Raw genomic sequence first — 67,110 nt, forward strand, 5'->3', positions numbered from 1 at the left:
TTCTGTGATCAGGACCCATTTTCTCTTACAGCAATGGCCCACAGAGACTTCTGGCAAGACTTCTGTTTCATTTTATAGCATGATGTATACCACCTTAAAATGGAAATCAATCAATGACTGGCTCAGAAAAGTAACTACACAAAGATTGTATAAACTCCCTAATTATAATAATTTGTTCCCTCTCTTTGCAGATCCCGAGTTGCCTGCCTGCATTTACCTAGAGCTATAAAAGTGGCAATAATGAATGTGATGGAGCCCTAACTTTATTAAGCAGATGCTAATAATAATAAAGTTAGTTTAAGATGGTGTCAAGAAAGAAATAACAATTTAAAAACATCCCCATCTCTCTATGTAGGCTCCACCTCTGCTGGAGTCTAGTTCATAGCAGGAGCACAGGGCACTAAGGGACATGCAGCCACTTGATAGGGCCAGGATTTTATGTGGACTTGTGTCCCACAGCCGGCTCAGCTGTGGCCTATCGTGGGAATGGTCAGTTTAGATAAAACTGATGAACCCTGGTAAAATATTTTCCCACCCCTGCCCTAGTCTTATCTGGATCAGAGATCCTTTAGCGTTGGAAAGAAGGCTCTTTCAATGTGAAAGTCGAATTCTTTTCTTCCTCTCTTTTCTTCTGAGCTTGGCTGCACTGCTTTCTCCCTCTTTTTTCTCTCACAGTAACTGTGGACTTTTACTTTACCCCTCCAATGTCCTGGTGCTTCCCAGGTTTTCGTCAGAGACCTGACGGGAGACAAGAAAAAGAGGTAACCTCTGCAAAGAAATGGACTAATATGAAACTGAAAGTATCAACTAAAGCAGTGACTCATTCACCATGAAAAGAATTGTTGTGTTGTGTGTTACTAGCTGTGCTAGTAAGAGGGTTTGTCATGATTTCTCAACCAGGAACTTCCCATTTTATTATTGGGAAAGATCTTGGAGACTGCTTGCAATACTAAGTTTTAAAAACCCCTTCATTGGGTCATTTAAAATAGTGCTATTTATCTCATGTTTGTGGGCCAGTTTGAGAAGCATGTGGATGAGAAAGCCTCATATAATATTTTCTTCGGTCCAATTACCTTGAATATTAGCTTGAGCACTGTTAAGTGCCCTGAGGGAATATCCATGTCTTACATACTTTTGAATTTTCAGCACCTAACCCAGGTCCTGACACTTAACGTTTAATAAATAATAAATAATGATGAAGGTAACTCTCATTTATTGCACACTTGATATAGACACAGTGATAAATTCTTTATAAAAATCAGACCATTTTATTCCTATTTTGTATTTGTTTATTTTTTAGAGACAAGTTCTTTCTGTGTTGTCCAAGCTGGAGTGCAATGACATAATCATAGTTCACTCTAATCTCAAACTTCTGGGCTTAAGTTATCCTTTTGCCTCAGCCTTCTTGATAGGTGGGACTACCAATGAGACATCATACCAGCTTGTGTATGTGTGTGTGTGGGGGGGGGGGGCGGCGGTGGGGTAGATATGAAGTCTCACTATGTTGTAAGGCTGATCTCCAACTCCTGGTCTCAAGTGATTGCCCTGCCTTGCCCTCCCAAAGTGCTGGGATTACAGGTTTGAATCACGGCACCCATCCCCCCCTGCATTCTAGAATAATTTCACGACAATGTTACCAAGAAATTTAACAACTTGTTAATATTACAGAGCTACCAAGTAAGATTTGAACCCAAGTCTTCCTCTAAAACCCATACTATCAACCACTTCACTAAAATACCTCTGTGTTTGGTGAGTGAACAACAATAACGTTTCTTATTTATCAATTTCTTTCTAGGCCAGATTATTTACATATATTATTTAAACAACACAATTCTACTTCAAAATATGGGGTGTTTGTTATTCCCTTTGTCCAAGGAGGAAAAAGAGAAAGAGATTAAGTAATGTTTAACTAAAGCCATTGAGCAACTTCAAACTAGCAAGACATTACGTGAGATTCTAACTTGAAAAATCAATTTAGTTAATATCACATTATATCTCTGTTCCACGCTGTCTCTAAAAGAAAGAGAAAAAAAAATAATGAGAGAAGAGAGTAGGATCGTATGTGTGTGTGTGTGTGTGAATATTGGTGACATTGAAAGTGAAAGTAGAGCAGGGTTATTTCAAAATAGAAGTAATTCTAGGAAATCAGCTGCTTTTTCTCTTCTCAACAATAAAATCTATTGTTTATGTCAGGGAACCATAAAATAGCTCCAGGAACAACTGAATCTTTGTGAATTATGTATAGTTTAAGGTAAATAAAGATGAATACTTGTTTATTAGCTAGAGGAGCCCATTTTTTTCTAAGTTTCTGGCCCTTCCTTCACTATGCTGAACATTGTAATTGCCCTGTGAGCCAAAGGCAGTGACTTCATTCCGGGGTGATTATTGTAGGTGAGAAGCTTGAGGAAACAGGAACCATGTGCTGTCCAGTTCCTCAGAGAGGACAGAGTAAATTCAGACAAGTGTGCATGTTCTTTCTAATTCAGTGACTCCCTTCTGCACTAGTTTCTAAAATTGTGTCCTTTATTTTGAGAGCTCTAGAAATTGGGAATACAGTGAGGATATGGTAAATTGGGGCCATATTAGATGGTAGTTTATGTACTTAGCTCACGCCTGAGCTTATGTGGTGGGTTTTGTGCTTGGAAATAAAGATAAGTTGATGAAGAAGACCTAGCATCTGAGATCAAAGGTAGTAGACAAGGGTAAATAGGCATTTTCAATGTTACAATTATATAACATCTTCAATGGTAGGAGTGACAAGATGGTGCCATGGCAAAACCAAGAAGGGCATCTCATCCATCCTTGGAAAGTTAGGAAGTAGGACACTTTAAGGATGAGCAGGGGCCGAGAAATAACAGATATAGGGTGAGGAAGCAGGGTTTTAAGAAATCTTTGCCCCTTTTGCAAAGGCCCTCAGTCAAAAGAATATGCCCAGCTTATGGACTTATAAGGAGTTTATTTGAGTTCATCCAAGTACTGAGAACTAGAAAGCCAAAACAAATTCCTAAAATGTTGAGTTGAAAAAAAAATTTCCTTCTACTTCATCGTCTTTATAAATGTGGGACGGCATTTAGAAACCATTCCAAGAAACATCCCAGGGGACATTGTATCTGAAAATATACTTTGGAATAAACTTTGAAATCTTTATTGAAAAGTCATAATAAAAACAAAATTAGGATGCATGTCTTGTGCCCTTTTTAGTTCCTTGTTCTGATGAGACGGCTTTTCCTGTTGAGCTGACTTATGCTATTTCTAGTGGTATTAATCACTTCTTCCTATCATGGGAACTCCCCCATCCAATCATTATTATTTTCTTTTTAATTTTAATAATTGTTTTTATCCATGTTTGAATACATATCCTTAATACATTCATATAAAATATTAAAGGCACAGAAGATCACAAAGTATGATTTTTTTTGGTGGATTAGCATATAAAAAGTACTTTCGGCTCCCTGAGAGGCTGGATGGAGGTGGAGGCTATGTGCTCGCAGTGTTGGTAGAGGTGCTACAATAGAATGTAATTTACTATGGTGCTGAGGTTACCCTGGTTAATGATTCCTGCATGAAGAGGACAAATGTATAGAAAGCCTCAAGAGAGAGGGACAAAACCATATTGCCAAAAGAGTGAGAGACTTCTGGAGTGCACAAATCAGAGGAGTTTTTCTCACTTTGTGATGCCTTGGAAGAGGAAAGAACAAGAGATTTTCATAAGAATTTGCAATCACTGCTTGGCCTCCCAAAATCTTGAAAAAATTAGATCAAAGATCAAATCCATGCTGCGGCAGCAATTCTTTATAACTAAATGGAGCTCCCTATATGGAATGCAAGAAAAGAAGACTTTATAAGTAGTATAAAATCCTTTAATATATCATTTTTTCAACTAAGTATATTACATTTGTGTTCATCTTGACAATATTATCTTTGTTTCGCTTTTGATATGTCTGACAACCCAGTTTAAGAGTGATTATTCCAGTCCTTGATAAGAGAGTCTATGTAGTGGATTTGGAGTTATGAAATACAAGTTGAGGTCATAACTTGGCAACCTAACGGATGATCTTGGGCAAATAGATTAATCTCCCTATCTTCCTTTTATTATCCATAAACTGAAGATAACATTTGTCCTTCAAGGTTATAGTAAGAACTAAATGAAATCTGTATTTGTTAACCTAAAGCACTCAACAAAGACAATAAATATAACATTAATGCAATCAACTTTTATTAAAAAAATAAAGGCACAGAAGAATATATGATGTGAAATGAGTTATCTTCTCATTTCTCACCTCAAACATTCAGGTTCATCCCTGCTGTGACCATGTATACTAGATTATTTTCTATTTTTCCAGAAGGAGGTAATAATATATGCACACATTTATTAGTTTCTAAATTCAGTGGTAGTAATTATACATGTTTCCTGCATCATTTTTTTTTTAACTTATGATACATCTTGGAGACTCCTCATATTAGTTCAAATAGAGCTTCTCTCTTCATTTTAGTGGCTGTAGAGTATCCCTTTACAAGTATTTCCCAAGATTTCCCAAGATTTCCCTTATTGGTACCTGAAAGAGGGACTTTCACGTTTTTTTCAGTCCTTTGGCATTACAACAATGCCACAACATAAATACTATTATATATAAAATTTTTGATTTGAGTAAATCAATCTATATGATAGACTTCTAAATGTGGAAATGCTAGATCAAAGGTATGTGCACTTAAATATTTCATATATGATTCCAACAGTTCACACTCTTACTAGCAAATATGAGACACTGACAATATTCTCAAACCCTTGCCAGCTCAGTGCCCTGTCAAACTGTTCTTTCATGCCCATGATAAATTGAAGCAAGAACCTCATAGTTTTTCTTTGCACAACTTTTATTGTCAGTAAAATTAAACATTTTTATCATATTTTTGCCTGTTTAAAATATGTGGTGTTACTCTCTTCTCACTGATTTACAAGAGCTAATTATAACTTAAATTATCTCTGTGACTATAACATTAATTGAAAATAATTTCTTCATCTTACCATTTGTCTTTTTGCTTTACTTAAATCTTTTCTAGGATAATTTTATCTCCTAACTTGTTCCCCATTTCTATTAATTATTACTTCAGTCAAAATTAAGTTTGTTTTTATGAACTTCAGGCCATAATATTCTTTGAAATTTGCTTTTTAATTTTAAACTTTTCTTAAATGAAACTGCAATAACACACATACTTTTAAAATGAGCAACAGTGTTACACCATTTTAACAAAAGAAACCTCATTTCATAATTTTCTTACCAGGATTTCTCAGCCTGTTACATAAATGAGCTAAGAATTTTCATCCCTAAATCAACTAACCTAGCAGCCCCAGGTAGCACTGCAATAAACATATTGCCAGCCACATCAAGAATCTGTGAAAACACTGAGGGCTCTTCATTTTCAGCTGCTTCAATCTCTTCTTTCAGTCGATTAATCTCTTCATTTAACGACTCAAATATCTCTTTGAATCCTTCAGTAAGTGGTTCTTCTAGGACCTATAAAAGTAAAAGAGCCTACTTTTGAAGATTCTCAATTTTTAAGAGTCCGAGTTTTGTATTTAACAATTTCATTAAACACATGTCCATTTCTCTAACATCTCAGAAACTCTTTGATGGGTTTGTCTGACATTTCAGATGACTGGACCTGAATAGTGGGAGTATCCATGATTTACACCTTTGTGACATTTCCTCAGTACCATCTCACTGGAGGTAGGGAGGAATTTTGTTCCAGCACAATGAATGCCCTTCAAGAGGGAATGCAGGTTTAATTCTAATTGATTCCCCTTTTCACCAATGTAGCAAGGCCATGCTCATCTAGCAAATAATGGGGACTGCTGACCCTGTATAAAACACAGGTTGTCATGTTCCAGGTTGGGACAAGGAATATATTTTACTCTAGTTGTATAGGGATGAGTCAGGCAGATACAGAAACAAATGGAGCAATTTGAGATAATTCAGTATCATTTCATATTAAGCCAAATCTGATACTTTCATCCAGATGGATCTATTTTGGGTCCTTTTGATGGTTGTGCCAAGAATCCTGAGGGCTGGTGGACTAAGGTCCTAATTAATTGGGGCACAGTGAGACCATCCTATAATCACCACAAACAGCAGCCCAGCACCCTGGGGAATGTCATGTGTACTCTCCAAAGTCTAACATGACAGAAAGTGCTGGAGTCTTGTAAACTTACAGACTTCAGTAGAATTCACATGTATTTGAAATTTAAGCGAAATATATACCTTTTGTGTTTCCTTCTGGAATCTTGACTGAGCTTAAAATTTTGGCCCTTCCCTAACTGAGGAACTGGCATTGTGCCTCAAGCACTGCCAAGCTTCATCCAGACTCACCTTCAGCTTATGGCTCAGCATCTTTCTCAGCTCTTTCATATAGTTTTCCCTTTCCCTCTCCATCTTCTTCTTAAGTTGGGCTATGTTTTCCTGGAAGCTTCTCTCTTGAGCCTCCATCATTTGCTGCTGTTCCTTCTGTTTTTGTCTTAGCAGCTCCAGTTCCTTCTCAGCTGCTTCCTTCTTAGCCTGCTTAGCTGTTCCACAGAGGTTTTACAGAGGGAAGAAAATAACAGTCAGGTGGAAGAAGAACCATGATGGCTAAGTAGATGGAGTCAGGAAGAGCTTCTCCCATTGAGAGAACAGACCATAGAGAAGACTGACAAACTCCAAGCAGGACTTCAGAAGGAAGGCATTGAGAGTGGATGAAGGAAGGATGCAGACCCAAGGCTGAAGGGAGAGGAAGCTGGGAACCTTGCACAGGTGAGGTAAATTGGTGCGAAGTGGCCCACTCTCACCAGGGACCTCTAGAATCCTAGCTTTAAGAGACCCCACAACTCCCATAGATGTTTGAGCTGGCAAAGACAGCTGCTTGGAGAGTTGGTAGGGACAGGACTCTGGCCCGTGTGGAGCCTAGATATTTGGCACAGGAATGGCTGCAGTGGAGCACAACCAGGAACTCCCATCCCCCAAGGCTTGCCATGCCCAAATATGTGGCTTTGGCTTTTGCCAACTATTGGTCCTGGATAGAACTGGGCTATCTTGCCTGTGGGATGGGTCCAGTATGATCTGAGCATCTCCAAGTCTGCTAGCCTCTCTCATGGTCCCTGCCTAACTGCATCCACTTAAAGTGCAACGTCAGATGCCAAACTGAAGCACTTTCCAGCAGCCATCACCATATCTTCTTTGTTGACATACCCTACCTAACCATCATAGAGCTTCAGCAGATGGGCTCACACCAGTGTGCACTCAATGCACACTTTCCCCAGTGTTTTGCTGGCACACAGTCGCTTGCAGCCTCTCACCACCACTTTGCAGGTACACACACCTGTGCAGACCCTGTCAATGTGCCACCACCAATGCACATGCACAGAACCTGCAGCACGACTGCCCTGCTGCTGCTGCTGCTCACCCATGACCTTGGACCCTGCTGCCACTGCTCTGAGAAAGTACTTTTGCCAGCACCCCTCATTGGCGTGTTGTTGCCAGTTAACCAGGAACAAGTTGCCCCCTGCAGCACAGCAGTTGCTTAACCTAGAGGGGCCAGAGAACAAAGCCATGGGCCTGGTCCCAGCCTACTAAGGTTCAAGCCCCCAGCCCAGGAGTGCTGATCTGAGCCTTGGCCCCTTGAAATCATCCAGAAAAAAAACAACCTGGTCAAATGAACCCAACTTATACCAGTTGAATCTTCAAGAGAATAAAATAATATAAAAGCCAAAAATCCATAATAGAAACAGACACTTCAAAGACTAAAGGAATATCAGCCCACACAGATGAGAAAGAAACAGTGAAAGAACTCTGGTCTTTTACCTCCAAATGAGTCCACTAGCTCCTCAGCAATAGTTCTTAATCAAACTGAAATGGCTGAAATAGTAGACATGGAATTCAGAATCCTGGGTAGCAATGAAGATTATCGATATTTAGGAGACAGTTGAGATACAGTCCAAGGAATTGAAGGAATTCAGTAAAATGACTCAAGAGCTAAAAGTTGAAATAGTCATTTTAAAAAAGAGCCAAACTGATTTGATAGAGCTGAAAAACATGCTACAAAAATTTCATAATACAATCAGAGTATTAAATGTAGAATAGACCAAGATAAAAAAAAATCTCTGGCCCGGAGCGGTGGCTCAAGCCTGTAATCCCAGCACTTTGGGAGGCCGAGACGGGCGGATCACGAGGTCAGGAGATCAAGACCATCCTGGCTAACATGGTGAAACCCCGTCTCTACTAAAAAAATACAAAAAATTAGCCGGGCGAGGTGGCGGGCGACTGTAGTCCCAGCTACTCGGGAGGCTGAGGCTGGAGAATGGCGTAAACCCGGGAGGCGGAGCTTGCAGTGAGCTGAGATCCAGCCATTGCACTCCAGCCTGGGCGACAGAGCGAGACTCCGTCTCAAAAAAAAAAAACTCAGAGCTTGAAAATGCATTTTTCAAATCAACTTAATCAAACAAAAATAAAGAATAAAAAAGAATGAACAAAATCTCAGAGAAATATGATATTGATATTATGTAAAGAGACCAAACCTATGACTCATTGGCACCCATGAAAGAGAGGGAAAGATAGCAAGCAATTTGGAAAACATATTTGAGGATAATGCCCATGAAAATTTCCCCAATCTCACTAGAGAGGTTGACATTCAAGTTCAGGAAATGAGAGAAGCCCTGTGAAATCCTATACAAGATGACCATCCCCAACACATGTGAGATGGTCATCAGATTTTCCAAGGTCAGCACAAAAAAAAAAAAAAAAAAAAAATTAAAGGTAGCTTGAGAAAAAGGGGCAGGTCTTCTATAAAGGGAATCCCATCAAGCTAACAGTGGAACTTTCAGAAGATACCCTACAAGCCAGAAGAGACTGGGGACCTATATTCAGCATTTTTACAGAAAAAAATTCCAAGGAAGAATTTCATATCCAGCCAAACTAAGGTTCATAAGAAAAAAAAAAATCCTTTTTAGACAAGCAAATGCTAAGGGAATTTGTTACCACCAGACCTGCCTTACACAAGCTGCTGAAAAGAGCATTAAACATGAAAATGAAAGACCATTATCGGCCACGACAAAAGCACACTTCAGTACATGGATCATTGACACTACAGAACAAGAACAAAATCAAGTGTGGATCAAATCCACACATATCAATATTAACTTTGAATGTAAAAGGGCTAACCACCCCAGTTAAAAGGCACAGAGTGGCAAGTTGCGTAAAGAAATAAGACCCAACTGTCTTCTATGTTCAAGAGACCAATCTCACATGCAATTACACCTATAGGCTCAAAGAAAAGGGATGAAGAAAAATCTATCAAGCAAATGGAAAACAAAAAGAGCAGAGGTTGCTATTCTTATTTCAGACAAAACAGACTCCAAACCAATAATGACCAAAAAGGATAAAGATGGGCATTACATAATTGTAAAAGTTTCAATTCAACAAGAAGACTTAATTATACTAAATATGTATGCACCCAATATTAGAGAATCCTAGATTCATAAAACAAGTTCAAAGAGACCTATGAAGAGACTTAGATAACCACACAATAATAGTTGGAGTCTTCAACACTTCACTGACAATATTAGACAGATCATTTAGGCAAAAAACTAACAAAGATATCCAGGACCTAACTTGACACTTGACCAAATGGACCTAACAGACATCTACAAAACTCTCCGCCCAACAATAACAGAATATACATTCATCTCATCTGCACATGGCACATACTCTAAAATTGACCCCTTGCTCTGCCATAAAGCAATTCTTAACAAATTTTAAAAAATACCCAAATCATACCAATGCTCTCAGACCACAATGCAGTAAAAATAGAAATCAATACAAAGAATATCTCTCAAAGCCATATAATTACATGAAAATTAGATAATATGCTTCTGAATGATTTTGGGGTAAACAGTGAATTTAAGGCAGAAATAAATTTTTTGAAATTAATGAAAACAAAGATACAACTACCAGAATCTTTGAGACACCACTACAGCAGTGTTAAGAGGAATGTTAATAGCACTAAACAACTACAGCAGAAAGTTAGAAATATCTCAAATTAACAATCTAACATTACACCTCGAGGAACTAGAAAAACAAAAGTGAACCAAGCACAAAGCTAGCAGAAGACAAGAAATAACCAAAATCAGACTTGAAGTGAACAAAATGGAGACAAGAAAAACCATACAAAAGATCAATGAAAACAATGGTTCTCTGGAAGAATAAATAAGATGGATATACTTCTAGTTAGACTAATAAAGAACAAAACAAGAGAAGATCCAAATAAACACAATAAAAAAATGACAAAAGGGACATTGCTACCAACTCCACAGAAATATAAAAAATCCTCAGAGACGATTATGAACACCACTATGCACCTTAACCAACACTAACCAAGAAACCTAGAAGAAATGGATAAATTCCTGGAAACATACAACCTCCCAAAAGTGAACCAGGAAGAAATTGAAACCTGGAATAGTCTAATAACAAGTTCCAAAATTGAGTCAGTATTAAAAAGCCTACCAAGCAGAAAAAGTCCTAGACCAGACAGATTCATAGTCAATTCCACCAGACATAGAAAGAAGAGCTGGTCCCAATTCTACTCAACTATTCCAAAAAATGGGGAGGAGGGAATCTTTCCTAATACATTCTATGAGGCCAGCATCATTCTGATTTTAAAAACCTGGCAGAGACACAACAAAAACAGAAAAATGCAGGACAATATTCCTGATGAACATGGATGAAAAAATCTTCAACAAAATACTAGCAAACCAAATCCAGCAGCACATTAAAAAGCAAATCCACCACTGTCAATTAGGCTTTATTCCTGGAATGCAAGGTTGATTCAGCATACGCTAATCAATAAATTGATTCCTCACACAAACAGGACTCAGAACAAAAATCACATGATCATCTCAGTGGGCACAGAAAAGGCTTTTGATAAAATTCAATATTTCATGTTAAAATATCTCAACAAACTGGGCCTCAAAGGAACATACCTCAAAAGAATAAGAGCCATCTATGAAAAACCCACAGCCAACATCATACTGAATGTGAAAAAGTTGGAAATACTTCACTAGAGAACCAAAAAAGGACAAGGATGCCCACTCTCACAACTCCTATTCAACATGGTACTGGAAGTCCTAGTCAGAGAAATCAGGCAAAGGGGAAAAAAAAAGTTATCCAATAGGAAGAGAGGAAGTCAAACAATCTCTTTTCGTAGACAATATAATTCTATACTTAGAAAACTCCATACTTTCTGCCCAAAGGCTCCTCCATCTGATAAACTTCAGCAATGTTTCAGGATAAAAGAATCAATGTACAAAAATCAGTAGCATTTCTCTGCACCAATAATGTCCAAGTTGAAAGTCAAACCAAGAACACAATCCTATTCACAATAGCCATTGTGCATAACCAAGAATAAAATACCTAGATTTAATCAGGCAGGTGAAACATCTCTACAAAGAGAATTATAAAACACTGCTTAAAGAAATCTGAGACTGCACAAACAAATGGAAAAACATTCCATGCATATGGATAGGAAGAATCAATGTTGTTAAAATAGTCATACTGCCCAAAGTGATTTACATATTCAATGCTATTCCTATCAAACTATCCATGACTTTTTAAAAAATAGAATTAGTAAAAACTATTCTAACATCCACATGGAACAACAACAACAACAAAAAAACCAAGTAGCCAAGGCACTCATAACCAAAAAGAACAAAGCCAGAGACATCACATGACCTGACTTTAAACTATATTACAAGACTACAATAACCAAAATAGCATGGTGCTGGTCAAAAAACAAAACAAAACAAAACAGACACATAAACAAATGGAAAAGGTTAAAGAAAGCAGAAATAATACCACACACCTACAACTATGTGATCTTTGGTAAAGCTAACAAAAAAAGCAATGGAGAAAGAATGCCCTACTCAATAAATGGTGCTGGGTTAACTGGCTAGCCATATGCAGAAGACTGAAACTGGACCCCGTCTTCTCACTATATACAAAAATCAACTCGACATGAGTTAAAGATGTAAATGTAAAATTTAAAACTATAAAACCCCCAAAAGAAAACCTAGGAAATACCATTCTGTACATAGGCACTGGCAAAGATTTCATGATGAAAACTTCAAAAGCCACAGCAACCAAACAAAAAATTAACAAGTGGGACCTAATTCAACTAAAGAGCTCATACGCAACAAAGGAAACTATCAACAGAGTAAACAGACAACCTACAGAATGGGAGAAAATATCTGCAAACTGTGCATCCGACAAAAATCTAATTATCCAAAATCTATAAGGAAGTTAAAGAAATTGAGAAAAAAGCAAACAACCCCATTAGAAAACAGGCAATGGACATTAACAGACATTTATCCAAAGAAGACATACACATGGCCAGCAAGCATATGAAAAAATGCTCAACATCATAAATCATTAGAAAAATGCAAATAGAAACCACATGAGATATAATCTCATACCAGTCAGAAGGGCTGTTATTAAAAAGTCAAAAAATAACAGATGCTGGCATGGTTGCCAAGAAAAGGGAATTCTTATACACTGCTGGTGGGATTGTAAATTAGTTCAGCTGCTATGGAAAGCAGTTTGGAGAGTTCTCAAAGAACTTAAAACAAAACTATCATTTGACCCAGCAATCCCATTACTAGGTATATACCCAAAGGAAAATAAATCATTCTACCATAAAGACACATGCATGCGCATGTTCATCACTACACTATTTGCAATAGCAAAGATGTGGAATCAACCTAAATGTTCATCAGCAGTGGACTGGATAATGACAATGTTGTACGTATATGCCTTAGAATACTACACAGCCATAAAATGAATGAAATCATGTTCTTTGCAGCACTGTGGATGCAGCTGGAGGTCAATACCCTAAGAGAATTAATGCAGGACTAGAAAACCAAATACCACATGTTCTTACTTATGAGTGGGAACCTAATATTGAGTACACATGGACACAAAGAGTCCAATAGACACCAGGACCTACTTGTGGAGGATGGGAAGAGGGTGAAGATTGAAAAACTACCTGTGGGGTACTGTGCTCATTACCTGGGTGGTGAAATAATCTGTACAACAAATCCCCATGACACACAATTTACCCATGTAACAAACCTACTTGTTTACCCTCTGGACCTAAAATAAAAGTTGGAAAGAAAAAAAAAAAATGGAAGTAACAGTCTTGTCTGAGTTCTATTCTCCTGAGTTCAGAGGCCAAACTGACTTTGTAAAAAGCACCAAGGTGGGGAATTGAGAATCTCTGAATTCTCCCACTAGCCATGTCAGCAAGAGCATGTTTAAGAATGTTGTGGGAAGAAACTGAGTGGCTGAATGTTCAATCCCAACTCGCCTTGTTATTTTCAGTTTTAGCAGAGCATGTGTTCCCTATGACAAAAAAGCTCCTGGTAGAAGGAAAATCCTTTTTTCTGAACTTCAAGAGGGTATTGCAAGAACCTACCCATTTGCCTGAAAGCTGAGCCCTGTCCCTGTACCTGCTATGGCCTTCTCTCCAGCAGTGAGGGCTTTGTCTGACTGCAGGATGGATTCCTCTATAATCATCTGTGACTGCAGGAAGCTCTGGAGGACCTCATTTGCCTGAAGAATCAAGAAGGAGCAAAGACCTGTCAGGCAGCAGAAATCTTGTCTTGTGATAAGGAAATTATTGTTCAACAAAGCCACAGATCTAAACTTGTAAACTTCACATTATTCTTAAGATTCCACAGTGGTTTCTTTCTTTCCACAGCCACAACAAAACGTCCAAGCTCTTTGTTGAGACATGAAAACCCTGTGCAGCAGCCTCCCTCATGCCTGTCCAGCCTCTTTTCCCAGGGATGCTGCTCACCACCCACCTCAGGGTGCAGACAACCAGATTTCTATGCAGTTCTACAAACCCACATCCTCCATAGTTTGCATTATTTGCTTTCTTTTTTCTTCTGCCTGAAAGCCTGCCTACCCTTTTCAAATTAGGATAACATCTATTGATACTTTACCTAATAGCTCTTATCTCGCTGGAAGCTTTTCTAGTCTAATTATTAATTAATTAATTTACTTTTGATCACTGTTAAGAATGTTGATAATAGTTCACTAAAAGTAAACAATGTATTCAAATTTAACTTAAAAAGTTAAAACCTTAAAAAGACCGAACAGGTAACTATTTGGTCTATTTACAGGAGTAGCGGTGAATATAATGGAAAATTAAACAGTTGAGAAACTTTTTTTTCTTTTTTGAGACAGTCTCACTCTGTCACCCAAGGGTAAGTTCAGTAGTACTATGACTTCAACCTTGAACTCCTGGGCTGAATGCTGCTGCCTCAGCCTCCTGTGTAGCTGGGACTGCAGATGTGTACTAATTTTATTTTTTATTTTTGTAGAGATGGAAGTCTTGTGATGTTGCTCAGGGTAGTTTCAATCTCCTGGTCTTAAACAATCCTCCTGCCTTGGCCTCCCAAAGCGTTGGGATTATAGGTGTGAGACACTGTACCTGGCCTGAGAAACTTTAAGAATTTGAAACTTTAAGGCAGTAACATGGCTGTCCAAAATGGGAAATTAACAATCACGGAAAATACAACACTGCATAGACTTAATAGTCACACGTGGGAAGGAAAAAAAGGCATAAATACCTCAGCCAACATGTGATTAGTGACTGAAATTTGGGTGGGTGGGGCACATCACAGAAGGAAGGACCTAGGCATTTTTTGATGGTTATTTTCCTTGTTTCCTTCTTTCAAAAAAAAAAAAAAAAAAATCAGATTCATGGGTGTGTTAGGCCATTCTTGCATTACTACAAATACCTGAGACTGGGCAATTTATTTTTTTTCTTACTGTGTGATTGTAGCTTATTCATTTTCATTGTGATATAGTATGCCATTATGTGAATACACTAGTTTACTTGTTCTATTGTTGATGGACATTAGGGTAAAATTTCAGTTTGGTGCTATTGTGAATGGTGCTGTTGTGACCATTTCTGTCCCAATCTTTTAAGTGAATGTATGTATCTAGGAATGGATTTACTGGGTCATTCAGTATTTGTTTTTCAACTTTAGCAACTGAAACCAAACAGTTTTCCAAATTGATGTTCTGATTTATACCTCATTAGCAATGTGTGAGAATTCCAGTTGCTTCATATTCTTGTCAACACTTGGAATTCTGACTTTTTAAATATTAAACAGTCACCTTCTTTTCATTTTGTGAGGAAATTGAAACTCAGATAAGTGAAATTACCTGACCTGTACTAGGCTTGGTTCTGAGAATGCAAAAGACATTGCAGTTCAGAATTTAGCCCTTTTTTCTCTTTAACTGGTAGGGACTTATGGAGTAAAAAATCATACTCAGATTTGATATACATATCTTTCCAAGGAGGATTACAAGTAGCTATTTATTTTCATCTGATCTGTATTTAAAATAGTTTTTTGGACCCTACTGTTGTAGGGTGAGTGAGCAATAATGATTTAGGTTTAGAGTTAGGATCTACATTTAATTTTTTTTTTAATTTAACTTTTATTTTAAGTTCAGGGGCAATTTATAAAGCAAAGAGGTTTAATGGGCTCATAGTTCTGCAGGCTTTACAGGAAACATGGCTTCTGGTAAGGCTTCAGGAAGCTTTTACTCCTGGTGGAAGGTGAAGCAGGAGCTTGCATGTCACATGACAAAAGCAGGAGCAAGAGAGAGCGAGAGAGAGTGGTTGGGGGAGGTGCCACACATTTTTAAATGACCAGACCTCCAGAGAACTCACTATCACGCAGACAGCAGCAAGCCATGTAGGATCTGCTCCCATGATCCAAATACCTCCCACGAGGCCTCACTTCCAGCATTGGGGATTACAATTCAATATGAGATTTGAGTGGGGACAAATAACCCAACTCAATCAATGGGGTTCACATGCAGGTTTGTTACATGACTATATTGCATGATACTGAGGTTTGGGCTTCAGTCAAAACAGTCACCCAGATAGTAAACATAGTACCCCCTGCCTCCTCTCTCTTGTATTCCCCAGTGTATATTGTTCCCATCTCTATGTACATGTGTATTCATTGTTTAGCTCCCACTTACAAGTGAGAACATGCAGTATTTGGTTTTCTGTTTCTGCATTAATTCACTTAATATAATGGCCTTCAGATGCAACCATTTTTCTACAAAGGACATGATTTCATTCTTTTTATGGCTACATAGTGTCTCAAGGTGTATATGCACCGCATTGTTAAAATCCAGTCCACTGTTGATGGGCACATATGTTGATTCTGTGTCTTTGCTATTGTGAATACTGCTGTGATAAAATATGAGTGCAGGTGTCTTTTTGGTAGAATGTTTTATTTTCCTTTGGGCATATACCTAGTAATAGGATTGCTGGGTTCAATAATAAGAATAATAATTCTATTTTTAGTTCTTTAAGAAATCTCTAAACTGCTTCCCACAGGGGAATTTACAATTTACAATCCCACCAGCAGTGTATAAGCATTCCCTTTTCTCTACAACCTCACCAGTATCTGCTATTTTTTCCTTTTTAAATAATATAGGCTAATTTCTAATTTTGTTTTACAAGTTTTTTGAAGTTGATTGATAAATAAAAATTATGTTTAAGAGGAACAGCACAATATTTTGGTATATGTATACATTATGAAATGGTTACCATTATCAAGCTAATATATTTGCACCTCATGTAGTTATCTATTTTTGTATGTGTGTGGTGGGAACACAAGGGACCTACTCTCTTAGAAAATTTCAAGTATACAGTACATTAACTATAGTCACCAGGCTATACACTAGGCATCCAGAACTTATTCATCTTATAACTGAATGTTTGTACCTACTGCCCACTATCTCCTCTTTCCTCCCACCCCTCTCCCCCTGGTAACCACCCATTCTACTGTGACTTTCACTTTTTTTTTTTTTTTTTTTTTTTAGACGGAGTCTCACTCTGTCACCAAGCTGGAGTGCAGTGGAGCGATCTCAGTTCACTTCAACCTCCTCCTCCTGGATTCAAGTGATTCTCCTGCCTCAGCCTCCCTAGTAGCTGGGACTACAGGCATGCACCACCATGCCAGGCTAATTTTTTTATTTTTAGTAGAGACAGGGTTTCACCATGTTGGCCTGGATGGACTTAATCTCCTGACCTTGTGATCCACCTGTCTCAGTCTCCCAAAGTGCTGGGATTAGAGGCCTGAACCACTATGCCCTAGCCAACTTTCACTCTTTTTAAATAATTTCACACAAAGGTGTGTCATGCAGTATTTGTCTTTCTAAGAATGGCTGATTTCACTAAGCATAATGTCCTCCAGGTTCATTCATGTTGTCACCAGTGGTAAGATTTCTTTCTTTTTAAGGCTGAATAATACTTTATTTTATATATCTATATTTACATATAGATAAGCATATATATCACATTTTCTTCACTTGCTCATTTGTGGATGGACACAGGTTGTTTTCATGTCTTGGCTATCGTGAATTATGCTGCAATGAACATGGGAGTGAAAATATCTCTTTGAGATAGTGACTTTAGTTCCTTTGGAAATACAACCAGAAGTCCACCAATAGCTGTTAAACTAATACATTCAGTAAAGTTGGAGGATACAAAATTAACATACAAATTCAGCTGCATTTCTATGCACTAAGAACAAACTATATGAAAAAATAAGAAAACAATCACATTTATAATAGCATCGAAATAATAAAGTGCTTAGGAGTAAATGTAACCAAAGAGGTGAAAGATCTGTACACTGAAAATCATAAAATGCTGATGAAATTAACTGAAGAAGACATAAAGTAAATGGAGAGATATTCCATGTATACTGATTGGAAAAATTAATATTGTTAAATGTTCATACTATCTAAAAAATCTACAGATTTACACAATATCTATCAAAATTCCAACGCTGTTTTTTCCACAGCAGTAAGAAAACCAATTATAAAATTCATATGGAACCATAAAAGACCCCAAAATAGCCAAAGCAAGAAAAACAGAGCCAAAGGCATCATACTATCTGACTCCAAAATCTACTACAAAGGTATCAAGTAGCATAATGCTGGCATCAAAACAGACATCTAACTCCGTGGAACAGAATAGAGAGCCAGAAAACAAACCTACACGTTTACAGGCAAAGACTTTTAAAAAACATGTGCCAAGAGTACACCAAGAGAAAAAGGTAGTATCTTTAATAAATGGTGGAATGGTGGTAGGAAAATTGGACCCTTGTACTACACACAAATGTCAACTAAAAATTGGTTAAAGATTTAAACATAAGACCAAAGACTGTAAAACTCTTAAGAGAAAACCCAGGAAATACTCCTAGACACTGGTCTTGGCAATGATATTTTTGGATTTCACACCAATAGCACAGGCAACAAGTGCTAAAAGAAACTAGTGGGACTACATCAAACTAAGTTACCACTCAATAAAAAAAAAAAGGAAAAAAGAAAAGACAACATACAGAATAGAACATATTTGCAAACCGTATATCTGATAAGTGCTTAATATCCAAAATATATACGGAGCTCATATAACTCAATAGCAACACAATAAAATGAAATACAACAAAACTGATTTTAAAAAAATGAGCAAAAGACCTGAACAGACATCCCTCAAAAGAAGACATTTAAATGACCATCAAGTATGTGAAAGCATGTTCTGCATCACTAAACTTCAGAGAAATGCAAATGAAAACCATAATGAGATATCACCTCACACAGAATGATGATTATCAAAAAGTCAAAAGATAACAAGCATTGGCAAGGATGTAGAGAAAAGGGAACCCTTAGACACCGTTGGGAGGAACGTGAATTAGTATAGTCATCATAGAACACAGGACAGTTTCCTCAAAAAGAAAAATCATGAGTTTCCAATGGCTTTTAAGTACATAGATCAGCCCATCAGCTCCACCACTTACTGACTGTGTCATCTTAGGAACTTTATTAGCCTCTCCATGCGTTGTTTCTCAATTGCCTATATGGAAGATAGTAGTAACTAATTTACATTATTCTGAGAATGAAACTGATAATCCAACAAAATCACCTAAAACAATATCTGATACACAAAATGTATGCTCAATGTCTATGAACCTTTCTGTTGATCATCACCATCATCATCATCACTATCAATGTACACCAGTATGATAAGCATAAACACTCCATATCCAATTGAGTATTAATTTGTCCATCTTGTGTAAGACCATAAACTTCTGAAAACAAAGCTCTTCCTTTCATAGTGTATTTTCTGTATTTAGCACAAAAACTATCACATTATTTGATAAATAAAAGAAATGGTTTGTTTCACCTGGACTTCTGATTCTAAATCCTCTTTGGGAAAAAAAAAGTTCTGTTTTAGTAAGAGTAGCTAAATAATTGTGGATTTTAAGATTTAAAACATCAAGGTATTTCCATGCTTCACTTTTTGTCCATAAATGGTGCTGTGTTCTTAGATTTTCAGAAAGGGCAACAAGGACCCTCTGACTATCCTCTGTCATCCATTCTCCCCTTATTCCTCACCTTAATTCCTTTTCTGGGCACTAGTGTATAGTCCTGTTCAATCTTCCTTTTTGCTTCTAAGTAGATATCGTGCCCTCCAGGAACAAAGAAAGTTCCTCTTGAAATACTTTCCATCAAGAGCTCTGAAAGCCGCTTAAGCTCAGCCTGGCAATATTTGGCAGATGCCTCTTCATTCTGTAGCACAAAGTCTTCCTTCTTTTTCTCCATGGTGTCCTGCCAGAAAAGTGTAGGGGAAAAAAACAGTAAAAAGAAGGTGTTAGAAGGGAAGGTCCAACTGTGATCCTCTTGGAAGAAGTAGTCTGATGGCCTCAGAGCGGACTGAGATATGGTGTAGACCAAGAGTCAGAAGACTTGTTTTAATTCCAGTTTGGATCAGTTCTCTGCATGGCCTGTGGAAAGTTCATGAACTCTATCTTTCCTTCAGCAAAAGTATGATTAACGGTGATCTAACTATAAAAAATAAGCAAGGAACAATTCAGTTGTGGCAGTAGTAGTGTCCTTAGAGAGCATGGATTGCTATGAATAAAATGTGTACACAGAAAATCAACCCTTCTGGTATAATCACATCCCAGTAATGACTTGATTGTACTCTGAACAGAGCTTGGAACTCCAAAAGGGATCTTAGCATGTGAAGATATGGGAACATTATTATTTTTTGCTTACACTTGTAAGTTATGATTGCATCTGGGTTTTCTCAATATGTACTAAGAGATTTCTGTCACTTGTGGACTGGTAATAGACAGACTGAAAGAAGGCTATTCAATAACAGTGCCAAAGGCAGATTTAAGATATCCCCCAGGATTTCCCCTCCGAAGTTTCCACACTCTCCATAGTCCCTGGGCTTATTAATATGACGGAGTGTACTCCAGTGTTTACATAACATTATATGATATCTGTTGACTTTTAGAAATGGAGAATATTCAAGTAGTACTGAGTATACTCAAAAAAGTATTTAAGAATTACCATATCATATGAGCTCTTTGAAAGCAGAGCTTTTTTGTTTACCTTGAGGCAGAAGAGGAAGCCAGAGAGGTTAGAAACAAGAGAAACATTTGATGCATCATTGCTGACTTGAAGATGGAGAGAGGTTCACCTGAGCATACAGGTAAGAAGTAAGCTCAATCAACACCTTGTTTTCAGCTTATGACACACTGAGGGGAGCACACAGATGCCCTAAAAGGAACTTCTGACTTACAGAGCTGTGAGCTTAGGCATTTTTTCACACTCAGAGTCAGGGAAGTGTTTCTTTATTTTACCTTTTTATAAAATAAAAAAAAAATTGTATATGTATAATGCTTGCATCATGTTATTTTGAAATGTAACATGAAATGTAACATAATCTGTACAAGTTAAGAATTCTGTTTAACTTGTATAGATTATGAAATTACTAAAACTAAGTAACATATATATTAGCTCAAATATTTGTCATTCTAAATACTATTCTCTTAGTAATTTTCAAGAATGCAATACATTGTTATTAACTGTAGTTAGTATGTTGTATAAATGTGTTGTTAAATGGGCTACAATCATAATTTCTTATATATGATAGAAAATTAATAAATTTCCCATATTTTAGAAAAATCAAAAACTGTAGCCCATTAAATTCAGTCACATAAAATAATCCAAGCTCCCTTTACCATGAGAAAGAGATGAACCATGGCATTAAAAAGGTGGGCTATACGTATCATTCCAGAAAGGCAGTAATCAGGAAAAAAAAAAAAAACGAAGATTACCACGAGCTTCTTCTGAAATTCCTGGTTTTTATCCTTGAAGGAGTGTTCCATGAAGACTGCAATGGCTTCCCTCTCACAGGCCGTGTGCACGTCCAGCAGGTCCTGGAGCGTATCTGTCGGGAATCTCACTTGCTGGGCCATCCGCTGGCTATAGTGGTCAGCTGCCCTCTGCACGGCCGCTGAGTTCTCACGCTGGGCCAGAGCTGCCATTGCATTCTCCAGACAAGGAACCGCTCCACTGTTGATGGCATCCAGGTAGGTCTCCACCAGCATCCCCAGCCCTGAATGATTTAGGAAATTTAGGGAATAGATAGAAAGTTTTCACTCATTGTTTTACAAGTGGTATGTATCAGCATTCTAAAAATCACAAAAAATTCCATTTAACATGAATTTTCCCTCCTTCTCCTTCTTTTAATTCTACTATTACTACTACTACTACTTTTTATGAAGCCACTTTCTTACAATAACATCACTGTTGTTCCTATTTATTCTTTCTATTTTGTTCTCCAGCTCACCACATTACAAAGTTAATTACTAATCACAAACAATATGGAGCAAGGGTTTCTTGAAAAAGAATACTTTTCTGCTTAAGTAAAAATTTAAAAACATTTATTCAGCAAAGTAAATTATATCATTTGTGGATCATGATTCTGAATGTAAACGCAGGTGCCTTTATAAAAACACTTAAGAGAGTGCCAGAACGTTAAACCCTGTGAGAAGCTCTTTTCTGTACAGAGCACTAAAAGACTGCACAGGTAACATGTTCATGAAGCCAGCTTTGTTTATAAGATTTTGCTGAATTTTGTATCTCAAAATCTCATTAGGCTTGCAGATACTTACTTTCTGTTTTGTGTAAATTCACAATACATCTTTTATACCCTCACTGAGAAAAATATCCTTCACTTATCCCACACCTCATAACACAGATGTTATTTCCTTACCAGTTGTTCGTGCTTATAAGCTTAGTTTACTAGTTTTTGAGATACAGTAGGCCTCAATAAACACCCATATAGGGGAATAGACTCACGGTTTCCAGTGACAAGGATTCCCTCCCTCAGGGTCTTGGTCTTTGCATGGGTGAGGATATAAGAACAGAAGTTTTCTGATTGCACCTGAAAATTACAATCCAGTTGGTCTTCCGGTACTTCTTCAACATGGAGTAAGAGTTTTTTGTCATTTGTTGGCCGGTCAAAGACAAAGCACTTCCGTTTTGGAAAGAAATGCCTGATCCACTCCCTGGGCTTGTTAGAATTTTGGATTTGGGGATTCTTGCCTGCAGAATTAGTGAAAAAAGTGACTACTGAAGAACAGCTTTTAAGCGAGCCTGAAGATTTTCATTTCCAAAGTTCCTTGCATCAACCACTACAGTCTCTCATGTCTGTGAATCTATGCAACAAAACCTCTCATGCAACCAAACTTATGCTAATCTACTTAAGGTATGAAAAGTCAATGTCTGCACAAAGCAGAGTCAGAAAGGTACTTCTGGAAAGGAAGGGAAGGCATCCACCTCAAGTGAAGGAATTTATGGTTGGTTTCCCCAGCTGCTGTATGATGTCTCCTAGACTGATGATTTTTTAAATGTTTGCTGAATTATGATTAACTAAAATATGATAAGAAGTACTTTCCTTAAAAATTATATATATTTAAGGTGTTATAACATGAAGTTTCGATGTACGTGTACATAGTGAAACTACTACTAAGTAAGCAAGTTAGATATCCATTACCTTCCATACTTTTCGTCGTTTTTTTTTTGTGGTAAGAGTACCTAAAATCTAATCTCTGTAAATTTTAAATGTAAAATACAATATCGTTAAGGATAGTTCTCCTGCAGTATATTAGATCCCTAGACTTTTCCACCCTATATAACTTCAAGTTTGTACCTTTCACCCACATGTCCTCATTTCCTTCCTCACCGTGCCCTGGTAACCACTGTTCTACTCTCTGTTTCTATGTATTTGACGTTTTAAAATAGAATCCATATAGAAAAGAGGTCCTGTCATATTTTTCTTCCTGTTTCTGGCTAATATTACAGAGCATCATGGACTTTCTCAATCTTACTGTCCCCGTGTCAGAAATGAAATGTAGGGCTTAAAAACAAAGTAATGCTAGGAACAAGGACAAGATACGGCTGGGGAAAATGTCGGAAAGAGACAGAAAATACTCAGGTCAGATTATATTAGGTCTAACATTGTCTTGCAGAGGGATTCTGTGGCGTGTATCAGTTATTCAAAACAAATATTTGTTGAAAGGATGAACAAATGAACAAACATGGATATTGATTGTAGGTGCTAGCAGGTATCCACTCTGCTAAATATAGTCTATTTAACAAACGTATATTAGGTTGACAACGTATTATATGAGACTGTAGAATGAAGTAGGTGATGTTATGAAAACAGTAAAATAAAGGGTTTGACAGTCCTACTGGAAGCACATGTCAGTGCATTTTTTTTTTAATTTCCTGAATCATTAATCTGTATGACTCTCCTTTTTCTCTAAAGGATATAACTATCCAGGCTAATAAAATAGACCAAGTGAGATATATTTCCAAAATTTGATCATTTGACTTCTTGTGATTCTACATTTACGAGCTTCCAAACTTATTAGGTAATTTTCTCCAAATAGAATAGGAAGAGAACTTGAAATTAATAAGTAACACAAATATATGAGTCTTAGGATGTGATAATATTAATTGTAATCCTTGATATATTTCTCATAGTACTTATGGGTCTAAAATCATTTGATAGAACTTTGAGTTTTAAATTTCCTCAATGAATTTGAACCTCAGCGTCTGGGAAATTTCAAGTAAAAATAACCACAAAAATCATAATCACTTGTCAATCACCAACCACCATAAGCAAGGGCCTCAATCAGGTCCAATATAAAAATTTGTGTAAGTTGAAGAGCAGGTCCTAGTTGAGCCCACCCACTACTGAACCTTCTGCCATCTAGGCCATGCTCTGATACCTGGAATCAGCTTCAAGGCATTCTCCAAGTACTCATCTTCTGTGATGGGGTGTCCATCTAACTTCAGTTCCAGGGTAAAATCCCGAACAGTCCAAATAAAGTCTGGAAAGAAACTCACAAACTCGCTGGAGTCCTCAACTTCATCAGGTTTGGGGCAGGATTTTGCCCTGATTAGCTCTGTTAGTTCAGTCACATAGCTGGGATCTCAGCTAAGGAAGGGGTGGCACCCTACACCATCGTTTCCACATCTCACTTAGAAACAAGTTTTATACACGTTCCCTTTTGCACTGTGTCTTTTCTTACTCAACCAGGACAACTGAGTCACAGCAAAGAAGACACAGTATCCGTTTCCATTCCCCTAAACTCCATAAAACCTGCTCTTCACTTCCCGGAAGGATACTGCAGCTGCTCCAGGGCCTGGTGGTTGATGGTGTTCATGCTGTTGTAGACAAAGCTGCTGCTTAGAAGCACAGCCAGGGCAAAGATCCAAGAGTCATTCTTAGGGTCACTCTAGTGTTAAAGAAATAGAAAAAAGGGAGCCACAGTTTAGATACATCTCAAGGTCAACTATTTGTATCCATGTAACCAAAACTGAAGTCATTCCAGTTTTCCCAAAATGCTGTGTCTAAAGGAAACACAAATGTAAGCTTTATATGCTTGTCAGCATGATTCAGCGAAATTAAATAAATCAGCTATAGAAAAAGCAGCTTAAGCATCTCTATTTTCCCTAAAAATATTGTTAATGTATAATAGCCAATCACATGATAAGTAAATATATTTCTTCCTTTATGCTTTATCAATTGTGCTGTAACCATTATAAGGAGAACATCTTGGTTTGAAGTCTCCTGAATGATGCTCTCCACTTTTTGTATACAATAAATTTAAATTTTTCCAAACTTGATCTGATATTATTTGTGACACTTGAAAGCACATTACTGTTAGGACTTAAGAGTCTCCTTTTAATTTATTCACTTATTAATTCATTCATTTGGTTGTCCATTCACTATTTCAGCTGTAGTATATATAACTGAATAGTAAGGCATGTAATATGAATTTTGAAGGTCATGTTAAAGTCAAACTGTATTTTTGCCATTTATATTGATCTTCTCAGGACGTCACTTTCTTTAGATATTAAAAGTAGCAGTTGACATGGTCAATGTGTAAAATATTTGATGCAGTGCCTAAAGCATAGTAAGTATGTAGTAATTAGTGAACAATAATCCTTTGGCAGATTTTCTCAATCATGGCTATATTAGGAATGCAAATGATAATCAATCAAATTCACCAAAAATTGTTCAGCTATGTACAAAATTCAGACACTGCCTTTGGTTTTGTGGATGCAAAGTTCCATAATCACAAGAAGATGACTTTCAGGAGTGGCAGATAGCATTGTCAACATAAAAGTGCAACCAAGATGATAATTTCTGCCGGGAGTGGAACGAAAGTCATAATGTAAAAAATAAAACAAACAACAATCTAAAAAATGGGAGGTGGGAAGGAAGGAAAATAAAGAGAAACAAATGCTCTGTGAGTTCGAGCAAGAAGTTACTATGTCTAACTAGAATTAGATGGCAGTAGGTTGAAAAGAGCTGGACGTTAAGGAGTACATAAAATGAGGACTTGCAGAAATGAAAGAATTAAAAAGGTGAAAGACCCAACAAAATCCAAGTCAAAAATTTTAGGGTATGATCATATAATGGTATTACAGTTATTTAATTCAATTGAATGAGTGAATAGGTATGTGGAGAAGACAAGGCTGGAAATACTATTCAGGGCAAGACATGAAGGTCCCTTAAATAGAATTAAATGCTGACCAAATCCACAAATTCCAAGGCCAACAAGTAATTTTGCTTCCATCAAGCATGTATATATTTGTATGTTTTGGTTCCTTGAACAGTCATACTTTTGCAAATAAAAAAGTTTATGCACCTTACAATCTATTTCAAATCAATATTTCATCTTTGTTGTACACTGAAATGATGATTGATAACTTTAGAACTGTATCTTTAAATTCACTATTTCTAAATGAGACCCCACACACATTTGTAATTTTTGCAGTATGAAAGCCAAACCACACTAATTCTATTTTCTTTTTTTTGAAATAGAGTCTTGCTCTGTTTCCCAGACTGCAGTGCAATGGTGCAATCACTGCAACCTCCATCTCCCAGGTTCAAGTGATTCTTCCACCTCAGCCTCCAAAGTAGCTGGGATCACAGGCACCTGCCATCATGCCTGGCTAATTTTTGTATTTTCAGTAGAGATGGGATTTCACCATGTTAGCCAGGCTGGTCTTGGACTCTTGACCTCAGGTGATCCACCCACCTTGGCCTCTCAGAGTGCTGGGATTACAGGCGTGAGCCAACGCATCTGGCCTCTATTTTCTTTTTTTTTCTTCTTTTTAACTTTTAATTTAAGTTCAGGCTTATCCCCAAACTTAATAAAATAAAATAAAATAAAATAAATAAGTTAAAATATTTTATTTTAAGTTCAGTGGTGCCCCTGAACTTAATGAAATACCACAAAACTTAATAAAAGTTTAAAAAAGGAAAATTGAGAAAACATCCCTGTCTGACAGCTTTGAAGAGAGTACTGGTTCTCCCAGCACGGAGTGTGAGCTCTGAGAATGGACAGACTGCCTCCTCAAGTGGGTTCTTGACCACTGAGTAGCCTAACTGGGAGAGACCTCCCAGTAGGGGCTGACTGACACCTCATACAGCTGGCTGCCCCTCTGAGACAAAGCTTCCAGAGGAAGGATCAGGCAGCAACATTTGCCATTCTGCAATACTTGCTGTTCTACAGCCTCCCCTGGTGATACCCAGGCAAACAGGGTCTGGAGTGGACCTCCAGCAAACTCCAACAGACCTGCAGTGGAAGGTCCTGACTGTTAGAAGGAAAACTAACAAACAGAAAGGACATGCACACCAAAACCCCATCTGTATGTCACCATCATCAAAGACCGAAGGTAGATAAAACCACAAAGATGGGAAGAAACCAGAGCAGAAAAACTGAAAATTCTAAAAATCAGAGCACCTCTTCTCCTCCAAAGAAACACAGCTCCTCGTCAGCAATGGAACAAAGTTGGATGGAGAATGACTTTGATGAGTTAGAAGAAGGTTTCAGACGATCGGTAATAAAAAAACTTCTCTGAGCTAAAGGAGGATGTTCAAACCCATCGCAAAGGAGCTAAAAACCTTGAAAAAAGATTAGACAACTGGCTAATGAGAATAAATTGTGTAGAGATGACCTTAAAGGACCTAATGGAGCTGAAAACCATGGCATAAGAACTATGTGATGCATACACAAGCTTCAGTAGCTGATTTGATCAAGTGGAAGAAAGGGTATCATTGATTGAAGATCAAATGAATGAAATGAAGCGAGAAGAGAAACTTAGAGAAAAAAAGAGTAAAAAGAAATGAACAAAGCCTCCAAGAAATATGGGACTATATGAAAAGACCAAATCTATGTCTGATTGGTGTACTTGAAAGTGATAGGGAGAATGGAACCAAGTTGGAAAACACTCTTCAGGATATTATTCAGGAGAACTTCCCCAACCTAGCAAGGAAGGCCAACATTCAAATTTAGGAAATACAGAGAATGCCACAAACATATTCCTTGAGAAGAGCAACTCCAAGACACATAATCGTCAGATTCAGCAAAGTTGAAATGAAGGAAAAAATATTAAGGGCAGCCAGAGAGAAAGGTCAGGGTACCCACAAAGAGAAGCCCATCAGTGGATCTCTCAGCAGAAACTCTACAAGCCAGAAGAGAGTGGGGGCCAATATTCAATATTCTTAAAGAAAAGAAAAGAATTTCAACCCAGAGTTTCATCTCCAGCCAAACTAAGCTTCATAAGTGAAGGAGAAATAAAATCCTTTATAGACAAGCAAATACTGAGAGATTTTGCCACCACCAGGCCTGCCTTACAAGAACTCCTGAAGGAAGCACTAAACATGGAAAGGAACAACTGGTACCAGCCACTGCAAAAACATGCCAAATTGTAAAGACCATTGATGCTAACATGAAACCGCATCAACTAACAAGCAAAATAACCAGCTAACATCATAATGTCAGGATCAAATTCACACATAACAATATTAACCTTAAATGTAAATGGCCTGAATGCTCCAATTAAAAGACATAGACTGGCATATTGGATAAAGAGATAAGACCCATCAGTGTGCTGTATTCAAGAGACCCATCTCATGTGCACAGACACACATAGGCTGAAGACCCATGAGTGTGCTGTATTCAAGAGACCCATCTCATGTGCACAGACACACGTAGGCTCAAGATAAAGGGATGGAGGAAGATCTACCAAGCAAATGGAAAACAAAAAACAGCAGGGGTTGCAATCCTAGTCTCTGATAAAAAGACTTTAAACCAACAAAGATCAAAAGAGACAAAGAAGGCCATTACATAATGTAAAAGAATCAATTCAACTAGAAGAGCTAACTATCCTAAATGCATATACACCCAATACAGGAGCACTTAGATTCATAAAGCAAGTCCTCAGAGACCTACAAAGAGACTTAGACTCCTACACAATAATAATGGCAGACTTTAAGACCCCACTGCCAACATTAGACAGATCCACAAGACAGAAAGTTAACAAGGATATCCAGGAATTGAACTCAGCTCTGCCCCAAGCAGACCTAATAGACATCTATAGAACTCTCTACCCCAAATCAACAGAATATACATTCTTCTCAGCATCACATTGCACTTATTCCAAAATTGACCACATAATTGGAAGTAAAGCACTCCTCAGCAAATGTAAAAGAACAGAAATTATAACAAACTGTCTCTCTGACCACAGTGCAATCATACTAGAACTCAGGATTAAGAAACTCACTCGAAACTGCTCAACTACCTGGAAACTGAACAAGTGGTTCCAGAATGACTACTGGGTACATAACGAAATAAAGGCAGAAATAAAGATGTTCTTTGAAACCAATGAGAACAAAGACACAATGGAGCACAATCTCTGGGACATATTGAAAGCAGTATGTAGAGGGAAATTTGTTGCACTAAATGCCCACAAGAGAAAGCAGAAAAGATCTAAAATTGACACTCTAACATCACAATTAAAAGAACTAGAGAAGCAAGAGCAAAGACATTCAAAAGCTAGCAGAATGCAAGAAATAACTAAGATCAGAGCAGAACTGAAGGAGATAGAGACACAAAAAAACCCTTCAAAAAATCAATGAATCTAGAAGTTGGTTTCTGGAAAAGATCAACAAAATTGGTAGACCACTAGCAAGACTCATAAAGAAGAAAAGACAGAAGAATCAAATAGATGCAATAAAAATTGATAAAGGGGATATCACTAGCAATCCCACAGAAATACGAACAACCATCAGAGAATACTATAAACACCTCTATGCAAATAAACTAGAAAATCTAGAAGAAATGGATAAATTCCTGGACACATGCACCCTCCCAAGACTAAACCAAGAAGAAGTTGAATCTCCGAATAGACCCATAACAGGCTCTGAAATTGAGGCAATAATTAATAGCCTACCAACCGAAAACAGTCCAGGACCAGATGGATTCATAGCAGAATTCTACCAGAGGTAGAAACAGGAGCTGGTGTCATTCCTTCTGAAACTATTCCAATCAATAGAGAAAGAGGGAATCCTCCCTAACTCATTTTATGAGGCCAGCATCATCTTGATACCAAAGCCTGGCAGAGACAGAATAAAAAAAGAGTATTTTAGATCAATATCCCTGATGTACATTGATGCAGAAATCCTCAATAAAATACTGGCAAACTGACTCCAGTAGCACATCAAAAAGCATTATCAACCACAATCAAATTGGCTTCATCCCTGGGGTGCAAGATGGGTTCACCATATGCAAATCAATAAATGTAATCCATCATGTAAACAGAACCAAAGACAAAAACCACATGATTATTTCAATAGATTCAGAAAAGGCCTTTGACAAAATTCAACAGCACTTCATGCTAAAAACTCTCAGTAAGCTATGTATTGATGGGATGTATCTCAACATAATAAGAACTATTTATGACAAAACCACAGCCAATATCATACTCAATGGGCAAAAACTGGAAGCATTCCCTTTGAAAATCAGCACAAGACAGGGATGCCATCTCTTACCACTCCTATTCAACATAGTGTTGGAAGTTCTGGTCAGGGCAATCAGGCAGGAGAAAGAAATAAAGGGTATTCAATTAGGAAAAGATGAAGTCAAATTTTCCCTGTCTGCAGATGACATGATTGTGTATTTAGAAAACCCCATCGTCTCAGCCCAACATCTCCTTAAGCTGATAAGCAACTTCAGGAAAGTCTCAGGATACAAAATCAATCTGCAAAAATTACAAACATTCCTATACACCAATAACAGACAAACAGAGAGCCAAATCATGAGTGAACTCCCATTCACAATTGCTTCAAAGAGAATAAAATACCTAGGAATCCAACTTACAAGGCATGTGAAGGACCTCTTCAAGGAGAACTACAAACTACTGCTCAATGAAATAAAAGAGGACAAAAACAAATGGAAGAACATTCCATGCTCATGGATTGGAAGAATCAATATCGTGAAAATGACCCTACTGCCCAAGATAATTTACAGATTCAATGCCATCTCCATCAAGCTACCAATGACTTTCTTCACAGAATTGGAAAAAAACTTCTTTAAAGTTCATATGGAACCAAAAAAAGAGCCCACATTGCCAAGACAATCCTAAGCAAAAAGAACAAAGTTGGAGGCATCACGCTACCTGACTTCAAACTATACTGCAACACTACAGTAACCAAAACAGCATGGTACTGGTACCAAAACAGAGATACAGACCAATGGAACAGAACAGAACCCTCAGAAATAACACCAGATGTCTACAACCATCTGATATTTGACAAACCTGACAAAAACAGGAAATGGGGAAAGGATTCCCTATTTAATAAATGGTGCTGGGAAACTGGCTAGCCATATGTAGAAAGCTGAAACTGGATCCCTTCCTTACACCCTACACAAAAATTAATTCAAGATGGATTAAAGACTTAAATGGTAGACCTAAAACCATAAAAACCCTAGAAAAAAACCTAGGCAATACCATTCAGGACATAGGCATGGGCAAGGACTTCATGACTAAAACGCCAAAAGCAATAGCAACAAAAGCCAAAATAGACAAATGAGATCTAATTAAACTAAAGAGCTTCTGCACAGCAAAAGAAACTACCATCAGAGTGAACAGGCAACCTACAGAATGGGAGAAAATTTGGGCAATCTACCCATCTGACAAAGGGCTAATATCCAGAACCTACAAAGAACTTAAATAAATTTACAGGAAAAAAATCAAACAACTTCATCAAAAAGTGTTCAAAGGATATGAACAGACACTTCTCAAAAGAAGACATTTATGCAGCCAACAGACACATGAAAAAATGCTCACCATCACTGGCCATCAGACAAATGCAAATCAAAACCACAATGAGATACCATCTCACACCAGTTAGAATGGTGATCATTAAAAAGTCAGGAAACAACAGGTGCTAGAGAGGATGTGGAGAAATAAGAACACTTTTACACCCTTGGTGGGACTGTAAACTAGTTCAGCCATTGTGGAAGACAGTGTGGCGATTCCTCAAGGATCTAGAACTAGAAGTACCATTTGACCCAGCCATCCCATTACTGGGTATATACCCAAAGTATTATAAATCATGCTGCTATAAAGACACATGCACACGTATGTTCATTGCGGCACTATTCACAATAGCAAAGACTTGGAACCAACCCAAGTGTCCACTAATGATAGACTGGATTAAGAAAATGTGGCACATATACACCATGGAATACTATGCGGCCATAAAAAAGGATGAGTTCATGTCCTTTTCAGGGACATGGATGGAACTGGAAACCATCATTCTCAGCAAACTATTGCAAGGACAGAAAACCAAACACTGTATGTTCTCGCTCATAGGTGGGAATTGAACAATGAGAATACTTGGACACAGGGTGGGGAACATCACACACTGGGGCCTGTCATGGGATGGGGGGAGGGGGGATGGATAGCATTAGGAGTTATAATGTAAATGACATGTTAATGGGTGCAGCACACCAACATGGCACATGTATACATATGTAACAAACCTGCATGTTGTGCACATGTACCCTAGAACTTAAGGTATAACAACAAAAAAAAAAAAAAAAACGAAAAAAATGTAACTTAACTTCCTCATCTGTGAAGATTTTAAAATGAGATTAATTTTCACTTAGGGAGGAAGCAAAGTGAAGAACACAGATTTCACAGATGGGATGCCTGGCTGAAATTCCAGCTTGACCATTGGTAGCTGTTTGACCATGGGCAAGTTACTCGACCTCTCTCTACTCGGTGTCCTCATATGACAGGTAGGGATAATAATAGCACATGTTTTATAGGGTCATTGTATGATTAAACAAGTTATTATTTATAGAGTGCTTAGAACAGTGCCTGGCACATAGTGCTATATGTATTTAGTAAATAAATAAAATTAGAAATTGAGGGGATAAAAAAGAATTAATTTGGTCACAATAAAGGCTTCTTTCTTTCCTTTCCAAATGCTTAAAAAGAACACTTAAAAAATTTATTTTGAAAAAAATAGAATTAGTTTGTTTTGGCTTTCATACTGCAAAACAGGGGTTTGTTACATAGGTAAACTTGTGTCATGGAGGTTTGTTGCATATATTATTTCATCACTCAGGTATTTAGCCAAGTACCTATTAGTTATTTTTCCTGATCTTTTCCCTCCTCCCATTGTCCACCTTCTGATAGGCTCCAATGTGTGTTGTTTCCCTCTATATGTCCATATGTTCTCATCATTTAGCTCCCACTTATAAGTGAGAATATGTGGTATTTGGTTTTCTGTTTCTGCATCTCTTTGCTAAGGACAATGGCCTCTGGCTCCATCCATACCCTGCAAATGATCTTGTTCTTCTTTTATGGTTGCATAGTATTCCATAGTGTATATGTACCACATTTTCTTTATCTAGTCTATCATTTATGGGACTTTAGGTTGATGCCATGTCTTTGTTATTGCACCATAACGAACATTCACGTGCATGTGTCTTTATAATAGAGCAATTTATAGTCCTTTGGGTACATATCCAGTAATGGCATTGCTGGGTCAAATGGTAGTTCTGTCTTTAGGTCTTTGAGGAGTTGCCACACGGTCTCCAACGATGGTTTAACTAATTTACACTCCCACCAACAATGGATAAGTGTTCCTATTGCTCTACAACCTAGCCAGCATCTGTTATTTTTTGACTTTTTGATAATGGCCATTCTGACTGGTGTGATCATGATAGTATTGTGGTTTTGATTTGCATTTCTCCAATGGTCAGTGATGTTAAGCTTTTTTTCATATGATTGTTGGCTGCATATATGTCTTCTTTTGAAAAGTGTTTATGTCCTTTGCCCACTTTTTATTTTTATTTCTGTAAATTTGTTTAAGTTCCTTAAAGATGCTGGATATTAGACCTTTGTCAGATGCAGAGTTTGCAAACATTTTCTCCCATTCTTTAGGTTGTCTGTATACTCGGTTGATGGTTTCTTTTGCCATGCAGAAGCTCTTTAGTTTAGTTAGTTCCCATTTGTCAATTTTTGCTTTTGTTACAATTGCTTTTTTGGCATCTTCATCATGACATCTTTGCCCATGCCTATGTCCTGAATGATATGGTCAAGGTGGTTTTCCAAGGTTTATGTAGTTTTGGGTTGTATATTTAAGTCTTTAATCCATCTTGAGCTAACTTTTGTATATGGTCTAAGGAAGGGGTCCAATTTCAATCTTTTGCATATGGCTAGCCTGTTATCCCAGCACCATTTATTGAATAGGGAATCCTTTCCCCATTGCTTGGTGGTTTTTTTTTTTTTTTTCCCAGGTTTGTCAAAAATCAGATAGTTGTAGGTGTGCAGTCTTAAATTCTGGGTTATCTGTTGTGTTCCATTGGTATGTGTCTGTTTTTGTACTGGTTCCATGTATTTTGGTTACTGTAGCCCTGTAGTATAGTTGGATGTCAGGTAGCATGATGCCTCCAGCTTTGTTCTTTTTGCTTAGAACTGGCTTGGCTATTTTTTGCCTGAGTTCTTTTTCGGTTCCATATGAACTTTTTAAAAACAGTTTTTTCCTAATTCTGTGAATAATCTCAATGGTAGTTTAATAGGAATAGCATTGAATCTATAAATTGCTTTTGGGCAGTATGGTCATTTTAACAACATTGATTCTTTCTCTCCATGAGAAAGGAATGTTTTTCCTTTTATTTGTGTCATCTCTGATTTCTTGGAGCAGTGGTTTGTGGTTCTCCTTGGAAAGATTTTTTACCTCCCTAGTTAGCTGTATTCCTAAGTAGAAATTATGAATGGCAGTTTGTTCCTGATTTGGCTTTCAGCTTGACTGTGGTTGGTGTATAGGAATGTTAGTTACTTTTGCATATTGATTTTGTATCCTGAGACTTTGCTGAAGTTGTTTATCAGCTTAAGAAGCTTTTGGGCTGGCACTGTGGGGTTTTCTAGACATAAAATCATGTCGTTGGCAAACAGGGATAGTTTGACTTCCTCTTTTCCTATTTGGATGCCCTTTATTTCTTTCTCTTGCCTGATTGCCCTGGCCAAGGCTTCTAATACTGTGTTGAACAGGAGTGGTGAAAGAGGGCATCCTTGTCTTGTGCTGGTTTTCAAGAGGAATGCTTCCAGCTTTTGCCCATTTAGTATAATGTTGACTGTGCGTTTGTCATATATGGCTCTTATCATTTTGAGCTATGTTCCTTCAATACCTAGGCTATTGAGAGTTTTAACCATGAATGGACTTTGAATTTTATTGAAAGCATTTTCTGCATCTATTGAGATAATTGTGTAGTTTTTGTCTTTATTTCTGTTTATGGGATGAATCACATTTATTGATTTGCATATCTTGATCCATTCTTGCATTCCAGGGATAAAGCCTACTTGGTCATGGTGGATAAGCTTTTTGATGTGTTGCTGGATTTAGTTTACCTGTATTTTGTTGAGCATTTTTGCGTTGATGTTCATCAAGGATATTGGCCTGAAGTTTTCTTCTTTTGTTGTTGTATCTCTCCAGGTTTTGGTATCAGGATGATGCTGGCCCCATAGAATGAGTTAGGGAGGAGTGCCTCCTCCTCAATTCTTTGGAATATTTTCAGTAGGAATGCTACCAGCTTTTCTTTGTACGTCTGATAAATTCAGCTATGAATCCATCTGTTTCTGGGGTTTTTTTTTTTTTTTTGGTAGGTAGGCTATATATTAATGCCTCAATTTCAGAGTTCATCATTTGTCTGTTCAGGGATTCAATTTCTTCCTAGTTAAGTCTTGAGAGGGTGTATTTGTCAACAAATTTGTCCATTTTGTGTAGATTGTCTAATTTATGTGCATGGAGGTTTTCATAATATTGTATTTATGTGGGGTCAGTGGTAACATCCCTCTGTCGTTTCTGACTAATTCTATTTTCAATTTATACTCAGACTAATATAAATAAAGGAAAAGACTGCACCTAATGCTATAAAGCAAAATTATCTAGAATTATCCAATTTGCAAATTTTTGTGTGGGGCTAGCTCAGGCTCTTCTAGAAGTCAGTGACGACTACATTGCCTACCCCTGTAAATTGGGCAAAAACTTTTATAAATGTTCCTGATATAGCTGGTGGTTTTCTTTTCTTTTTTATTTGAGACAGGAGTCTCACTCTGTCACTCAGGCTGGAGTGCAGTGACATGATCCTCAGTTCACTGCAACCTCCACCTCCCGGGTCCAAGTAATTCTCCTGCCTCAGCCTCCTGAATAGCTGGGATTACAGGCACCCACCTCCACGCTGGGCTAATTTTTGCATTTTTAGTAGTGATAGGGTTTCACCATGTTGCCCAGGCTGGTCTCGAACTTCTGACTTCAGATGATCCACCCGCCTCGGCCTCCCCAAGTGCTAGGATTACAGGCGTGAGCCACTGTGCCAGGCTAGCTGGTGCTTTTCTATGCATTTAAAAATAGATTATTTCAGTGAAACTCTATTTTCCTGATTTCTACCTTCAAGCCTACGAACCCCACACACCCTAACTAGTAGCACCCATTAATCCCACTGGTGACAGCTTCTTCCAGGAAGCTTTCTCCTAAATTGTATCATTGGGTTAGGCCCTTACTTCCAGCATCTAAGCACTCTAAATGATCACAATGTTGTCTTCGCCACTAGGCTCTGAGCATTTACCTGGTTCACTGATTAGCACAGAGCTTTGAAATTCAGGATTCTGTATTTAGCACACAGCCCTAGACTTCTGCTATGCAGTAAGTATTTATTAAATTTTATAATTCATCCAACTATTAAAAATAAGAAGATCTATCACTAATACTCCAAAATATTTGAGCTTACCCAGAAAGTAAGTTCCCAGAAATGAAATTTAGTTTTGTATCCATAATCAGATTTGTGATTCAGGAATAGGCCCGAGAAGTTGGATTGATGTTATGCATAAAAACATAGAAAGAGAATCAAAGGGTAAAGAAGATTTCTCTATGGCTCTGTCTTACCTTTTCCATATCACCCAGGCCCTCCGTGTCCAGAAGGACCAGGGTGTGGTTTGGCTTAGAGGGGTGGGGCACACACCACATCCAGATGCCTTTGGTTTCAGACTTCACTGTGCAGCCCAGAGGGAAGCCTTCAAGGGAAGAGGAGAAACAACATATAGTGACAGCAGAATCCAGGCAGACAAGGCCTAAACTGGTTAAACGTATAGGAATGTAAGTTTCCGGCAGGGGAAATGGGTTGCTTCCATTTCAACAAAGAAATCAATCAACTCTTTATTTATATAAATGACTTTCTCAGAAGGTACTTGGGTCCCCTATTCACTTCATATCTAACCATAGGCTCAAATAAGTTATATTACAGAATTAATGTAAACTCTATTAACCTGTTACTATGGTCTGAATGTTAATCCCTCCAATCCCCCATTCATATGTTGGAACTTCAGTGAAGTCTGAAATCAAACCCCAAGGTGATGATATTAAGAAGTCAGAAGTGGGGTGGGTGCAATGGCTCAGACCTGTAATCCCAACACTTTGGGAGTTCGAGGCAGATAAATCACGAAGTCAGGAGATAGAGACCATCCTGGCCAACATGGTGAAACTTTGTCTCTACTAAAATACAGAAAATTAGCCGGGCATGGTGGTACACGCCTGTAGTCCCAGTTACTTGGGAGGCTGAGGCCAGGGGATCACTTGAACCCAGGAGGCGGAGAGATTGCAGTGATCCGAGATTGCGCCACTGCACTCCAGCCTGGCAACAGAGTGAGACTCCGTCTCATAAAAAAAAAAAAAAAGTCAGAAGTGATTAAGTCATGAAAGGTCATGTCCTCAGTAATAAAGTTAATGCCCTTATAAAAGGCCTTGAGGGATGAGTTCCTGTCCTTTGCAGGGACATGGCTGAAGCTGGAAACCATCATTCTCAGCAAAGTAACACAGGAACAGACCAAACACCACATGTTCTCACTCATAAGTGGGGGACGAACAATGGAAACACATGGACACAGGGAGGGGAACATCACACGCCGGGGCCTGTTGGGGGATGGGGGCTAGGGGAGGGATAGCATTAGAAGAAATGCCTAATGTAGATGATGGGTTGATGGGTGCAGCAAACCAACATGGCACGTGTATACCTATGTAGCAAACTTGCATGTTCTGCACATATATCCCTGCACTTATATATATATATATATATATATATATATATATATAAAGATCTTGAGGGAATTTCATTGTTCCTTCTGCCCCTTCTGCCATTTGGGGACAGTGGGAAACCCCCTCTGTGAGTAACAAGCCCTCACTAGACATTGAATCGCCTTGTGCCTTAATCTTGGACTTCCCAACCTCCAGATCTGTGAGAAATTAGTTTTTATTATTTATAAATTACCCTGTGTAATGTATTTTGTCCTAGTGGCAGACACAGACTAAGACACCTGTGTATTTTTATGCAACGCTCAAGAGGAAGAAAAAAGCATGCATTCACAAGTAAAATTAGGGAGAGGGCTGAGACAAGAGGTCCAAGTGCTGGGCTCGTCTTCATGTAGTGACTCTTTTTCCTTATGCTGGTGCCACATGAACAGAAGGATATCCAAATGGAGGAGATTCTGACATGGAAAGGACAGTATAAAGCATCCACTCTAGTATAGTCTGTTGAAATGGTTTCCAGGAGTGGAGTAGTGAGAATAAAATCTTGAAATTTAGTTGAGGAATCTGTGATTTGAACACCTGAGTATGTAGCCAAGTAGACCAGATTTGTTAGTAATGGAACCCACTGAAGTGTTTCAGATGGATGATGACAAAAATCAGCAAAATATTTAAGAAAATCCATGAGGTATTAGAATACTGCAGGAATTAAAAAGGTATACCTTGGACTAGTAAAAGAGTTCTAGAATTTTAAAGGCTGAAAGTGTGAAAGTTGTCAGCATCAAAATGCCAAACTTGAATGCAATGAAGTCAGCAGACCATGAAGGAAAAGCTCTCACGCACACTTTCCTGTGATGGGAACTGCCACTGAAGATGTTGCCAATCCACAACCTCGCAACAAAGGCTAATATTCTGAGGACATCTTTCCAGTAATAGCCAGTCTTAACTGTAAACTTCAAGTGGTCTAACTTGCCATCAGAGTCCCTGTAATCAGGGTCCCTTCTGTGAAGACTCTCTCTTAGCAACAGCCAGTACACATATTAAGTCCTGTGAGTAAGCTCCTGTAAACAAATAAACTTTTGTTTCAAAACACCCTGCGTGTACTTCTCCTTTTTATCTTTAAAGTTTCCCACTGTCTCAACCAAACTATGATTTATTAGAGTGTGCATACCTGAATTTGGTATGCATATGGTCCCCTGCTCATTCTTAAATAAACTCATTTCTTTGGAGAGCTACTTTCTCTGTTGTTACTTTAGCTTGACGTAATCTGGCATCAGAAGTAGGATCTAAAGGGAGCTCATCTTGGAATGATCAGCAGGTCCCTGAAACCGTGAGTGGTATTCACTTGTTGAGCCCTTTGATCTCTTCGTTTCCACATCTGACCTTTTGTACTATGTTGAGTCTCCCCTTGGGTTAAAATCCCTTCTTTTTGTCTGGTTCAGGATCTTATTTGGATAAGGTCACCTCAATAAAAAGCCTTGAATCCCTTCTTAGCCTAAAAACAACTTTGTCTTTTCTGGCAAGCCCTTCATGAGATAAGAACATTGTCCTTCTGGTGAGTGTTTTTTTTTTTTTTACTTCTGCATGCCTGGTTTAATATTTTGTTTGGTCTGCCTGCCTGATTTAAAATTTTGGTGAATTGAGTCTTTTCTTACTTCTGAACATCTGCCAAGAGCAAAAATAAATGTACCAAACAGTAGGCATGGGTTGACCAATTTAAACCAGTTAAGGCAGTGCCATCATTAATGAGGGACTCCAGTCTCTGAAGATGAAGTATTTTGTGTGAAGGTAAATGGGCCATGGATAGGCAAGGTTACCATTAGAGCCTCTGCCACACTTACGAAAATTTCCATGCAACAGGGAAAATGTGGTCATGGGTTGGACAACAAAGGCAATGATTGTCCACCAACTAAAACAAATACCCTGGACCGGTTACATTGTAAAACAAAACACCAGTCCAAACTTCTGACGTTCCCAACCAGATTCACAGGATTTTATTTTTTTCTCTTCAGAGATTAATGAGAAGCAAAATAAGAAAGCCAAATTTAAAGGCATGCCAGAATAATCTTTCTTCTGGGACTCTAGCCAGCTGTATTTATGGTCCATCTCATGTACACTTCTCAATTGATGGGAAATTACACCAAAAGTAATTTAGAATTACAATGGCCTGTGGAACATTCCAGATGAACTTTCAAGAACTGCATTTTAAGAAGAGCATTTAAAATTGGAAGGGGTCGGTCTCTGTGGAGCCAGGAGGGGAAGTGATGGCTGGGCCCACTTGGATCTCCAAGGTCTCTCCGCTGCTGGGGGCATTCCACAACCCAAAACAGGTGACCAAAGGTTTTACTGGTGTTGTTCAGTCAGTAACTTTAATTCCAGGGGATGATATTGGCCCAGAAATTTCAGCTGCAGTTATGAAGATTTTTGATGCTGCCTAAGCACCTATTCAGTGGGAGGAGCGGAACGTCACTGCCATTCAAGGACCTGGAGGAAAATGGATGATCCCTTCGGAGGCTTAAGAGTCCATGGATAAGAACAAGATGGGCTTGAAAGGCCCTTGGAAGACCCCAATAGCAGAGGGTCACCCATCTATGAATTTACCTCTATGCAAAACATTTGACCTTTACACAAATGTCCGACCATGTGTCTCTATCGAAGGCTATAAAACCCCTTACACCGATGTAAATGTTGTGACCATTCGAGAGAACACAGAAGGAGAATACAGTGAAATTGAGCATGTGATCGTTGATGGAGTTGTGCAGAGTATCAAGCCCATCACCGAGGGGGCGAGCAAGCCCATTGCTGAGTTTGCCTTTGAGTATGCCCGGAACAACCACCGGAACAACGTCACGGCGGTGCACAAAGCCAACATCACGCGGATGTTAGATGGGCTTTTTCTACAAAAATGCAGGGAAGTTGCAGAAAACTGTAAAGATATTAAATTTAATGAGATGTACCTTGATACAGTATGTTTGAATATGGTACAAGATCCTTCCCAGTTTGATGTTCTTATTATACCAAATTTGTATGGAGACATCCTTAGTGACTTGTGTGCAGGATTGATCGGAGGTCTTGGTGTGACACCAAGTGGCAACATTGGAGCCAATGGGGTTGCAATTTTTGAGTCCATTCATGGGACGGCTGTAGACATTGCAGGCAAGGACATGGCGAATCCCACAGCCCTCCTGCTCAGTTCTGTGTTGATGTTGCGCCACATGGGACTTTTAGACCATGCTGCAAGAATTGAGGCCGCGTGTTTTGCTACGATTAAGGATGGAAAGAGCTTGACAAAAGATTTGGGAGGCAATGCAAAATGCTCAGACTTCACAGAGGAAATCTGTCGCCAAGTAAAAGATTTAGATTAACGCTTCTACAACTGGTATTTGGATCAGTCACTCTAAATGGACCCCACATAAACCTCTGTTTAGAATACCTACGTATGTATGCTTTGGTTTACTTGTTTCTTGACAATACATTTTTAGATCTAGCCTTTTCTTAACAAAATCTGTGAAAAAGATGCATGCAGGTGGATGTCTCTAGGTCTGTTTTCAAAGAATTCTCCAAGTGCTTATTTTGTTTATTAAGTGTCTACCTGGCAAATGTTTTTTTTTTGTAAACTCTGAGTGGACTGTATCATTTACTATTCTTTTTTTTTTTTTTTTTTTTTTTCTTGAGACAGAGTCTTGCTCTGTCACCCAGGCTGGAGTGCTGTGGCTGGATCTCAGTTCACTGCAAGCTCCGCCTCTCGGGTTTATGTCATTCTCCTGCCTCAGCCTCCCGAAACATTTGTTATTCTAAACCATCTTACACTTAAGTTAAAATAGTTTCTCTTCAGCTGTAAATATCAGGACACAGAATTAACAAGATAAAATGTCAAACTTTTAAAGAAAAACCTTGTTTTCTTTGGTTTTTGAAAAACGTAATGGAAATAAAACAGGATATTGATGTAATGGCACAAAATGACGCTCTTATAAAACTAAATGGGCACAAGAGAAATTTCCTGGGAAAGTTCACATCAAAAAGAGTGAATATGGTATATTTCTAAATGAAATTGAAAATAAAGACAGATTTGTCATTCACAGAAATTACTGAGTATGAATAAAAACTTCACATCCAAGAAATATGTAATGAGAGATACAATTTTTATTAATAAGACAAAGGTAATATATTGGATACAAAGACACAAAAAATGTATTGTGCATTCAATTATTTTGCTGTCTTGAGATTTAATATTCTTTCCAAGAGCTTTTAATGAAGCAGAGAGCTAGTACTTCATTTTCATTGGAGGCATTTTCAGCATCATGAGTTGTCACAGCCTCTGAGACCCTGGTTTTAAGCCAGAAGGGCTGAGTGTATTGTAAACTTATTCTTGCATGTTGCTGTCTGGGAATGGACCACACTACAGCTGGTAGTTTTGGGGGTGATACTACCGAAAGGCCTGAACACATGTTATTTTGGCTGCAATTGAGGAACTTGGGATGCTATTAAGTTTGTATTTCAGCAACTGTCCCTTTTCCTATCCCAAAGCACCAATTACTGCCCTCTGCCTCAGCATTACCAGTATAAGATGACATTCCAAAGATTGGAGGCAACTCAGCCTGAGTTGATTCACAAAATTGTGCCATGCTGGGGCTTGAGGTTGGGCTTAGGCTTGGGCTCAGCTTTTGACCCTCAGGCATCTCCTTTCCCTTCCTGCCTTCCTCTCCCTTATCCTCCACTGCAGCATGATTTTCTTAAATCTTCATACACTCACTATTTTCACGAACAGTTACTCTCTGGCCCACAACCAAAGACAACTCATGGCCTCCTTTGGCCCTTGTATAACATTACGTGGTGGCTCACACCTGTAATCCCGGCATTTTGGGAGGCTGAGGCGGGCGGATCACCCGAGATCGGGAGTTCAAGAGGAGCCTGACCAACATGGAGAAACTCCGTCTCTACTAAAACACATACACAAAAAATTAGCCGGGCGTGGTGGCGGGCTCCTGCAATCCCAGGCAGGAGAATCACTTGAACCCGGGAGGCGGAGGTTGCCATGAGCCGAGATCGCGCCATTGCACTCCAGCCTGGGCAACAAGAGCAAAACTCAGCCTCAAATTAAAAAAAAAAAAAAAAAAAAACTGTTGTGGAAACTGCAGTTTACCCCAAATTTAGTCCACAGCCTCCACAGAATTAACAGTTAAAGTTAAATGAAAAATCTCAAAGGTTAGCCATTTGAGCAAGTAACCTTAACTTATTCTATTTTTTCAGAAAAATAGTTTGGATTTAGCTGTCCTTTGTGAAAAACTCTGTGATCTTTGCTTGTGTGTGTACTTATGTTTGCATGTTTTGTGTTTGTGATAATTTTCTTCCAAGATATGTGAAAGAGCTCTATTTAATTGGCTTACAAGATATGTGAAAGGGCTCTATTTAATTGGCTTAAAGGGTCAACAAAGCAAACATAAAAGTCTCGATGATTCTTGCTGTACTTGTATAATCAGGCTTTGTTTGATGAGGTTAAATTTATTCTGCAAACAAAGAAGCCTTATCTTGGTAAAAACTGGAAGAAAATTTATGATTAAGAAAGGAAAACTAGGCCGGGCGCGGTGGCTCAAGCCTGTAATCCCAGCACTTTGGGAGGCCGAGACGGGCGGATCACGAGGTCAGGAGATCGAGACCATCCTGGCTAATACGGCGAAACCCCGTCTCTACTAAAAAAAATACAAAAAACTAGCCGGGCGACGAGGCGGGCGCCTGTAGTCCCAGCTACTCGGGAGGCTGAGGCAGGAGAATGGCGTGAACCCGGGAGGCGGAGTTTGCAGTGAGCTGAGAGCTGGCCACTGCACTCCAGCCTGGGCGGCAGAGCAAGACTCCGTCTCAAAAAAAAAAAAAAAAAAAAAGAAAGGAAAACTATACTTCATCTGCTATTAGATTGCAGCCCTGTGCATTGCTTTTTATTGTTATTTATCTACAACCTGGACTAAATTTTCAATTCTTCTAGTTTCGTCCAACCCAATTTTCTGGCCTGGAATTGCTAAAATAAAAATCTGCTCTGTTCCTGAAGCTCTATACACTAAAGCTACACAACTCAATGTATATTTCAAGGGATGAGTCTCATGTCTCATGTTTAGGCCACACAGAAAGTTCACCAAACCACTCAATGCCATACCCAAAGACATTTAGTGTGTAAACCAGTATGAGAAGTTGATGGTTTCATGCCGTGGACAGCTTTTTCTAAGAACGATAGAGCAATACTTACAAAAATGAGACTATTATCCTTCTTAAATTTTCTTTGCTTGTGCCTTCTTTTTCATTTGACAGGATAATGCCATAGTTATAATTTCATAATCATCAGCTTCTGTGGGTACTTGATGGAATGTTGGATCTGTCATGCCAATCCCAAATCTTTACATGATCTAAGAGATGCTTTCTTCCATGTAGTGAATAACTTTGGCAATATTCTTAACACAACTTTTTGTTCAAATTGTACCAGTGATCCCTTTTTACAGAGTTAGCACTCTCAGCTTTAATTTAACCAAGTCATGAGATACTAAATAATAGAATCACTAACCGAACTATGTAAAAGACTCAATGCCTATAACAAATCTTACCCAGTCCCACATGGTCTTTTAATTTGTTTAATTGAGCTCTTGGTTCAGAACCATCATCCAAAATGAATTTGTTATGCTCCTGTTGGTTTTGCTTTGCATTATTTTCTTTAAGCTTTGTACATGTTACCTGTCTGACTTCTGCAGAAATGACACTCCTAAGATAATAATGCTGGCTCAGCACTTAAAGGATATGCCGAAAATGTGGAATTGAAAAAATTGACTTCATAATAAATTCCAGGTAGAATTAGCCTGAAACCCACTCCTTCCAAACATCCTTGTTGCTCAAAGGTGGCTAAAAGTGTTTTGAAACTGACTCCCAGTCACCAATCACTTGGGACCAATTTGGGAACAAACCAACCAAATCAAGTGCATCCAAGCACTGAGGAACACATAATACATAACTACAGGATGATTGATCAGAGATGCTTTCAGAGAAAGATCTTGGTCAAAGGGGAACTGCAAAAGTTGTCAGAAGCAAAATGGAGTCACTTATGCCAAACCCTAACAAAATGGAGTCAGGAGTTCATGAAGGAAGGGCTTTCATGTATACTTTCTTGTGGTGGAAATTGCCATTAGGACATTGTCAAACTACAGCCTTGCATCAAAGGCTACTTCTGTACTTCCAGTAATAGCCAGTCCTAACCACAATCTTGCAAGTGGCCTTACTTGCTGCCATCAGGGTCCCTGCAGTCAGGGCTCTCTCCATAAAACTCTCTCAAGCAGCAGCCAATGCACATGTCCTCACCTGCAATATGATCCTGTAAACCAGTGAACTCTCATTTTACATCAACTGGCATATATGTCTCCTTTTTGCCTTTAAAAGTTTCTCACTGCCTTAACATTTCCAGATGAACTTATGATTTGTTATATGCATTTCCAGAATTTACAAATCCTCTACTTATTCCTGAATATATTCATTTCTTTGGAGAGTGACTATCTGTTGTTATTTTGAGTTGACAGAGGAACTCAAGATATGGTAGTCAAATCATTCATTTCCTGAATGATGAAAATGAAGAGTAGAAATAGTAACTGATTGGCTTAGTTAGAAAGACATACAAACTACACTTTAACATCAGGCTTCTGACTGGTAACTTGGTGCTTTATAAGCCACACTGAGTCCCTGACACTACAGCCTCATGTAAAAGAGATAAATTATAACCAATAGTGACCTTAATTACAAAAAAATAGAGAAATTAGAATATCCAATATGTATTGAAGCATTCATTTTATCTTAAAGTTCTGTGGAAACTTGCTATTACTACATAAATATTTTAGTAAATATTTAATAATGCATTATTATTTAATTTTTTGTTAATACCTTATTTATATATGAAATGTGAAGATAAAGGCAAAGTGGGAAGAGTCAGTTGACTCCAGTCCTCCAGAGTGAATGCAAAGAGTTCGCCGATGAATTCAAAGTTAGCTATCAATATTTATCCCCAACACTAACTTTCTTTCATCCCATCTTCAAACTGGATACTGACTGTGTAACTGGACAGATGGGGCTCATCCATGCTTTGCTGGTGCCACTCACCTTTGTTCTTCCCAGCCAGCTTGTTCATCAGGTAGGATTTGCCTGTGCGGTAGAGGCCCACAATTGCCACTACTGCTACAGGCTGTGTAATGGCAGACAGGATCTCCAGAGCTTCTGGATTCACCACCAGATGCCCTTTAGTGTTTTCAATGAGGCATACTGGGCCTGGCATGTGGATCTCTGATGCCATGTTCAGACCGTTCCTTTGTCTGCAAGGAAAAAATGAAGCAGAAAGTAATGTCTGGTCAGTCAATTGAGCTGAATTCTACAATAGGGCATAAATTTTTGTTTATTATTCTTGAACATTGTTTCTTGTGCATTTCTAAGAAGACCTGTGGCCCTTTAAGGCTGTCCTATGGACTGGGCCACTGACTGCCTTTTAAAATAATTTAATTTTGAAACAGACTTATAGAAAAGATGCATGATAGGTATGAAGAGTGCCAATATACCATTTCCCTGGCTTCCCCTAATGTTAATATTTTACATAACCATGATGCAATTACTGAAACCAGGATTTTAACATTGATACAATGATAACTAATTTACACTCCTTATTGGCATTTCACCAGTTTCCCACTAATGTCTTTCTGCTTCACGATCCAATCCAGGATCCCTCATTGCATTTAGTCATTATGTTTCTGTAGTGTTCTTGCATCTTTGATAGTTCCTTATTCTTTTTTTGTCTTTCATGTCTTTGACATTTTAGAATAGTACTGGCCTTTGATTTTGAGGAATATCTTTCACTTTGGAATTTTCTGATGTTTCCTCGTTGATTGAAGTTATGCATTTTTTTTTTTTTTTTTTTTTTTTGCAAATGTCACAGAAGTGATGTTCTGCCATTTTCAGTGTCTTGTATTAAGGGATTCATGATGTTGACATGACTTTTTCTGGTGCTGCGACCTTCACTTTGATCACTTGGTTAAAGTGCTTGCTGCCAGATTTCAGATTTCTCCACGGTAAAGAGTTATGTGCCACTTTGTCACTAAAAAGTTTCCATTTTGAGAAACAGCTGGAGACTATGCAAATACAATCTCATCATATTTTGTTGTTGTTGTTGTTGTTGTTGTTTTCTCAGCCACTACTTTTAGTTTTTATTGATTATTCTTTTTGTGGTGTTTGACTAAATAGATTTTCTATTATAGTCATTCTTTCTATGTCTATTAACTGGAGTTCTAACATGAGCAAGGGCTGTCCCTTCTTTATTTATTTTGTTTGCTCATTTAATCATTTACTTGTATCAATGCAGACTCAGAGATATTAGTTTTACTCTGAGGGTTTCAATACTTTACAATCAATATTTATTTTGTTACTCAAGTTGTCCTAGATTTCATCATTGAGAGTTTCTTCAAGCTGGATCCATTTTTTTTTTCTTTTTCTTTTTCACATGCTTCCATCATATTTTCAGTGTTTCTTTTCTTTTTGGCTTCACAACGTATTCTAGAAAACATATCTGCATTTTTCCTGCTTTATCCCTAGAATCCACCATTTCTCCCAGTATCTTTGGTTTCTTTCATTGGATAATGGTATTTTGACACCAAGATATCTCTCTAGGTGTGTTAATTATTTCTAGACCCACTCAGGGGCAAATATGAGAAATATATGTATGTATACTAGCACGCATCTATATTTATTTTTATTTGTACATTTCTGTCATAAAGCTTGAGATTATGTTGATATTTCCAGTTCCAATCCAACACATCTGAGCTCATTCAAGCTTTTGACTTTCCTTTTTAAACTATTTTCTCTAAATAAGCTAGACTTTGGTCTCCTAATATGTAATACATTTGTTTCCTTGCTCAATCCTAGTATATTCATATAGTGGTATCAAAATTGATAATAAGTCTGTGGAAAAATAAATTTACTTACTACAGAAAATTATTAGTGTACAGTTCTTTTGGTCTTTAGCCTTATATATACACTCAAAACATTGCACTTCGAAGTTGCTTAGGTTCATTTTTTCCTTCTCCACCTTCTTCAGTATGGTTAAATTATTCGTTTGTAAAACAGTTAGTTATATTTGTTACTGTTTCTGTTTCATTTTGGCCTCCCTCACATCTTGGTCTCTTGGTTGATTTTAAGTATGATTTATTTTCTGAGTTTGTGAAACAACATGGTTCTTAAATTCAGAGCTTTTCAAAAAGTTACAGTCAGAGGAGTGTCACTTTTCCTTCATCTTACCACTACACTCCCATTGCACTGGTCTTCTATTCTTTCTACCACATTCCAACCCATCCTCCGTAGATACTCACTCTTGTTAGTTTCTGGTTTATCCTTCTTGGATTTTCTTTCCACAAATGAGAATGTGCATATTTTCTTTTTCACATTTTCTAACACGAAGATCCTATCATATAGAAATTTGGAAATCCCTCCACATCTGTTCATAGAAAGCTTTGAAAATCCTTTTAACATGTATCTACTCCTTTATGTGGATTATATCCCAGTTTATTCAATCACTCTTCAATGTATGGGCATTTAGATTGTCTCAAATATTTTGCAATTACAAACAATGCTGCAATGAATAACTATGCTAACTTTATGCATGTGTATTTTTATATTGTTACAGGAGTAATTTCAGGATAGATTCCTACCAACAGGACTGCTTGGTCAAAAGATGAGAGTATATAATTTTGTAGATATTGCCCAGTTCCTCTACAGAAGGTTGTAAAAGGTTGCATTCCCACCAGCTCATCTTGTATGTCATTTTCCAGAAAATGGAATTTTTCCGAGGTGCCCCGCTTACTCTTCTGACTTAATTACAAAATTTCCTTTGGAAGCTTTTCACTTTCACATTTAGATCTTTGGATTGAGCAAAGCTGAGCTCACTGAACTCATGTGTATAGTAATAGTAATTTTCATCTAGGGAACATTGTGTCACACATATCTACATATTTTGAAACATAGATACCATTCTAACCCATCCTTGGTCCAAGCCCCTCTGTGGGCAGGGTCTGATCAGACTGTGGGACTCAGGTTACCCGATGACTTCCTCCTTTCACTGTGCATCAGCATTCACACGTTATTCATGCAAGCCTGATAGTTCGCACCTGACACTTATCTGTTGATTTTTGACTCAAACATGTTACCAGATTTTGAATTCTCTGCATTTTAAGATTGATTCTTTATTACCCCCATGTATATCAGTCTGCATATTGTTTTTAATTATTTCATGTAATGAAGTCACACCAGGAAACATTCTTTGAAAAACCATGGCTTGTTTTTTGTCTGATCTCTGCCGTATAGAGAGTAGCACGTGCACAATTGTAATCTTGCTATCTTTATCTGGGACTTGATAAATTAAATATTTCGATAATTTTGTAAAGGTAAAAGGAGTGAACAGCCTTCTTCTAGTAATGCTTTAATTTTTTGTTTTTAAGTTGAATATCTCAATCCTTATAACTTATGTGATCATGATGCAAAATATATAATCTCTTTAAGATACAAGCAAATATAGACGATAGATACTATAGTTTTCATTTTTATCCTATAATAAAGAGTGGTTTGCTTCCACTATAGAGTTGGTTACTTCTGACTTGTTCCACTGGAGGCTTCTATTAAATTATCTGGCTTCCCATCGCTTCAGCAGAAGACGGCAAAAACGCCGTTTATTTTTCTGTGATCATGACCCATTTCCTCTTATAGCAATGGCCTACAGGATCTGCTGGCAAGCAAGAAGGGCAAACCAGAAACTAAAAAGATTGGGTATCTATGGAAGATGAGTGAAAACACAGTATGGGTCTGTCCAATTCCACAGCATGTACTATGCTACCATAAAATAGGAATCAATCAATCATTGGCTCAGAAAAGGTGGTGGCATAAAGATGTTATAAGCTCCTCCATTATAATAATGTGTTTCCTCTTTTTGCAGATCCCAAGTTACCTACCTTCATTTACCTATAGCTATAAATGTTGGCAATAAAGAAAGTGACAGAGTCTATTAGGCAGATATTTAAAGATAACGGTAATTTAAGATGGTGCCAGAAAAGAAATAACAATCTTAGAACATTAACTTCTCTGAATATCTGTTCCACCTCTACTGAAGCCTAATTTGACACGGCAGGAATTAGAGCACACTAAGGTACATGCAGTCACCGAAGGCCAGGATTTCATCTAGACTTGTATCCTGCATTTGGCTCAACTGCTGCATATCTTGGGGATGGTCAACTTAGAGAAAACTAATGGATCCTTATAAATCACAAAATCCTTATAAGTCCTAGTCTTACCCAGAGTAGAGATCCTTTGGAGTTGGTAAGAAGGCAGTTTCAATGAGGAAGTTAAGAGTCTTTATTCTCTTCTCTTTAGTTCTGAATTTGGCTGCACTGCTTTCTCCCTCTTTTTTTTTCTTGCTGGAACTTTGGACTTTTACCTTACCTCTCCAATGTCATGGGGCTTTCCAGACTTTCTAGAGACCTGTATTTATACATGTAAAAAGCAATGCAACCTCTGCAAATAAATAGAGTAATATGACAGTCTGTGATTTAGCAACGATAAAAGAAATTGCTGACAGCTGCGCTAGTGAGAGGATTTGACATAATTTCTCAAACAGAATCTTCCGATTTTATTATTGGAAGAGATCTTAGAGACAGCTTGCAATTATTTAAAAAAACTTCATTGAATCATTTAAAATAATGACATTCATCTCATGTTTGTGGGCCACATTGAGAAGTGCAGGAATGAGAAAGCTTAATATAATATTATTGAGGTTCAATTCGCTTGAATATTAGACTCTTTTAAAATGGACCTCATGGGAGGCTGAGGCAGGAGAATGGCGTAAACCTGGGAGGCAGAGCTTGCAGTGAGCTGAGATCTGGCCACTGCACTCCAGCCTGGGCGACAGAGCGAATCTCCGTCTCAACAAAATAAAATAAAATAAAATAAAATAAAATAAAATAAAATAAAATAAAATAAAATAAAATAAAATGGACCTCATTATTTGCATTTAGAAATGAGGACTGTAAGTGCTCTGAGGGAATGTCCACGTCTTATACATGTTTGAATTATTAGCACCTAACTCAGGTCTTGGCATTTAACATTTAATAATAATGAAGACAGTACCCATTTTGTTTACATAGATTATCCCATTGTATTCTTTTTTTTTATTATTATTATTATTATACTTTAAGTTCTAGGGTACATGTGCATAATGTGCAGGTTTGTTACATATGTATACTTATGCCATGTTGGTGTGCTGCACCCATCAACTCGTCAGCACCCACCAATTCATCATTTATAGCATGTATAACTCCCCAATGCAATCCCTCCCTCCTCCCCCCTCCCCCCTCCCCATGATAGGCCCCAGTATCCCATTGTATTCTTATCACGAATACTTTTACCACAATTTTAAAAGAGAGATTTAATAATTTGTTACAATTATAGAGCTACTAAATAAGATTTGGGCTCAAGAAGTCTTCCTGTCAATCACTTCATTAAAATACCTCTGTGTTTGCTTAGTGTACAGTAACAATGTTTTCTCCTCATCAGCTCCATTCTAGGCCATATTCTTTACACATACCATTTTAAATATCAAAATACCTCAAGATAAAGGGTGTTTATTATCCCCATTGTCCGAGGGGGAAAAATAATCAGAAAATGGGTAATGAATATGTCTAACTAAAGCCATTGAGCTACACACCAAGGTAGCAAGTAATTGAGTGAGATTCAAACTTGAAAATCCATTTGATTAAAATCACATTGATTCTCCATGGTATATTGTCTCTAAAAGAGAGGAAGGTGGGAAAAGGGGAAGAAAGAGAGAGAAATGGAGAACAGAGAGTAAGACCTGTATGTGTGTGTGTGTGTGTGTGTGTTTGTGTGTGTGAATATTGATGAGATTGAAAGTGAAAGTAGGGCAGGTTATTTCAAAACAGAGCTAATGCTAGGAAATCACCTGCTTTTTCTAAGCAATAAAATCTATTGTTTATATCAGGCAAACAAAAAATAGCCCCAGGCAAAATTGAATCTTTGTGAATTATGTATAATTTAAGGGTATATAAATTTATAAGAAAAAAAGATTCCACTTTCCCAACTTGTTTTTTGAGATGGATTTTTCTCTCTTGTTGCCCAGGCTGGAGTGCAATAGCATGATCTTGGCTCACTGCAAACTCCACCTCCCGGGTTCAAGTGATTCTCCTGCCTCAGCCTCCTGAGTAGCTAGGATTACAGGCATAAGCCACCACGCCCAGCTAATTTTGTATTTTTAGTAGAGATAGGGTATCTCTATATTGGTCAGGCTGGTCTCGAACTCCCGATTTCAGGTGATCCACCTGCCTCGGCCTCCCAAAGTGTTGGGATTACAGGCTTGAGCCACCATGCCAGACCCCAACTTGTTTTTAGAGTGTTTCTTTGGAGACTAGTGGGCCAGAGTCCTTTCTTTAACCTTTAGATATAAATAGAGCTTTCTAGAGGTTAAATATCATTGCCAGCTTTACAACCCAGAGATGTCTTCAGGAGTCTGGACTCCATGTCTTTTGAAATGGAAATATCCAGAAAGACAGAGACCCAGGCTTCCTGACACTTTGGGAGCTTAAGCCCCGTGCCTATCCTGTCTGTAGCCATTTCTTCCAAGGGAGATAAATGTTAATTTTCTTTCAGATAAGCAAATAGCTACCACATTTCCAAGGTGAGCATAGGATGAATACACGGAAGATATAGCAAAGTTCCGAATGTAACAGCAAATTATGTTGTCAATTCTGTCATGGGAAAACAGGATGGCGTTGATCCTAAGGAAACATGTTATATAAACCAGCTAAAAACAGTGCAGTGTAAATGCTGGGCGAGGTGGCTCACACCTGTAATCCCAGCACTTTGGGAGACTGAGGTGGGCGGATCACTTGAGGTCAGGAGCTTGAGACCAGCCTGGTCAACACAGTGAAACCCCGACTCTACAAAAATACAAAAAAAAAATAGCCGGGCGTAGTGGTACATGCCTGTACTCCCAGCTACTAGGGAAGCTGAGGCAGGAAAATCACTTGAACCTGGGAGGCAGAGGTTGCAGTGAGCCAAGACAGCACCACTGCACTTCAGCCTGGGTGATAGAGTGAGAGACTGTCTCAAAAAGCTATTTTATAAAACATGAATAAGAAAAGACACTACATCTGCATTTTATATACATTTGATATGTAATTTTAATGTGTAAGTAAGAAATGCTCGCACAGGTTTGGGTCTGGTGGCTCACGCCTGTAATCCCAGCTACTTGAGAAGCTGAGGCAGGATAATCGTTTCAACCTGGGAGGTGGAAGTTGCAGTGAGCCCGGATCGCGCCACTACACCCCATCCTTGGCAACAGAGTGAGACTTCCTCTCAACAATAACAACAACAAACAACAAAAATGAAAATAAAATAGTGCAGTATAAAGAGATCTTATGTGTCAGTATGTATAAATACTGTAAACTTTCAACCTGATTTTGCAGTCATTTGCGGAATACCTATCTGCACGCATTTGGTTCTTGTTAATAATAAAACAGTGTTCCATTTTTTCTAAATTTTTGTGGAGACAACATTTTTGGTACAACTTTTATTTCACCAACAATATGAAAGAATTAAATTTACTACTTTCCCTACATACCCATTTCCAGAAGAACTAAAGTTGTTGCCTATAGATAAATGTAAATATGTTGAATAATTCAATTCATGGTGCATATAATTCTATTTATTAAAAACCTAGAAATCAATGACAAAGAACAAAAGCCTAGTAGTAGGATATCTACTGTAAATTTAGCAGTATTTCTAACTCATTGATGAGATTAGAAGTTATGTTTTATTTTTATACTTTCCAGCATATTGTGACTTTTTTCAATGACTAAATTATCATCCCAGGAAAACACATACACATCAAGAAAGTAATTTTCCTGTTGAAAAATAAGATCACTTATTTAAATAATCATTTTCTGCTAGGTATTCGGTATTGTAATCCATTGGTCATTTATTTGTAAGACAGGTATTTAATAAGAAATGACTACACACAAAGTCTCTCATACATTAGTGTTTAATTGTATACAATTGAAGTATTTATATTAAGGCAAGTCAGGTAGGAAAGGGTACTTAAAATGAAAATCTTATTCTTTTGATGTGGACAGAAATCAAAGGCGTTTGATATAGTTGCATGAGGTGGTTAATGACTATGTAAATTGCCCTAGTCTGAAATAAACATTTTGTGATTTAGTGATTTAGCACAGGAAGCATTTTTTTTTTTCTGTATTAAACAAAGGGTTTTTTGTTGACATAGGATTCATACAATAGTGAAGTCATGGGGCTTAAAGTATAGGGTTGCTTTGAAATCACCTTTCCAAAATTATAACCGAGGAAAGTATGACAGTGAAAGAAATCAGACCTAACTGACCCCATCTTGCTTCTACCTCTTTAACTTGTCCTTGTTCATCTTGGGACCTAGGCCAAACTAACCTGGGGAAGGAATTCAGTTCATGGTTTGACTCTGAAACAAAATTGGCAACAGCCTTTTCCTGAAAAGACCTCCTTCTTGCCTGGGAACCAGTCTGCCTTTGCAGGACCAATAAATTAGCTACAAGATTAGAAACTACAGTTTAGGGGCCATGCAGCCTCTGGCTCCGAGAGTCTGAACCTCCCCAAATTGCTCCTGGGATAACATCACTATTGCAAAATCTAAGATAAGTGCTTGAGATATTTTGCAGACCCCATACTTGATGAATCAGTTGACACCACCTAGACCAGTAATCTGGCCCAAGCAGCTCACACCACCCAGACCAGTAATTTGGCTGAACCAGTTCTGCCACCCCACCCAGGAACAGAAACCAGCAAGAAAAATTGACTTCGATCCCCTATGATTCCATCTCCAACCTGAACAATCAGTACTCCCCACTTCCCAAGCCGCTAGTCACCAAATTATCTTTAAGAACCCTGATCCCCTAATGCTTGGGGAGACTGATTTGAGTAATAATAAAACTTGGGTCTCACGCACAGCCGGCTCTGTGTGAATTACTCTTTCTTCATTGCAATTCCCCTGTCTTGATAAATCGGCTCTGTCTAAGCAGCGGGCAAAGTGAACCCACTGGGCAGTTATAGTTTAGAAAAAGTAAACTAGTCACAGTTTGCTTTTATGAATATGGCAAAAGGTATGTCAAAGCCGTGATAGCTCATCCTAGTTGTGCTGTATTTCAGGGACTGGAGCTGCTGCCCAGTTTCCTTCACTCCAGAGAGGATCCTGTCTCTGGGCTACCTGCTAGGCTATAGGACCTCGCTGTGTTCACCTTGGGGTGTGTTTGCTTCACAGACAGCGAACTTCCCTTGGGAGCAGACACATCGCTTAAATGTTTTTACTTTCTCTTTATATTCAATGTGATATAGGAGTAAAGAATAAATTATTTAGGCAGGTAGTGAGGGTACAGGCATCGTTGGTAAGGTTTTCCTTTTAATGAAAAGTAGCCCCCAAATAATTTTCTTTTCTAACAAAGAGCAACCTTTATAATTGAGCAGCAAACATATACCAGCAAACTAGAAGCTTGCACAGGTGAATATCAGCAGTTGTGCCAAGAACCTGGGACTAGGTATGTTCAAAGTGTGGCTCTATTCTTTCTTCTCTTTGCCAGTCACATGTACAGTAAGAATCAGACAACGAGGCTCCAGCCAAATGCAAAGTCCATTTGCATAATAAGATTAGGTGGGGTAGCCAGCCTTCCTGGCATGTTATATAAACATCACAGCTGGTCCAGGCAATCTGTGGTCCCTATGTAAATCAGACACCACCTCCTCAAGCCTGTCTATAAAATCTGCTGCACTCTGCTGTGGGTTGGAATTCCCACTTGGGTGCCTCTCTCTCTCTCACAAGAGAGGCAACTGTTCTCCTTTCTCTTTATCCAGACAATGATGCCACTTAGATGTACATACATGTGACACAATTTCATCTGACTAAGAGGCCAAAGGAGACCAAGCAACACTGTCTCCTCAGCTTTTTGTTTTTGTGAACTATTTCTAGTGTGAAAGGAAAATATCTTGGGCCCCAAGTCACTAAGCTAAAAGGAAAAGTCAAGCTAGGAACCGCTTAGGGCAAACCTGCCTCCCATTCTATTCAGAGTCACCCCCTGCTCACTGAGATAAATCCGTACCTGATTGCCTCCATTGGTGAGGCTAACGAGAAACTTAAAAGAATGCAACGATTTGTCTCTTATCTACCTATGATCTGGAAGCCCTCTCCCCATTTTGGGTAGTCCTGTTTTCCAGAACAAACCAATGTTCATCTTACATATGCTGATCAATGTTTCATGTCTCCCTAGAATAGACTCCGTCTCAAACAAACAAACAAACAAACAAACAAACCAAACTGTTCTCTGATCACCCAGGACACATGTTGTCAGGACCTCCTGAGGCAGTGTCAATGGGTGCACATCCTCAACCTTGACAAAATAAACTTCCTAAATTAACTAAGACCTGTCTCTAATTTTCATGGTTCACCCTAGTATTCTTGGAGAGATGCCCTGTTTTCCTTTGTATTTCTAACAAGGTTCCACTCCTAACTTCTACTCTAACCCTGAAGAGTTTTCATAAGAAATAGAGTCTGTGAGAGATCGTCAAGCTCAGCCTAACAAGTGAGAAGATAGCACTACTGTGGTAGGCTATAGACATGTTATGGGACAATCAAAGACTGGAGAGACTGAAAAAGGCTCAGGAGAGTTTATTAAATTAAGGTGATCACTAGCTCAGCCAGGCACACATCCAGAAAGTCTGAGTCCTGAACAAAGGGCTTTTCCTACTTTTAAACATCTTAAGGTGGGAACTACATGAGGCAGGAAGCAAGTTACAGAAGCAAAAAACAAAGGCAGCATTACAACATTTCTTACATCTTGAGAGAAGCATGTCTTGCAATCTAAACTTATCAGTCTTGTGACCCTCCAGCCATGCAGGAGGTAAGCAGGAACTGGCTGGGTCTTTGAGGAATAAACTTTGAGGAATGTGGAGCTGGGGAATATAGATAAGGTCCACCGACCACAAAGAGAAGACAGGTTGTGAATATTCTCTTTTAACTTGAGTGTAAGGGATGGGGGGGGGGTCAAACTTTGCAGTAACTTTAGGAGGATTTTAAATTTTATATTACCGCTACTATTAGGTTATATTTGATTTCATTAATTCCTTCTTCATTCCCCGCTTTTGGTGCTCGACAAAAACGTAGATTAGTAAAGAGCACCACAGTTAGCTATTTCTTCTTGAGTGGGTACGTACTCATTTTGGGATACTGGTGGGTACCTTTGCAGAGCCATTATTCGGGTGGTGGTATGTCTGTCCTTGGTGGCTCTGCTGCTTACTCTTTTTGTCTTAGATTTTTACAGATGATCCAATATTATTTAGTTTACTGAGATGTGCAGCTTTGTAGGCATCAAAATATATGGACACAGGCCCTTTATGCGAGTAAGGGAAATTTTGTTTTGTTTACAAGTTTACAGACCCTGGTTTTTGTAGGGTTTGTATATGATGGCATTAGGGGTTCACCAATTTGGACTTGAAACCAGAAGTCACTAGATAAGAACTCTAGGTCATAACATACTTGGGGCTGCCCATTGCCAGGATCACAGACTGAATAACTAGTCTGATGGTAGACACAAGTTCCTGTATGAGTCCTTGTACACTCATAGTAGATCTGGTATAACAGAGTTTTAGTCACACATTTTCCAGACCAGGCTTCTATCATATAATGATGACAGTCTTCCTGGTCCCCCTTTATAATCACAGGTGAAAGTGTCAGTGGCTTTAATATTACTAATATGATTAAACTTATACTATGTATGGGCACCCTTTTGGGCAACAAGCTTGGCAGTATTTGCAAAGATAACATGACAGCAAAATTCAGTACAAATAAGAGTATAACTACGTTTGTAAATTCAATCCACATTTACTTATCTATCATTGACTTCCTCAGGCTTCGGCCATGTGTAGACTAGTCAGCTTCCCGTTGTGTGACTGCAGCAGGGCTCGATGTTTCCTCAAGCTTCAGCTGTGCGTGGACCAACCAGCCTCCAGTGTGGTGAGAGCAGGGCAGTTGTCCTTGTCAGTAGTGGCTTGGTTTTGCTGCAGGATCAGCTGTGTCGGGTGGTCTGGGTTTTATTGACTGGTCCACTGGTGCTGGGCGGCAGCTGCTGCTGGTTTCAGCTGGCCATGATGAATCCAAGGTGTGATACCTGCAACTTTAACAGCAGTGGGGGTAGACAAGATCACAATATGGGGACCATCCCATAAAGGCCCTAAAGTGGTTGGGTTCCATCGTTTGGCCCAGACAGAGGCTCCAGATTGGAAGGGATGTACTGCATCTGTGAGGCTAACAGGTATTCTTTCTCTTACCCCCCCTTGTATTTCCTGCATGGCCTCACCTAAGGCTTGTATTTGCCTTCTTAAGGTTAATTCCCCAATTTCTTTGAAATCTCCTTTTATCTGAGTTCTGATGGGGGGTGGTAGGCCGAACACTATCTCGTTGGGCGAATAACCAGTTAAGTTATTAGGGGTGCACCTCTCTCGGAGAAGCACCATGGGCAGCACCTGATCCCACCTTAGATGAGTTTCTTGGCAAGACTTCTTCAACAGCTGTTTGAGTGTCCAGTTCATTCTTTCAACTTTTCCAGAACTCTGTGAGTGGTAAGCTGTATGCAGTTTCCATTTGATTTTTAACATCTGCATTAGCTGTTGTACTATTTCTGCCACAAATGCTGGGCCATTGTCTGATCCTAAAGTTAGAGGCAGTCCAAATCTAGGAATAATGTCCTTTAGCAAGATCCTGGTTACTTCCTGAGCTTTCTCTGTCCTGGTGGGAAATGCCTCGACTCACCCTGAGGGAGTGCAGACAAACACTAGCATGTACCGATAGTCTCCAGCTTGAGGCAGCTTGGTAAAGTCCACAGGCAGGTTTTTTACAGGGTGTAGCTCCAGTTTCTTGAATCCCTTGGGGCTGTATTGGCCCCTGCCATGGATTGTTTTGGGCACAAGTTAAACATTGCTCACAAACGGCTCAAGTGATGGCAGTTAGTCGTGGCACATAGAAATGCCATCCTACAAGAGTGTCTAATGCAGTTTTTCCTATATGCTTTCCTTGATGAAACTGCTTTATGAACCGGGGGGCTTTTGCTTCTGGGATGGCAAGCCTGCCATCTGAGAACTTCCACCAACCTCCTTTCTGGTAACTTCCACTCTCCTGCTCAAACCAAGCCTTTTCATTAGAGGAGTAGTTAGGGGGTTCTGTAAGGGGAAGCTCCTGTAAGAGCATGGTAAGTGTTTCCTTTTCCTTCTTAGTTACCTCTGTTGTTGCAGCTCTTTTGGCTTCTTTGTCCATCTTTCTGTTTCCTCCAGCCTCGTCACCTCCTCCTCTTTGATGCCCTTTGCAATGGATGACTGCTGCTTCTTTTGGAGCCCATATGGCTTCTAAGAGCTGCTCTATTTCCTTTTTATTTTTGATTTCCTTTCCTTCAGTAGTTAATAATCCTCTTCTCTTATATATGGCTCCATGGGCATGCAAATTGGCAAAAGCATACCTTGAGTCAGTATAGATGTTTCCTGACTTTCTTTCGGCCAAGATCAATGCTCTAGTGAGAGCTATTAGCTCAGCCCTTTGGGCTGAAGTTCCAACTGGCAGAGGGCGGGCTTCGGCTACTGAGTTTAGTGTTACCACTGCATATCCAGCCCAGCTGACACCTTCAGATATGAAGCTGCTGCCATCAGTAAAGTATTCAACAACTGGATCTTTTAAGGGCTGGTCCTTTAAGTCTTTTCAGATTGATAAAACCTCATCCGTGGCCGGGCGCGGTGGTTCAAGCCTGTAATCCCAGCACTTTGGGAGGCCGAGCTGGGTGGATCACTAGGTCAGGAGATCGAGACCATCCTGGCTAACACGGTGAAACCCCGTCTCTACTAAAAATACAAAAAACTAGCCGGGTGAGGTGGCGGGCGCCTGTAGTCCCAGCTACTCAGGAGGCTGAGGCAGGAGAATGGTGTAAACCCGGGAGGCGGAGCTTGCAGTGAGCTGAGATCCGGCCACTGCACTCCAGCCTGGGCGACAGAGCGAGACTCCGTCTCAGAAAACAGAAAACAAAAAACAAAAAAAAAATCCTCATCCACTGTTTCCACACAACAGTGATACCCTGGGCCGCACAACAGGGGCTTTCCATGCTCCACCCATTCTATTGGCAACAGTGTGACTGGATTTAGAGTATTCACAGTCTCCAAGGTTATGCATGGGTTTTCACACAAAAGTCCTTGATAACTTAACATCCTAGGGTTAGAAAGCCAGTGATGCCCCCTCTGCTCCTTCAGGGTGATGACCATGTGGGGCACCCAAATTATTACCATTCCTCTGTTGTTGGGACAGTAAGGATCATTATTATGGCTTTTCTTTGACCTAGGTTTAGAATCATGTCCCCTTTTGGTAAAAAGGAGATTTGTACTTGCAATTTCTGGAGCAAGTCTCTTCCTAACAAGGGCACCGGACAATTTGGCATTCATTCTCCCAGTGTCCCATCCGCTTGCATCTTGCACATTGATCTTTCTCAAGCCTAGGTCAGCCCTCTTATCCTGGCTTAGCTTCCTGGTTGCCTAGTTTGTCCTCTACCATGATCGTGACCACAACCATGTCCTCTTACAAAACCAGTTTCTCTTCCAACTAAGGCCGCCTCCAGCAAGTCTGCCTTTTCCTTAGCTCTGCGTCTAGCTTCTCTCTTGGCCTCATCATCCTGATTTACAAACACCTTAGTAGCCACCTGGATAAGCGGGGTAATATTCATTCCTTCAAAACCTTCTATCTTCTGAAGCTTTCACTTTATGTTCCCTTGCACCTGGCTTACAAATGCTGCATTAATCTTACACTGATTACCTGCAGCCTCTGGGTCAAATGGCATGTGAAGCTGATAAGCCTCACAGAACCTTTCATAAAATTCACTGGTACTTTCATCTGGCTTCTGGCAGACCTCTGAGACCTTTTCAATATTGGTGGCCTTTTTCCCTCCAGCCTTTATTCCATTTAGGAGTGCCTCTCGATACCGCTGCAAACTTTGTAGCCCTTGAGCCTGGTTAGGGCCCCAGCCTGGGTCAGCCTCTATCAAGAGTGCTTGTTGTGCATACTGCCTGATATCTCCTGTGCCTGCAGACACATTGTTCTCCAGCCACTGGAGAGTGGTTTGTATAACTCTACAGCACTCTTCCATATTAAATAATGACAGAAATTGTTTGCAATCAGCCCAGGTAGGATTGTGAGTTAGGAAAATGGACTGCATTAGATCTATAAGAGCCTGAGACTTCTCTGTATAGGAGGGAGTATGTTGTCTCCAATTTAAGAAATCAGTAGTAGAGAAGGGCTGATAAACGACAAGCGGTTTTCCTCCTTGGACTTCATTCTGTGCATTCAAGTAAATTTGTCCCTGTGTTTCTTGGAGGGGCATCAGCATTGCTTGGGCATGGCCTGACCTAAGGCAGCTGACCTCAGCCCCTGGAGTTATCCCCTTGGCTTTCCAGGAAAGGGCTCTGGCTCCTCTCTGCATGGTGTTACCTGAGGGGTGCTTTCTTCTGAGTCTGAACCTCCAGAAGCAGCTGGGGCAGTTTCCTGTCTAAGGCTTTCCAGGGATGGATAAATTGGTACATAGAGGGGTGGACTTTCTAATTCTTCACCTAACAGGTGAAGCCTGTAGGACATGTTTTTCCTCTTCTTTTCCTGTGACTCCTTTTCTTTTTCTGATGCCTTGCAGTCTCTTTCTATGGTTTTGTATGGGCCATTAGAGTCTTACGGTAGGTCTCAATACTGGTCTGTAGTCACTTAGAATGGGTCTGAATTACACTTAATTAGGAGTCGATATATAGAAACTGACCTGAGTGCCTGGGCTGTTCTCCAAGCCTGTTGACCACCCAAAACACTTGGCCAATTATCTCCCTGTCTACTGTCCCCATAGCCAGGCACCCTACATTAAAAGATGGCCAGTTTATCTCACAAAGGGTTCTCAGTTTCTGTAGAGTTAGCTTAACCCCATAATCACCATTAAAACCTTTTTTAAAGTTTTTCAGCATGCACTCCAGTGGAGTAGGCTTTGACCCTTTTCCCCCCATTTCCTCCCTCATGGCACACTTTCACTCACACTTTCACTCTTGGATCCACCAGACTGGATCCTATCACCGGAGGTTCAGACACTGCTTAGCCAGGAGTGTGCCTTAATTCCTGTCACAGTTAGATGCAGCCATGGAACTAGTCCTATAGGCTGTATGCAGTGTCCTAGGTCTGGTACTTCCCACACTCACCTCACAGCACACAGTCCAAACTAAGAGATCTGTGCCTCCCCACGCCATTCCCCACACTGGTCTCTCCTGAGGCCGTCTCTTTCACACACTTTCACATACCTCCCCCGTCCCCAAAATGGTTTTCCTTTCTGACTGACTTGCAAGCCCTGCCTGCATCTGGTGTTGGTTAGGGTGTGAGTTTCATCCGAATCAACGGGCCTCTCCCGTTGTCCCAACCCCCTCAGATCGGACTAGTCATCATGCCCTGGGAGGTGATCAGGCTCCCCTTCCATCCTTTTGGGACAGGTCTTGCCTTAGGGCCCAAACCTTATTGCCGTTCAGATGTCTGCACACAGCTCCCGTGACTGTCTTGCAACCCTTTCCATTGGTTCCATTTGCACTGTTGGTGGAAGGCTCTGGAACACAGGAGGGCCATTCTCCTTTTGGGCTGAAACTCTCCCAGTGGTGCCAAGGACCCCAGGTCTCCCCTGTCCTGGGGCTCTAACCCCCAGGCAAAGGAGACAGAAAATCTGCTGTCTCCAATCCCGAATCCTGGATGGGCTCCCAGAAATGTTGTGGGACAATCAAAGACTGAAGAGACCAAAAAATGTTCAGGAGACTTTATTACATGAAGGTGATCACTGACTCAGCTGGACATAGGTCCAGAAAGTCTGAGCCCCAAACAGAGGGCTTTTCCTACTTTTAAACATCTTAAAGCGGGGACTACATGAGGTGGGAAGTGAGTTACAGAAGCAAGAAACAAAGGCAGCATTAAACATTTCTTACATCTTGAGAGAAACATGTCTTGCAACCTAAACTTATCAGTCTTGTGACCCTGCAGCCATGCAGGAGGTAAGTAGGAACTCGCTGGGCTTTTGAGGAATAAACTTTGAGGAATGTGGAGTTGGGGAGTATAGATAAGGTCCACTGACCACAGAGAGAAGACAGGCTGTTAATATTCTCTTTTAACTTGAGTGTAAGGGAAAAGGGGGTCACAGTTTGCAGCAACTTTAGGAGGATTTTAAAATTTATATTACTACTACTACTATTAGGTTATAGTTGATTTCATTAATTCCTTCTTCAGAAAAAGTCTGAGAAATTCAGCAATTAACCAATTATTTAGTAATTTTTAAGTATGTGAGAGGCCTTTTGCCTGGTGCCTTATTTTGGATGTATATAACTTTATTCAAGAGATGACAACTTATGCTTGAACATCAAAGTGGATGGAGAATCATTTTCTCTGCTTTTATTGTCCTTCTTCTCACTCCTGATTGTAGGATACAGTAAATTCCTCTTCAGAGTTTAGCCTGTTAACTTCCTTTAAAATTCAAGAGGGAGAAAAATTGTTAAGTACGAGTTCTGAGTTCCTCTTTAAAGAACTAACATGTCAGCTTCCCTGTTCTTTGTTCTCCATTTTAAAGTTTAACTTCTTTGTTCTTTACCTTCCTTGCCCCTAGTTCCAGTAAACAACCCTCTCTTAGCCTCTATCACTTGTTCTGTCCTTAGGCATCCTTAGTCACCTGTTCTGTCCTTAGGCATGCTCAGTCAACTGTTCTGTCCTTAGGCATCCTTAGTCATCTGTTCCATCCTTAGGCATCCTTAGTCACCTGCTCTGTAACCATCCTTCTTACCAAAACTACTCACCCTGCCACTCTGGCTCATACCCCTGCTCTCTTTAAAATAGCCAATGGGAATTAGCTTAGACTGTGCAGTTCAACCCTAACCAATAGGGGGAAGACATAGCAGTAGGGTCTAGCTGTGTTAGGATAAGAACCACTTCCCCTCCCTTATATGGTGTGTTCTCGCCATTGCTCCATCCATGAGACACACCCTTCTATAGAAGTAAATTGCCTTGCTGAGAAAACTTTTGCCTGAGTGCTATTTTCACTTGGTGGCACTGAACATTTTCCAATATGATGCCATCCTGATGTATAAACAGCTATAATTTCATGCCAGCATTTTCTAGTCACTGTTTCATATCTCCATTGCTGGTCGTGTGTTGGAGAGAATAAATGGGAAAGAAGGGTTCTCTCTTGCCCCCCATTGCCCTTTCCCAGACCACCCAGATGGGCAGTGTTAGGGCATTCTGCTGAGTGGTACCAATGGCTATTTGGTGACTGGCTCAGCTGCAAGACTTATTCTAGTGGTTTGGGTTGGGGAAACTGGAAGGCGCCTATGCGTTGCTTCAAAGCCCTGAAAAAAGTAGAGCTATGCTATTACAACTTTAGAGGGAAGGGAGAAATGAGGAGTAATCACAGTGTTGCTATCTGATGGCTCTATGGACAATGTATAGTTTATTCTACTCTGTCAGCCTGTGGATATCATTTTCAGTGAGGTTTTGATCATCATATTAAAGAGTGTGGAAAGGAAAGATCTTGGGCCCCCAAAATCACTAAGCTAAAAGGAAAATTTATGCTGGAAACTGCTCAGGGCAAACCTGACTCTCGTTCTATTCAAAGTTATCCCTCTGCTCCCTGAGATAGATGTATGTCCTGATTGCCTCCTTTGGAAATGCTTATCAGAAACTCAAAAGAATGCAACCGTTTGTCTCTCACCCACTTGTGACCTGGAAGCCCTCTCCCTGCCCCAAGTTGTCCCTGCCTTTCTGGATGGAACCAATGTACTTCATATATATATTGGTTGATGTCTCATGTCTCCCGAAAATGTATGAAAACAAGCTGTGCCCCAATCACCTTGGGCACATGTCATCAGGACATGCTGAGGCTGTGTCACGAGTGTGCATCCTCAACCTTGGCAAAATAAACTTTCTAAATTAACTGAGACCTGTCTCAAATTTTGGGGGTTCACAAGAGAACAGTTTTATTTCACCAGAAGTGGCCCAAAATGATAGAAGAAATATGGTAGAAGTGAGAGGGTTGCATGATACTGGCACTTTCTTTATTATTTTAAACATCATGATTGTGCAGGGACCTAACGGTGGTGACTTCATTCCTTGAAAATTAATTATCATGGGTGATATTGAGGTAGGAAAATAGGGTCTGAAAGCAGGGAACATAAGGCTGATTCACACTTCAGTTATGACAGGAAATATCCTCTCCATTTACATAAGGTGTAAGCTGAGTAAATGACTTTGTAACTTTACTTCATCCTCTCCATTTACATAGGGCATACACAAAGTAACCAGTGGAAACCTCTAGAGGGGTACTTAAATCCCTAAAAATTCTGTAATGGTGTTCTTAAGCCTCTGTGCTTGGACCTGCTCCCATACTGTGGAGTGTACTTTCATTCAATAAATCTCTGCTTTCGTTGATTCTTCTTTCCTTGCTTTGTTTGTGCATTTTGTCTAATTCTTTGTTCAGGATGCCAAGAATCTGGACTCCCTCCACTGGTAACATATTTTGATAAGCCAGCCAGGAGGAGGTAAGCCCAAAGTTTGGGATTTATTTTATCCTTTTCCTTTCTGCTCCTTACAAAGAATCAACCTCTCTCTCTCTATTTCTCTCTCTCTCTCTCTCCATCTGTCTCAGTCTCTCTCTGTTTTTCTTTCCAACTCAGGACCCTTGGTGGGCAGCACCTAAACGTGAAGGCAACTGCAAGTTTCTGCCGTGACCAGTGAAACTAAGGGGTTTCCATGTGGAAGCACCTAACTACCACCTCCAGATTCACTTAAGTGACCAGAGTCTTTTTCCTTTTTTTTTCCCCCCTCTTTTCTTTTTTTTTTCAGTCTTTCAGCAGCTGCTTCCTAGCAGCTCCTTGGAAGTTGTGGGCAACTGGCTGGGGGTCACTCTCCAGTGTTGCCTGAAGGCCAAGGAGTCAACGGGGGTAATTGCCCTGCCTGGAAGGGGGAAGGACTCTTTTTTATCTTTTCCAGCTGTGGTCCCTGATCCCTACATGTGGTGCAGCTTGGAGCAAACTCACACATGTTTCAGGTGACTTAAACCTTCTTTTCCTATGCTAAATTCTTCCCTTCCCCTACTGTACTAGCTAAGGACTAAAGAAGCCCACCCAATTCCTATCATTACAGTTCATGGCTATCCTTATAAAGCTCCTAGTAGGCCATTGCACCTGGAGGGAAAACATGCACGTGGCCCTGGTGCCCACCTAAGGTCAGAGACAGCTGACACTCTAAGATTGAACCCCACAGGGGGACACCCTGGTGTTTGAAATCCTTGTTCTCCAGTGCCATAAAGAAATAGCACTTGAACATAAATTTAATTTATTTAGTAGGGCCATTTTTACTTCCTGCAGAAAGGGTACACTTGCCAGCAGTTTTACCACAAGAGTACACCGAACAAAGGAGACAGGGTCATTTATACCTTGACGCATCCACTCTATGGCTGTGACCAGTTTCCATTGGATGGAACAGGACCTCACATTCCAGTGTCCCGATTGGTTAGCAACTTAGAACTTTTTAAAAGAGGCAAAGGTAGGGGAGAACAAAGGAAGGAGGACGTAACTTGTGGAATGCTGAGAAAGGTAAAAACACTTTTAAATAAAGAAGAGGAACAGGCTACCACCTAGTGCTAGCTTGGACCAGTATAAGCATGCCAGGGGAAATATTTAGGAGCACAGATCTTTGAATAAATTTTGCTTCTAAGAGAAGTTACTATTTATTCCTAATTAGATGGGGAGGAAAGTCTTTGAAGAGGAACCTCTACTTTACTTTTTACACTGGGAATCCCCCACATTTCAGCCTTTCCAAAGCGGACACTCTCTGCAGAGGTTCTGAGTTCTAGTACTAAGCCCTCTTTAGAATTTTCTCTTGGAGTTGCAATACTGTTTGGCCCAATATTGTTTGGAGTCTGGAGTTTACTGTTGAATGGGAAAGTGAGATGGCGTTGCATGTATCCAGGCCTTTGTGCTGCTGTTCTAAGCATGGGACCTGATTAATGTATGATGTTCTCTTTTGGTGCTGTTTGGCCCCGGTGCTCTTTGGAGTCCAGGTAGGTT

The 67,110-nt window shown here is 39.2% G+C and overlaps 1 protein-coding gene and 1 pseudogene across 2 annotated transcripts; one reads left to right on the top strand and one right to left on the bottom strand.

Annotated features, from left to right (window-relative positions):
• Positions 1 to 4,791: 4,791 nt before the first annotated feature.
• LOC104664607 (guanylate-binding protein 7) lies at positions 4,792 to 50,324 on the bottom strand. Its single transcript, XM_010366148.2, has 11 exons — positions 50,214 to 50,324; positions 45,994 to 46,202; positions 36,736 to 36,863; positions 24,609 to 24,718; positions 24,209 to 24,405; positions 22,272 to 22,517; positions 21,245 to 21,525; positions 19,512 to 19,724; positions 13,526 to 13,628; positions 6,366 to 6,559; positions 4,792 to 5,513 (listed from the first exon to the last, which is right to left on the bottom strand). The coding sequence occupies exons 2-11, from the start codon at positions 46,181 to 46,183 to the stop codon at positions 5,295 to 5,297; spliced, it is 1,881 nt and encodes a 626-aa protein (XP_010364450.1). The 5' UTR covers positions 46,184 to 46,202; positions 50,214 to 50,324; the 3' UTR covers positions 4,792 to 5,294.
• LOC104664606 lies at positions 40,134 to 41,234 on the top strand (annotated as a pseudogene). The gene has a single exon (XR_004052282.1). The product of XR_004052282.1 is annotated as an isocitrate dehydrogenase [NAD] subunit alpha, mitochondrial pseudogene (transcript).
• Positions 50,325 to 67,110: the final 16,786 nt, after the last annotated feature.

The sequence above is a fragment of the Rhinopithecus roxellana genome, chromosome 12, assembly GCF_007565055.1.
Source record: "Rhinopithecus roxellana isolate Shanxi Qingling chromosome 12, ASM756505v1, whole genome shotgun sequence".
Lineage (NCBI taxonomy): Eukaryota > Metazoa > Chordata > Mammalia > Primates > Cercopithecidae > Rhinopithecus > Rhinopithecus roxellana.

Bases quoted from the DNA above. Each gene is read 5' to 3' on its own strand.
- LOC104664607 (XM_010366148.2), bottom strand. From the start codon at position 46,183: ATGGCATCAGAGATCCACATGCCAGGCCCAGTATGCCTCATTGAAAAC. The intron at 22,518-24,208 runs GTATCAGAGCAT...CTAATTCTGCAG, and splicing joins TGCCTTGAAGCTGATTCCAG to GCAAGAATCCCCAAATCCAA. The intron at 19,725-21,244 runs GTAATCTTCGTT...CTTTTCTGGCAG, and splicing joins AATTTCAGAAGAAGCTCGTG to GACACCATGGAGAAAAAGAA.